General features: G+C 40.5%; 1 protein-coding gene across 2 annotated transcripts; it reads left to right on the forward strand.

Annotated features, from left to right (window-relative positions):
• The first annotated feature begins 13,323 nt into the window (after positions 1 to 13,323).
• On the forward strand, positions 13,324 to 45,112 carry CXADR (CXADR Ig-like cell adhesion molecule). Of its 2 annotated transcripts, XM_072347591.1 has the most exons (8): positions 13,404 to 14,168; positions 28,053 to 28,219; positions 28,837 to 29,041; positions 29,387 to 29,545; positions 31,538 to 31,660; positions 31,939 to 32,077; positions 32,424 to 32,610; positions 44,543 to 45,112. In XM_072347591.1, the coding sequence occupies exons 1-8, from the start codon at positions 13,529 to 13,531 to the stop codon at positions 44,582 to 44,584; spliced, it is 1,662 nt and encodes a 553-aa protein (XP_072203692.1). In that variant the 5' UTR covers positions 13,404 to 13,528; the 3' UTR covers positions 44,585 to 45,112. The 2 variants fall into 2 exon arrangements, with proteins under 2 accessions (XP_072203702.1, XP_072203692.1); XM_072347601.1 differs by lacking the exon at positions 44,543 to 45,112 and having other exon boundaries at positions 13,324 to 14,168; positions 32,424 to 33,913.
• Positions 45,113 to 72,089: the final 26,977 nt, after the last annotated feature.

Consider the following 72,089-nt stretch of genomic DNA (forward strand, 5'->3'; position numbering starts at 1 on the left):
TTGCTTTGAGTCACTTCAGGATCTTAAAAGCATTTTTATGTACAATTATTTATGTTTCTTTTACAGTGGCTACATGGAGGAAAAATTCAGTCTAAGGCCTAAATTTTTAGGTGTATCTACTATTTTAAATGTTCTTTCCTCCTTCCCTTGTATTGTCTGTAATTGTCTGGAAGGCTGTTTTTGTTTTTTTTTAATGTGGAAATTTGAGGAGGGGAGGAAAAGCATTTGCATCACTATGGCTTTTTATGTGAGTTCAGTTATCCTGGCATAAAACAGTCTAATTAAATGAGAATGGTGCTATAAAGAGATAAAAAAATGTTCACTTATTTGTAGGAAAAAGCAGATTTGAAAATAGGATTTGCTGTGAACTCCTAACATAAACTGGACAATGTGAATGGCCTTTTTGGTAAACAGTGAATTCCTAACGGAGAGAAACAGACACACTCTAAAAAAAAAGATATTTCTGTCCATGTTAATGATGACGGTAACAAGGACAACAAAAGAATCATTAGTGCATCCCTCCGTCTCAAAGATGACATTTACAAGTTGAGCGTCACCACAGTTTGATTCATCTATCAGAGAACTGCTTTGTGTTGCATGAAACATCTGTGTGAGCTACTTTGTTTGCTTGGGAAGTTGAGCTTATTTTAAATATTTAAAACTTTGTTTGTTTGTTTACTATATTTTTGAACTACATCTTTTTATCATTTCCTCTCCTTGTCTTATCTTTTCCTTAAATAACATCTCCCACTTCAGAGCCAGAATTAAGAAACTAGAGACCATCATGAAAATGAGCTCTCTAAATGAATTATTCTGTAGATTATCTGTTGTTTTGGTTTTTCTTTTTTCTTTTTAAGGTTTGCGTTTCTAAGCATCCCTCCTGGTCTTTAAAAACTGAAGCTGGCATCTGTGTTGGCTTGAATTTAAATGGTCCCTGCAGGCTCTTTAACTCAAAGAGTTATTTTATTCATTTGGCTGTTTCTTGTTTCTTCCCGTAGGGTAACTACAAACCTAGCTCTTATATTTGTTTACTTGCCTCACTATGTTAAAATACTATATTTTCACCAGTGCTTATGAATTTATTAGTGCTTGAAACGTGCTTATATTGTTGAACTCGGTCCAGTTTGTCTTTATCACCCTATTTTACCTGAAGCATTATTTGCTTTGATTGTTCCCCATGTATCCCTAACAACAAGCTATCTGCACATGGCAAAATACTGCGTAACGGAGCAGAGGATGTAGGGAAGTGTCAAACATAGTCTAGCTTTTATTTGCCCTATTGAAACATCCCTCATTTGTATTGCCCGCAGTCAACATTTTGAAATAAAAAGATTATAATTGGGTACCTTAGCTCAACATCTATTAAATAATGTCACAGACACTTCTTTCAGGGTGGTCAAATCTGTCTCTCAGACTGCATATTCTCCTAACCTTTCTACTTTCTCCTTGCTTGGACCAGCTCTAGCACTACTGGTGGCATTTCTTACCTGGCTCTCCAAACAGCTCCTCACCTTCCTGCCCCTTCCTTCTTCCTGATGGATTCCCCATAGTTGAGTGCTACAGCTCACTGACCTTGCCGTGGTGCAGAGATGAAAGAAAATGGAAACGTGGTGCAGATTAAGACCTGAGAGACTGAGGGTGTTTGTTCACCATTACTGAACTGCACCTTTGTCCATCAAACGTCAACAGCTAAACCTCCAGATCATGAAGTCTGTCTCCTCTAAAATATCACTTTGAATACTATGGCTGTGCACTCAATAACCACTTCTAAAATGTTTTGAAAAACAGTCACATATCTATAGAGAGTCAACATATTTTATTGAAACAAAGCATAAAACATCTGGAAACAATCTAAAAAAGCAGAGGAAACACAAAGGCTTATTTTGTTCCTGAGTGAACATGGAAAGTCTTTGTACCCCAGGCCACACTTGAGGTTCAGTTTATTCTGAGATTATATCTGCATTGTAAATGTTGTGCAACTTCTTGGAAGCTTTTCTTAAATTAAAAGTGGTCACTTCTTACATTATAGCAAAGTCATGCAAATAACACTGCTGCCATCGCTCCCTCACAAGGTTAGCAGACACAACCTTATTTTCTAGATTCTTATAGAAACACATCCTTCCTCCGGGTTCATCACTTTGACCAAACCATCTCTGCTTCTGGGTCTCTCCATTATTTCTTTCATGTCACAAATACTCCTGTGCTGATTGAGATCTACTCAAACCTATTTTTTTCCCACATCCCGTCAATCTTTTCATCTTCCTGGCCTCTGTTTTGTCAGATGACATTATCTTTTACTGCACTTTACACCTTTCTGCTTTCTCTTTTGATTCTCAGTAGCATCAAAAGACATTCTACCCCTAAAAATAAGTAAGGCCACTAAGTTAATTTATTCCACACCCTTCCTTAAAACCTCCCTCTCCATGTAAACATGTTAGTTTGCTAGTAAGTAGGCACTTGGGTGTTAATGAACAAGAACCATCTTCTTTGTCCACTTCATACTTACTATAGAAGCACTTAGTATTTCTCCTGACCACATTTCTTTTAACTTTTTGCATACGCTGACTAAATGACGAGTCTGCATTATGCCTTTCATGTCTTTGTTGTTATTGTGGGATTTTTTAATTTTAATTTTTTTATGGTCAGTTAATTAATAGTATTAAGCACATCTGTAGAGAGAAGCATACTGCCCATAGTTTTGGTCAGGAGTACTACTTGTTTTAGTTTCGATTTTTCTGCACTGCTGAAGGATAGCATGTATGAAATTCTTAGCTTCATCCTGACTAAAGCAAATGACAAACACTAGCTTATTAAAAAGGGAAGTGTCCCATCCATACCCTCCACTAAGGTACCCTCTGGCCTCTCCAACAGAAGTTATTACCAAGCAGAAAAACAGGAACAAGAAAAGAGGTTGTCTGCCTTCTTTCTCTCTTCCATTCACTTTAGTTCATTCAGAAGCTGATGAACTGAAAGCTCTCAGATGTAACTGATTTCCAAACAGTAAACTGAAGAAACTGCGATGTAAGTACAGCTGCTATTTTGACGTTCCTGCTATTAGAGTAGTAATCACTGAGAGAAGGATAAGAAAAATGAAGAGGGGGGGGCAAAAAGTGCTTTTCAGGGCTACAGCCTTGAGAAGAACGGCTTGTTATGAAATAGTCATGGTCACACTGAAAACCAATCATGTTTGCTCTGGTATGAGGTTACAATGCCAGGTCAATTATCATCCAAGTAATAGTCCTTTGTGCGAAAATTAAAGCACCTTATCTTCCCTGAGAATGTATCATGGAGTATCTGGCTTCATTACGACAGTTTAATTGCACACCTTTAAAAGCGCTAGAAGAAAAAAAACAAAACAAAGCACTAACTTCAGAGAAGAATGCAGACACATTGCTTAGGACACCGATCTACATTTTTTTACACATATTTAGAGTACTTAGTGAAATAGAGCTATGCTTTGTGACGGGAGCCCTTAGACACTTCACAAAGAGACAAGAGTAGCTACAGTTTTGACAGTTAATAGTAGATTTAGCTGAAATGACAACTGCACTAGCTGATAAAATAATCCCAGCCCCGTGGTCATCCTTGCCTTTTTGCAAGACCACTGGCCTGCAGTGCCGCTTTGTCCTGCAGTGGCATCTGTTTGAGTATGTACCTTGGCCCCCATGTATGTTCTGGTGACCATGGTGACCAGCAGTGATTTGAGATGGGATTCAGCAGCCACCTGTGTAGGTGCTGCGTTGGCAGCTGCTGCCACCATCCTGAGCTGCTGCATGGAAAGCACACCTGCTGCCAGAAAGATCTGGCTTTGCTGGACACAGTGCTGGAGGCTCATTCCTGTCATGCCAGAATTTCTCTTGCAGCCTTTACTTTAGGGAAGTATCAATGGCTTTCACTGACTCAATAGCATGACCTGGAAGCACAGAGGGCCAGCTGTACCCTGGGGTGCATCAGGCCCAGCACTGCCAGCTGGGCATGGGAATGGGTTGTCCTACTGTGCTCTGTGCTGTGCGGCCTCACCTTGAGCACTGTGTGCAGCTTTGGGTGCCACAGTATGAGAAGGACATAAAACTATTAGTGAGCGTCCAAAGGAGGGCTGTGAAGATGGGGAAGAGCCTGAAGGGCAAGATGCGTGAGGACAGGCTGAAGTTTGGCTGGGTTCAGTGCAGAGCAGATGTGCTGATGGAGGCCTGATGGCGGCTGCAGCTCCTTACAGGGAGCGGAGGGGCAGCACTGAGCTCTGCTCTCCATTACAGCGACAGGGCCCAAGGGAACCGCATGGAGCTGTGCCAGGGGAGGGGGGCTAGGGAAAAGTGCTTCACCAGAAGGAGGTTGGGCCCGATGTTTTTTTCCCCCCCTGAATTCTGGGATTAGCCTAATCCCTTTTCCCCAGTGGCCACAGGACAGTGAACACTAGCACAAAGACACGTAGCAAAGGAGCAGTGATGAGCTCAAGGGGAAGGGAAGGACCAGGACTGCCTGTCTGATGTCACTACAGGTTATTGTAAGACTCAGCCTCTGCCACCCTGTAAAGTAAACAGAACTTGTAGTTCAAGGTAATAAAATACATTAAAATGCTCCACACTGGAAGAGATTGCCCAAGGAGGTTGTGGATGTCCCATCCTAGGAGGCAACCAAGCTGGATGTGGCTCTGGGCAGCCTGGTCTGGTGTTTGGCAACCCTGCACACAGCAGGGGGGGGTTGAAACTAAGTGATCATTGTGGTCCTTTTCAACCCAGGCCATTCTGTGATTCTATGATTCTATTAAGTGGGCATTTTATTTTTGCACCTCTAACACCTCTTACTCTTAGAGTTTCTAGCATGAAGGAGAAGGATGTTTTGCCAAGTCTAAGCTATTGATTGATTTTTTTTTTTTCATGTTTTCCCTTTTAGTCAAGCAAACACTTCATGATACAGCCATACAGATCAGACAACGAAGGAACAGACAAATGAAGCAAATTGCCCAGAGATTTGAACAAATAGCAAAACTAAGAATCTGGCTATCCTGCCTCCCACTCTCCTCTCCATGTCACGCAATACACTTTTGAGCTCCCGAATGCATTTTACTCATCCTCCTGGAGCATTTCACTAATTGATGAAAGATTAAAATATAATTCAGGATGACATTCAGCACTGAAATCTGCCTTAACAAGAGGCAATAAGCTGAAACTATGGAGAAAAGGGAAAAATGCTTACAGAAAAGCAAATTACAGAATTTGAAAAGTAGTTTAATTCCTTTATAACATTCTCCATGAACAATGTTGCATTTCTTTGTTCATTCTATACTTGCATAATGTCCAAAAATACACCACAATTCTGTAATAAGCAATAAACGACAACATAATTTCCCATTAGATTAACAGTGCTTGACTTCCAGTTAGAGAATACTTCTACTAAGCAAATATTTTCCGCTGGCTCTCTGAGAGGCCATTTAAAACAGGTTTCGTTGTAAATAGTTACGCAAGCCATTACAAAGGTTGTTATCAGTGAAAATATGTATTCCTTAACACTGTCAGCAATTTTCTCCCAAGCAAATCTAATTACAAAGCACTACTGAAACTAACCCAACCCGTTTAAACAGTAGGAAGGTAAATTACATAACCATACTTAAAAGAAAAGAAAGAAAAGAAAAGAAAAGAAAGAAAGAAAGAAAGAAAGAAAGAAAGAAAGAAAGAAAGAAAGAAAGAAAGAAAGAAAGAAAGAAAGAAAGAAAGAAAGAAAGAAAGAAAGAAAAGACAAAGAACTTTTATTAAGTTGGTCTTTTACAATGATTTGATTGTGGTGTGATGTTAAAAGATCCAGCAAGACAGAAATGCACCCAAGTCAACCTGAAATACAAACTGGACCGCTGTCTTGTGACAGGAAGCTATTTAGGTGCAAGGCAATGGCAAAGACATACAGAAAGAATCACAACTAAAGACAGGTGCACATTTGAGTGGATTCCTGTTCGGATCAGTGAGCAATATTCAAGCAGTCATGTCATACACTCCCTTTCAGAAACTGGTGAAGCCTCGTATTAAAAGTTGCTAGACTTCTATGTTTGCCTTCATAGGGAAAGGATCTTCCAGAATTTCCAACCTGGAGAATTAAAAACTTTCTTTTAGGAGGAAAAAAAAAAAAAAAAAACACAGAGTAGATTCCTGGTCCAAAGTTCCTGTTATACCCAGCAGGTGTGGCTACAGTAAAAGGCAAAGGCAGGTTTATGGAACACTCCAGGACTAATGTTCAGCTTCAGCAACAAGGGGCTGGCTAAACACCAGGTCTATTTCTGTCTGGCCATGGTTGTGTACAGCGCGCCTGAGCTCACTTAAGGGCAAACCGTTGCCAGGAGCGCTGGAACACTTTCCCCAAACCCAACCCTGATAAAGTACCGGTTTCTGTTGACAGACCTGTTGATGAAGTGGTTTCATACGATTCAGGAGAACAAGAAGCAATAGATTTTATTTTCCTTTGTAGGATTACTGTGCCAATATGTCAGTGACTGGACTTAGTTGACAAATACACACCATTACACAAGATAGGAAAATGGAGGGCAACATACTAGATGTGGAACTATGACTAAGAGTAAGACTGTAAGGCTGCTATTTTAGTTGCAGTTAGGTATTTAGGCAGGCAGGCAGTTGGCTATTTAGTCCTTTCTGATTCCTAAGAACCTCCCTGATAGCCAGCATAAGGAGGTGCATTTTAAGTTAAGATCATTTTTATTTGCATTTTTATTTTGTGATTTCTGCAGGTCTCTTCCCAGTCTATCAGTTGCAAAGAGGATCTAATATTTGTTCATTTTTAATGAAAGTTCTGATTTGCACAAGTGTAAAATCTGGTCCTTCAAGCAAATTGAAGAAGATTGCCAATGATTTTACATACAGCAGCAATAGCACCATCACAGTCTTTGTAACTGTTGGCCGCAACATACAGATCCTCAAAGTTATTTAACAATTTAGCTGGCAAAGAATGACTATTAACACTGAGATACCTTTGAGGAAGTACTGTTGCAGTTGCCCCATGGCAAGCAAACAGCTTGCTAAGCTAAGCATTCAGGCTTCCTGGGAGAAGGGAGATACTAGACACCTACACAATAAATATTTCAAAAAGTAGGCAGCTGAGCACAGTGTCTCACACTTGTGAAGAATCAAAGGAAAAGTGTGGAGCAACAAGTTGAATAGGCATCTAAGCTACTGACAGTTTAACTAGCTGATGGACTTAACTGGCACCTACCCACCTACCTATCCTTAAGATCTTAATCTATGAAGTGGTGACAGGCTGGAACAGGTTGCCTAGAGAGATTGTGGATGACCCATCCCTGGAGGCATCCAAGGCCAGGCTGGATGTGGCTCTGGGCAGCCTGGTCTGGTGGTTGGCAACCCTGCCCATGGCAGAGGGGTTGAAACTTAATGGTCTTTGAGGTCCTTTTCAACCCAGGCTATTTTATGATTCTATGAACATCTTCTTTATGCCAGCAGCAAAGACTAGTTTGCCAATACTAGATGAAACTGTTTTTTTCATCCTGTTGTCACACTCCCCATCTCCTATTTTTTCCCTGTCATTTCATTCCTTCCACTGTCTTTTGTGTTGACACTCTGTTCTTCCACCCTTGTTGGCTTGTACTCAGACTTTGAGGACATGAGCTGGCAGAACACAAACATGAGCAGTGATCTGGGCATGCCTGTGGGATCTGGTCTCACTGACAGAATAAGCAAATGAATGTCAAATGAAGTGAATGTGACATGCAGTTGGCTCCTGGCACCTTCCTTCATCTTTCACTGGCTAACAGTTGTATCACAACACAGTTAAGACAGTCAGTGGAAATACTGTATGGCAGACTTGTGCACTCCAGGCCATAGGCTCTCCCTCATACCACTTAGGCCAAAGTAGTTTTCAGGCTTAGCATGAAAGGGTAATTTCCCCTGATTTATGGAGGATCTTGACTTGGATTCAGGGATATCATTTCAGGAAATGGCTTGGAGCAGATGCTAATGAATGGGAAAGGTCAGCAGTGACAGCAGGAGAAACTTGCTGCTTAGCAGGATAAAGCCAGCTGAGCAGCAGTTCAAAAAATGTACCATGTATCTGTAGATACGAACATTAACGTGTGATCATCTGTATGCTCAACGGAGCTCCCTGTTGGAAGGGGTTGGAAAAACCCCGCTTCCCTTAGTTCATGAATGCTCTCAGATTTCAGATCTTGTTTCTTTTCTCCTCTCAAGTACGGTCTTCTGTTCGATCCTTACAAGATGAGTGATTCCTTTTGTTCTGCAGACTGGAAAAATGAACTACAAACATCCTCCTTCTATCTATAGATTCCAGTTTCTGTAGTGCACCTTCCTGCGTCTTTATGGGAGTTTTCCATTTTCCCTTGGGTGTTTTGGCTCTCTAAGAACCACTTCCAGCCTGGCCATGCAAGAATCCATCCCAGTGCTGTGGAGATCCAGTTGGATTATAACCCAAACCAAGCATAACTCATAAAAACCCTGAATTCAAGAACCTAACTCCTCTGTCAGGCTGTAATATTTAATATCTATGTGAGGGGCACAACCAGCTGGATGTGCATGCTGAATTCCCTGCACAAGGAGTCGACTGTAGGAGCGGAAATTCAGCACTTCTTCAACACAACTACACCACGATGCTGCTAATTTCACTCTAAAGTGAAATTAAGCCAAAGCTGAGAGGCCAAATTTCATGAGGCATTTGAGACCATCTAGTTATTACTACAAAGAACAAACATGGGCTTGGGTACTCCCAATCCTTTGTCACAACTTCACCTTCACCTACCTCATGCTTACAGGGCTTGTAAGGCACTTGTAAGGGCTTGTAATGGTCACCTATCAATTCATCAGATAAACTAAACTGATAAAGAAAAGTGGAGAGGATAATTATTTGCTATTTGGGTGAGCTGAATTAGCTCACTAGGTTGTCAGACAGCTATAAAAGCTGGCACAGGGGAAAGTCTGCCGACTGCAAAAGTGGGGAGAGGTGGCTGGGATTGTGCTTTTTGTGAAATGCTGTTGCTGGGTCATACAGGCATCAGTTAAGTTCACAGCTGAAAGACAATGTGAAGAGAGAAAAGGGGAGAGAGGAATGCGAATGCAACCTTTGGAGACTGCTTATTTCTAGATCAGCTGCTACAGAAGTACTTCCTCACATAACATGTTTTCTTTTGCACTTTACCACCATGCACATGTACAACAAAAGTCTGAATACAAATTAATCTCAATATACAATTAATAGAAGGCATTAATGTTTTTACAAAGACAAATCACACAATGTACTCATCGTATGGACTTCACACAAACCAAATCTACTTTGTATTACACGGATTCTGCTTCCCTTTTATAGAGAAAATACGTAAATTTAAGTTTGGGCCAGACTCTTAACTGCTAAGAAACTGGTGTTCCTCCTTACCCCTTTCTGCTGTTTTAACACCCTATATGATGCATACATTTAAGTAACCTATGAAAAAAATAATTATTCGATGCAATTTTTGTTGCTAAACTTTAACATCATGGGGATGCAAAGGTGTAAATTGATGTCCTCTCAAAACATTTTTGCCAGAAACAGTCTCCCTAAAAGGAATGCAGCAAGGTGTGAATTGTATCCTGATAGCAACTGTCGCTTGATTGAGGTGTTAAATTTCAAAGCTGTTATTTTATCTCTGAACAAGACCGCCTGTGAAAAACATTAACCCAAACCAAAGGGATAATTAAACCTCAGCTATTGTTGGCTATTTTTCTCTTTATCTCTTTTTATTTTCCCAAGTAATGGATTGCATTTAGTGATTGTTATAAAAAGGTAGTGATCTCACGGAAATTTAATTGGAAACTGCCCAGGGCTGTTAAAGTAAAAGGTGGAACTCATTCTGGCCTCCCAATTGGTTATCCATCCATCCTGGGGTGGAAATTAAGGTGAGGAAGGGGTGGTGATACCTAGCTGGAGCAATCCCAGTTGGGAAGCTGAAATGCTAGGCATGTCCTGGCCTCAGGAATTTGACTTTGTTCCAGGCTCTGCCAGTTGAGACATAACACAAGAGAGAGTGTGTTCAAATCAATATTATGAAATATGTAGTGCTCTGAAAATTTGCCTTCTAAAATCCTTTGCTGTAATCTCTATGTTGATGAGACCTTAATGTAGTCTATATCTTTGCTCTGGCAGGTATTTTCAGCATATCAAACTGATTTCCGCTGGGCTGGTTTAACTGATATTGATAAGGACAGCTAGAGACAAAAAGCTTCACTGCAGAAGAGCCTGTTCCTCCCTCCCAGCAGGGCATGTACTCCAGTTTATGCAGTGCTGAAATTTCTTTGGAAAAAATGGCTGCACGTGGTAGACCTTTCCATTCTCACCGTTCAAGATGTAGTTCAACAGCAGCTTAAACTGATCTCAGCTGGGCCACTGAGTCCTGCCCTTCCCTGGCTGCCACCCAACCTCATTTTTAAGGCCAGCTGGAACTCAGGCAAATAAGCAGGAAAAGAGGTTGCAGAGCTGAGCGTGCTGAAAACAAAAGGTATTGCTGGCCGAGCTTCCTGAGCTAACATCAGCTAGTGTCACAAGCTCCAGACCTGGCAAAATAGCACATGTGGCAATTCTGGTGTTGACCTCCAATTTAAAATATACACCCAACAGCAGCAACCTGCAGTTTTGGAACACAAACTGTCCCATTCCCACCTACTGGTTAAGACTGCTCCCTCATTTGTGTGGTTTTTTGCCTGAATGCTAATGTAAACTGATGCAGTATGTTGATCAAGAAGAAACAAATCTGGAAACAAATGCAACAGCTCCCTTCTACAAGTAGAAATCCAAACAAAAGGTCCCATGGGTACTCTTTGTTCCTCCTTTACCTTTCTTTCTCATTTTTTTTTCTCTTGGCCTTCTTGAGACACACTGTTAACCACATTAGAAACTATATAGGCCTATAGGCAATTTTCCCTCAAGACTTGTGCTGGCTGACCCCAGCAGCTTCTCCATTTGCCAGCATGAAAACTGAAACAGAGAACAGCCCTTATAGGTCAGATAGTAAAGGAAGTGCACCACAAGAAGCGAACAGAAATTACTCATAAACTGAGATTTAAATTGTTAGGTTGTTTATTTCCAAGAAAAGTAGTGGCAAGTTGCAAGAACAAGCAAGTATATTCATTCAATCTTTCATTCCAGTTATGAAAAAATGAGTTTTGGAGATACGTGCCTGTCTCACCTCAGCATTTTGTAAATGCATTTTGAAATTACTTCTGAATTTGTGATTTATGTAAATATATATATATATTAAACCTTAGTAAGATTTTACTGGTATTATTTCAAGATACTTGTACATATAGGCTGACACTGATTTATGAGTTCTCCTACTTATGTTTTTCTTTGCTTTAAATACATGATGTGAATTGTTTATCTTTGACTCAAATCTTAAGATTCCTGGCCATGAGATGCTGTTTGTCACAAATGAAATGTTACATTTGCAAAATGTAAGTCGAGATTATAGGTGTCTACTCCAATGGATCTCTCTTCCATTGTTCCATAGTTGAGTGGATTTTGTGTTCAACGCTGATTCTTCTTTTGGGCTTGATCCAAAATGCTGTCATAAGTGGAAATCTGTTCAAAACATTTTGAACTTGACCTTCTTCTTTGTGAGTGGAACAGCTTTGGTCAATTTCAAAGCTATTTTTTTCCATCATGGTGTTTAGAGTTCCAGGAATTATAGACCACTCAAAACCTACAGCATGTCACATCCTCTAATAAATCTGGTAGCTTTATGCCTTATTAGCCTGGTCTACCTTTGCAGTGGAGAAGAGTAGATTTTTTAATTATTTTATTTATTTTTTTCTTTTTAAAACATAGTTGTTATTTAACCACTGGATGTTGATGGACTCTTCATTAGCTAATGCAGGACAGTTTTCAAGAGTGTGAACATAACAGCATCAGCATCCCTTTTGATTTAAAGGAGACCAGAATACTCTGTCCAGGGTAGACAAAGTGTGGGTTTCATAGTTCTTGAATGCAGTACAGTATTACTTCTTTATTAGTTAGGATTTGTTTTGCAGAAGGGTGAGCATCTCCATTTTAATGATGAATCATTTTCTTTTTCTGTGATGACTGCGATTGCCTCATTATGCTTTCCATAGTATATAATTCATATGTTGACACAAGTGAATATACAGTGAAAACCTCACTCATGCAGCCAGCTTAGGATTAAGACAGATTTACCCTTTAAAGCATGAGTTTGCAGCACATATAAGAAATAGATGAAAACGAAATCTGAATATCTCCACTTTGAGGTCCTGGTGTTCTTAGCATAATATCACTTTAGCATTGTTTTCTTTTGTTCATAAAAGGGAAAGAATTCTATTCAGTCACTAAGTAAAATGCTTGAAATCTCTTGATTTAAAATTCTGTGCTCTACGCGTAGTTTCTAGCATCTTATTGGGCAGATTTGTTACTGAAAGGAGATCTAACAGACATTATAGGAATTGTTACATCCTGGCAAGACGTAAGCAGTACTTCAGCTGGACTTTCAGGGAAAAAAGCAATGCATTTTCCTATTTATCAAGAAAAAATAAAGATTCTGAGCTGGTAGGTAAAAGCTGCAGCTTTATTTACAGCACTCAATCATTCTGAAAGATGTCAGTGTACACTTCTTACATTCATTACTCTGGCAGAGATGGAGACACCACTGATTTCATCACTGGGAATCCCTAATTGAATGAATGGAGTAACACCTCCTCTATAGCCAAGCGGTTGGGAAAATGTCCCCGTGATGAGTTGCCCATTTGATCTAACATTTACATCAAGGGAAGAAAGGACTCGTTTTTTCAACTCCCATTTCTTACATACTCACAGAATATAATTATATAAAAACACCTGAGCTGTATGCATCATGGGCATCAAAAAGAAATGACGAACAGCAATGCAGTTGCACTCAAAAGCTGTGTTTGGGCCATGCAGTCTGACTACTGTGTTTGTGTCAATAGATTTATTACAGGGATTTCATTAATATGGGCAGAGCAGCGTACATGAAAAAAGAAGTGCTCCCCATGCAGCTTACCCCTTTACAAGAATAAACTGTGGTAATGGGAGGCCATTAACTTAACACTGTGTCATGGCACTATATATAGATTGTTATGCAGCTGATTATACATAGCAGTGAGTACTTTGAACATATTATACCCCGGACAGCCTGATCTGGTGAGGGGCAACCCTGCTCATAGCAGTAGGGTTGGAGCATGATAGTCTATGAGGTCTCTTCCAAACCAAGCCATCCTATGATCTTGAGAACAAACTCTATAGGGTCTGCTTTATCTAATGATAAATGTAATGGACAGTTTTGCTGTACACAGAACACAACACAAAACCAAGTCCTTCTGGAATCAGCCGCGACTACCATTTTGGGTGTCCTGTAGCTGCACCACATGATGAAAGAAAGCCGCGCGACACCATTTTATCTTCCTTTTGTCCTTTTCTATTTTTTCCTCGATTCCGAATCATTCACAGTCACAATACGTACACTCCGCACAGGCAGAGCGCCACACAATACCGCGGCGTTGCCATGGGGACTGCCTCACATCAGCCTCTCCCGGTGTCTTCCCCACCAGCCAAAGCCAGCCAGCTATCGATAGGAAAAAAGCAGCGGTGCCTTTCTTTTATGAGCGACGTTCACACCGCGCTCTCAGCATCTCACATCTCACTTCTGCTCCCTCCAACACACTTCCATCGCCGGCCCGTCAGTCGGGACGCTCCGGTTAACATAACGTCGGTACACATCACGATCGCTAAACGCAATAACGCTCGGCTTGGCCTTCGTAGCACGCGGGCCCGCTCTGGTAACCCTGCCCACGAAAAGCACAGCCGGCCCAGAGCGAGGATAGTTAACTTTGCAGCCGCACCGGGCGATGCCATTCTGCTGTGGGCACGTGTGGCCGCGCGGGACGTTCTTAGCGGCCCCGACGGGCGCAAAGCAGGCCGAGACCCCTCGGGGGCGGCAGGCCGAGCGGGCACGAGGCTGCCCCGCGGGGCCGGGCCGGTGCCGGCCGGAAGTGACGGGCGCTTCACCTGCTGGGCGGTGCGCGCGGGGCGGGGCGGCGGCCGCCGGGAGTCGCGGAGAAGGAGGCGGTGGTGCCGTTCGAACAGCGCTATGGAACCGCCGCCGCTGGTGTTGCTGGTGGGGCTGGCGCTGCTCGGTGCCGCAGGTGGGCGGCGGGACGGGCCCGGGACAAGGGAGGAGGCGCCGGGGTGCAGGTGGAAGGGAAGGAGGGGAGGGAGGCGGTCGGGGCTGCGCTAGGCTGTGAGAAAGGGCGGCGGTAGTGGGGCTGGGGGCTTCTCCCACCCCTCTGCCAGCTACCGGGGTGCGGCCGAGCCCCTCCCCCCCCACTCCAGCCCGCGGTGTGGCCGTGTAGCGGGGTGCGGTGCGGTGCACTCGGCGCCCGGCGGGGCGGACCTGGGCTTTGTTCGCCGCCGCGTTTTGTCTCCTTTATCCTCCTCGCCGCGTGTATCTGCCTGCTCGCCCCTTTCCCACCGCTCGGGCTTTGCGTTTCCTTTCATTCCTCCTCTCTTTCTTTCATCGATTCAACTTCCAGCGTGGTGGCGGTGGGGATTGCGAGAAACGCTTCCACGCGGCTCCCGGAGAGCGGAGCGGAGCGTCGGTTCCCCGCAGCTGAGGGCAGTGATACGGCCGTGCCCGGGGTGCACGGCGCGGTGTTTCCGTGTCGCTCCCTGCCCTGCCCTGGTGCCGACCGGCACCGCCTGGGCGTGAGCGGCTCCGGTGGGCAGCGAGGTTGTAGGCTGCCTGGGAGCGGGCACAGAGAGAGCCCGCCAGGGAAAACCGAGTGTGGGGAGGAAATAGAGCCTGAGAATCTGCGTGCTTAATGCCTCTTTAGGGCTGGTCTTCTTCTGGGAGGGTGGAAGGGACCCTGGTGTCTTATGGGGAGTGGCTGAAGGAACCGAGATTGTTCGGTGGGGAGAATAAGAAGCTCAAGGGAGCCTCCGCAAGTCGCTGAAAGGGGGTTGTAGCCAGGTGGGGATCGGCCTCTTCTCCCAGGTAACAGCGTGTCCTGGCCTTAAGTTTTCTAGAGGAGGTTTAGGTTGGATATTAGGAAAAGATTTCTCAGAAAGAATGGTCATGCTCTGACATAGGCTACCCAGGGAGGCGGTGGACTTAACTATCCCTGGAGGTGTTCAAAAACCACGTGGATGTGGCACTGAGGGACGTGGATAGTGAGCATGGATCCCGATGGGTTGGTGGTTGGACGTGATGATCTTAGAGGTCTTTTCCAGCCCTAACGATTCTATGATTTGTTGACTTCTAGAGCACCTTTGCAGCCCGATTTATCTGGATTCAATGAGGATGACTTTGTGCTGAAGAAGTGGGAAAATGGGGGAGTGTGAGGAAGTAAAAGCAGCTGAATTAAATGCTGTATCAAAATAAAAAAATCAAAAGTTGGCAGACACTTGGTTCAGTTGATTTATTGATCTCAATTTAGCCATGTGCAATTACTTGCACTTCCTTACTTCAAACTTATTTCATCCATTTCAGCCAGAATTGGTTCAAACCTAAGTGAAACTACAGCGGATACCAGAACACCTACAAAGGTTAATGATTAGAGCAAAGCATGTCAGACAGAGAGAGTTTGTTTCCTGTTGGAATGCTGATGCCATTGTTGATGTCACCTCTGTTTTGGGAAATTACTCATGGGATCAAAATTCTGCCTGTTTCACAGAGTGATGAGCTCTAATCTCTTGCATGAAAGAGTATTGGTAGTTCAGCATTAACTCGCTCTCTAAGCACTTGTGTAAGGACTGAATTACAAGTATTTAGGAGCTAGGTTAGTGATAAAGTTTATTGTTAAAGTGTTTCTTGTAGCAGAAGCTGTGGAAAAAATGCTTGAGCAGAGTCATACGCACTGTAGATGAGCAGGAGCTCTGCTATAAAGTGTTATAATGCTGTAAAGCTGGAGATGATTAACGTGTGGCAATGTGCAAAGCCAGAACAAACCTTTACACCTTCACTTCTCTGAGGTATGCCTGTGTCTTGAGACGCCACTGTGAAACTGGATGACTTCATGTACTGGCTTTCTGCATGTATGCTTTGATTAGGAGTGGTTTTATTTGTTGGCGTGGTTAGTTGAATAACTAGCCTGAAAGATACACGGATCTCATAGTCCTTCAAAGGAAGTAACTTAAATCTGTGTATTGCTGAAGTTAGTACAACATCAGTGATTGCTGGTGTTTTTTCCTCCACCAGGCTGTGTTAATATTTCTGTTGGTGTTCCTGGCAGATGTTACTTCCTTTGCTGAGGAAATAGATACCACTTTATGGACTGGAATTAGAGGAAAGGAACTCACCTGCAGTTGTGTGGGAGCTGCTGGCGATAGAGAACTGTCTCATTGTTGAAGTCCTTGTGTTTGGAGTAGTGGAGTAGTTTTATCATGGTACTTCAGGGCTTAGTCTGTGCTGTGTACTCATCTTTTTCCCTCTCCTCCCTGTATGCCTAATGTTTTTTGTTTCCACATTACTAACAGTTGAAGGTCAGAAATAAACCTCCTAATCTATACAAAATTAGTTATCTTGACTGTACAAAACAGGCGCTCAGCAGGCGACTGAATTATGCCATTTTGTGTTGAAAGAGAAAAGTGTTTGGATTTAAGCTGTCCCTGAACCCTGCTCAGGGCTGTAACCTCTTTGCTAAGGTCAATTTCGCAGTCATAAATAACTAAACTGAGAGCTTTCCCTTCCAGGAAGGAAAGAATTCATCCTAGAATGTTTTGGGATACAAGGGGAGAACAGTCCTTTTCACCCCTATCACTCTAATTGGTCCTATGCCGATTTTGGCAATTGCCTCAGCATTACTTGGTTGTGCAACTGAACCTGTGGTAGTTTCTTGAGTTGGTGCTGCTGGAGAATGCCCATACACAGAATGGGTCGGTGTAGTGAGACTCAGCCTTCTGCTCTCATGAAGACTTAGGATATGAATTTCACGTTTGGATGGCTTTCTGCAACTGTATGAGCTTTTCTAAAGCTGTTTTAAACGCACGCCAAGCCTGTGACAAGTGACAACTTGATGTTATGTATTGTAGTTAAATACCAACCGGTCATGTCAAGTAGCTGGGGATTTCCAAAATGTGCAAGCTCTCTTTAAATTAATATTGTACAGCTGTCACCAACAAATCCTGGATTAGGATAATAGAAATGTTGAATATATATCTCTGCAAATGTTGAAGTATTTTATTGAGGAAAATTGGTATTAAATTGTTCTCCAAAGAATGATGCAGAGTTCTGGTGTAAGGAGCAGGGTGGAAACTCAATGGCAGGTCAGTTTGTGGGTCTTATGATGATGGAAATTGGTGTGTTGAGTTTTTTTTGTTATTAATTAATTCTAAGCTTTCTAGAGTTCTCGATCATCTCAAGAGCTAATAAGGGAATCATAGTCTGAGACTGTCAGTGGCACTGAGCATGTGTTTACTTACACAAACTGGAACTGTGTGTACATTTGTTACCCTTTCCTGGTTGTACAGTATTGGAGGAATCATCTCATTTGAAGCACAATAAAGTTTTTGCAGGGTTTCAGAAGGCATGAGAATAAATATAGCTGCCTAACTTGCAACCCTGATTTAACAAATGAGATATTAACTTTTTCTTTTTTAATGTGCCATGGCAGAACACAAGGCTTCCATAGCTATGAGATGATTGCAGAGATAGATTCTCATCAGTGTTAACGCTTCTTAATATCTGTACATCTGCAGTGATCCTTTTAGCCTTTAGGAAAGGTAGTAATGCACTGCACATAAACACTTCAGTGTTTATTTGCCTTGAAAACTGGATTCAGCATGGCAGGAATCTCTTTGGTCCGTAGTGGTAGTTATTGCTGCTCTTGTGTGACTTTAATTTTTAAATTGTTTTTTACAGTAGTAGGGGGTAACTTTATACTCTATTAAATTCAACAATGTTTGAGGCTTTTTTTTTTTTAATAGAAGATCACGCTACTAGTTATATAATGTTTGGATAGGGCAGTTATACTAGGTTTTCTCAAAAACTATCATTAAACGGTGTTCATAAAACTTAGGTAGGTATTTCTAATGATGCTCATGGAGAGCAGAGCATGGTAAGTCAGCATTTGGTGGCTAGCACACTTTGTCAGGTATGCATAAGTGGGAACTTAAACCTCTTCATGTTTTTAAGCAGCAATGGGATCTCAGTGAAGCTTAAACTAGGAGAAATTTGACTACCTCTGGGATTAAATGGTCATTGCTATCCTAGTCTTTAAATGCTGAGCTTGGTGCACTTGGTCTGCTGAGGAGTAACTTTTAACAGTTTTCAGAGTTCTCATACTTATTTTAATGTCAGTGGACAGTAATCTGATTTCAGGACTTTTTTCCTGTATTTCCCAAATATTTTTATATTAAGTAGTAAAAAAAAAAAAAGCAGTAACTGGAGGTGGTTTGATACACCTAGTTACTGCTGTGACATCAATCTTGAGATATGAACTACAGTCATCTTGCTTCATTTAACCTTTTGTTTATCTGAAAGTATTTTATGCATTCTGCTGCAGAGATTATTATAGCTTGTCACTTTGGTCTCCTGGCTGGCTCCCTTTGCCAGCTTCCTGTGTTGGATCAAGCCTCAGCTGCCTGTCTTCACTTTCAGTACTTGTCACAGCATTTTCCATAACCGTTTCCACTTTGTGTAGGAATGAAGCTACCACACCTAAATGTCTTTTTTTTTTTCAGCTTCCTTCATTAATTAAAAAAAAAAAAAAAGAAAACAAACCAAAACCAACAAAAACAAATGAATACTTGTGTGCTTTGTCTTTGGGTTCTGTTTGTGCACCAAGAAATTCCTTGTAACCATCTTCAAATCTATCTCACCCTCAGAGTGTTTTGACATTCATTTGCCTCAGTGACCCAAGAGGTACATACACACCAAGGAGCTTGTTTTTGGGGGGCAGTATTGTTTCATCATGCTTCTTAATTAATCATTTGTTGTTTCTTGCATGTATTCATGAGCTTTTAATGGTAGGGACTCTTTTTTATTTATTTATTTTGCTCACGTTGCAACTAATACTTCATTTCATGAAGCTTTTAGATGCTGTGTGAAACATTAAATGTTTCAACAGTTGTATGGCTCAGCAGCTTGCAAGAAGAGCTCCCCTGCCAATTACATCAATTTAGTCATTGCTGGCTAAGTATACAGTCAGTTTATGTTGCCTTTTCTTTTAATTCCTCTTTTTCTAGTTTTCATTGTACAGGGAGTAGATATAAAAAGAGCCACTTCACTCTGTTGTCATGGGAGTGAGCAGGTGGCAGTGAAACTGGAGTTCTGTGGAAATCTGTTTCAGAAGCAGCTTGAATGTAAATAGGTCCGGCATCCTTGCTGGTAATTTCCTTTACCACACAAATGTGTTAGTTGTGTAAGTGCATGATGAATATGTCTGAATGAAGACTACTTGAAGCTTTCATTAGATTTATTTTACTTTAACCAGTTAAGTTACATAATTTCAAACAAAAGAGAGTTATGCCGACAGCCTTTCCTGGTGCAGGGTGGGAACGATCGTCAGTAAGATGGCAGAAAAGCATGGAAAAAAAAGAAGAAGAGTTCTGTGCTATCAATATTCTCCCATGTGAGAAAAATGTGTAACTGTGGTCTGAGGGAGCTTAGTTAGGAAGTCTTACTAAATCAGACAGTTGAATGGCTGGATTCAATAATTATTCTTGCGTCCTATTTCAGGTGGTAGCTGGCATTCATGTGGCTCTATGTTGAGCCTCTTCAGGGAGTTTTCAAGTCAGCAGAACATTAAATTTGCGCATGGTCAGTTTATACCTATACCTTTTCTTGATGCAACTCGATGAGCTCACTAGCTGTAAGAAAAGGGTCAGCTGTAACTACAGATCCACTTGAATGGGATAGGTAGCTTGATTTTTTTGTTACTGGTTTGTTTGTTTTTTTTTTTAGGTCATTTGTTGGATTGTGTGTTTGAAAACTGTATTGTAACAGATGAGCAGGATGGTGATTTTTTTCTGGCTGTGGGTTGGAGCTAGTCATGAGCCATTCAGCAGCATTAAGGAGCACCTAAAGTGCTTTATGGTCAAAAGTTTTGCAGTTCTGCTTACTGCTGCATTTAACTTTCTGACTATTTAGGGTGGATGTTCTATTTCCTGGAGCATATTCCTTTCCTTCTGTTTACCTATATATGGAGAGAGAAGAGATAGCAAAACCGAGTTGACGTTGTGTTGCTTCACTTTAAAGCAGCACCATGTCAGAGGCAATTAACAATTGAAGAGCAAAAAAACCCAATACTACTGAATAAAATAACTTTCTGTCTTAATGTGAAACTTGCATGTGCTAGAGAAAAATGTTTCTTGTTCACCAGCTCGGAAGAGCTCAAACTTCTTTACTCAAGTGAAAGTAATATGGCTGCTCAGTTAAGTGCTTGATTGTACTTGAGCTCCCTAATGCATTGACTGACGGATGTGTCTCATGCTTTCATGCAAAAGTGCTGCTTCATTCATTTGCCTTTTTAATGCTATCAAATTGTCAGGAAAAAAAACAAAACAAAAAAACAGAATCATGTAGCTTGATTGCTTAGTGACTATAAGCCTTCAATATCAGTTGGAGTAATTGATAAATATGTGATTGGCAGGGCTAGCAGCAAAAAACAGCTGCAATTGGTGTAGACTGGGGAGGAGAGGCAGGCTTTTGTGTATATTAGTAGTGTCAGAATATGTGGATTTTTTTCCATTATTATTATTAGCTTTGATTATGAAAGTCTTTGTGGTGGCTGGGTGCCAATTCTTTTTACTCTTTGGAATCCTATGTATGGATGGGTTGTAAGTATGATGTGACAGTGTGTTTTCACATTACACCTAGTTGCATTAAAGGTGTGCTGTGTTTACATGTGGTGCAACTTCGTGCGTCCACCTAGGTTGTTGCCACATTCAGCAATGGCTTTGGGATTCCTTCTTCCTCTCCCTTCTGTCGCAGTTAGTGTAGTGCAGTGGCTGAATTAATTCATTGAACACATTCATTAATTTGAATCACTCTGTGGCTGTGCAGCGTGGGGATGAGCAGTGCTTTTTACTCTGGCGGCAGCTTTGTTAGCGTAGGTGTAATATGAATTTCTTTCTGTGGGTGGGGTTCCACAGCAGCATTATGAAGGCTGCGGTATCCCCACAGCTTTTACGTGTGTGGATTTGTGCTCCTGAAACGTGCTTGGAAGGGTCTCTAATTCAGAGAACTCCATCTGGAAGGAAAAAGTAAAGAATGCTGTGCATGCACAATTTTTATCAGAGTTGACTATTTGGTTTGCTATTTCTTTTCATGAAGTGTTTTAGTGGCATAAAAGGAGGTGACAGAATCAGAATTAAGGATGAGAAGGCAGCTTCTCAGTAAGTCCAAATACTGCAGGTTGCACTGCGCCATACTTGATTGTTTGGATGTGACCAAGCATTAAAACTCAGAATTCATAGTAGTCTTATGCAGATGTTTGCCTGAACAATATTTCTTTGCTTAAAATTAATCACAGTTTTTGTTATATCCCCCTATTTGTGTGGCACCCTCCCTACCCCCCTCAAGCCTGTCCTTCACTTCAGCAATGAGATACCAGCTCTCCCACTCTAAACGTGATAAGCATGTCCCTCTCAAGTAAGGTCATCATCTGCTGTAGTTGCTAGGATACTTGGCTAATGACTTTGGGTTTAGCTACAAAAAAAGCTTAAGAATGTACTGAGCAACTTAGGAACACAAGGACAGTTAGGAAAAGAAGGGAATGTTAAGTCGAATCTGAAGAATGTCAAAGGAAAAGTAAAATGTGAGGTGAAAAAAGATTGGTAAAGCTTAAGCCCACGATTTTTGGGTTATCTTTGTTGCATAACTATTCCAGCTATTTCAGTGAATTACAGTTGGGAATGAAATGTAAAATCAGGCTATTGCAGGTTTAGGTTTGTTTGTAGTTCTGTTAATAGTTGACGTTTTATTTATAGCTTTAATAGTTTTTATAGTTTTTAATATATTTAATAGTTTTAATAGTTTTTAAAATAAATGCTGTTCATGAGATCAGGAGAAGGAACAACTTCTAACTTCATTGTTCACTGTCTCTTAAACTGGAGTTTGAGGATGCAACTCTGCACATTTGGAACAATATTAATTTGATCCCCCTTGAGAACTTTTCTGTAACAAGTCGGTTATATCCAGACTGAAAGAAATACTTTTGTCTTCTGAAAGACAGTATGCTTTGCCTGTTTCTTGTTGGTTTTAGTGGTTTGTTTTTCTATTGTGTGAGTTGAGAGGATTTATGGGTTCAGATGAACTCAGATTCAGTAATCTCACATTTATTTTTGAATTTATGAATTTTGTCACATTTCTTAGGATACGTAATTTTAAGGTGGTGTTTGTGAAATTCTGAATTACAGATGGTCTTTTTGAGCTATTCTCCCAAAACTGCCAGCTCAGATTGGCAAAACTCTTCAATTTTTAGAATGGGTCCAATTTTGGGTTCTGCATTGCTTAAAACCATGTTTCTGTGAGTCTGGGGACTGGATAGTGAAAAGGAATATAAGACTGTTCCTCTGGAATCTTTGAGCCTGGAGATAAGATTGAGAGTGGGCATAAAGGAAAACTCCCCTTGGTTAGAGAGGATCTGGTCATAGATTAACTCTGCACACAAATGCACAAGCCTCAGTGGGAAGCATCCAAGAAGCACTGAGGGTTGTGGCCGGAAGTGGTTACCAGGCTGTTCTCTGTCATCTTTGAAAGGTCATAGAGAATGGGAGAGGTGCCTGAGGACTGGAAGAGAGCTGATATTATTCCAGTCTTCTGAAAGGGCATGGAGAAGTCAGGAAACTACAGGACAGTCTGCCTCACCTCTGTTCCTGGGAATGTGATGGAGCAGTTTATTCTGGGTGCCACCTCTAAGCAAGTGGTAGAGAAGATTATTGTGAGTAGTCAGCATGGATTTTCAAGGGAAAATCATGCTTTACCAATCCAGTAGGATTCTACAATGCCTACTATGGCTGGGTAGATATCGGGAGAGCAGTAAATGTGGTACCTTGACTTCAGTGTAAGGCATTTGACACTGTATCCCATAAAGTCCTTCATGGGTAAGCTTAGGAGATGTGGGGATGGGTGAGTATGTAGTCAAGTGGATTGAGAGCTGCCTGACCGGGGAAGCTTGAAGGGTTGTGATCATTAGTGCAAAGCCTAGCTGGAGGCTTGTAGCTAGTAGTATCTCCCAGGGGTTGATATGGAGTCCAGTTTTCTTCAACATGTTCATCAGTGACCTGGATGAAGTGATGGAGTTGCACCCCCAGCAAGTTTGTTTATGATAGGAAGCTGGGAGGTATGGCTGGCACAGCAGAAGGCTGTGCTGCCATTCAACGAGACTAGGACAGGCTGGAGTGCTGGGCAGGGAGGAACATTGTGAGGTTCAACGAGGGCAAGTGCAGAGTCCTACACCTAGGCAACAACAGCCACGTGCATCAGTACAGGTTAGGGGCTGATCTACTGGAAAGGAGTGCTGTGGATAAGGACTTATGCATCCCAGTGGACAAGAGGCTGACAGCAAGCCAGCTGTGTGCCCTTATGGCCAAGGCCAATGGTAACCTGGAGTGCCTTTAAAAAGAATGTGGCCAGCAGGTTGAAGGTGGTCTTCCCACCTTTGCTCTGCCCTAGTGGTGTCACATCTGGAGTCCTGTGTCCAGTTTTAGGCTCCCCTGGTCAGGAAAGATGGGGAGCTACTGGAGAGAGTCCAGTAGAGGACTGCAAAGATGATTAGTGGTCTTGAAGCATCTCCTGTATGAGGAAAGGCTGGGAGAAGTAGGACTGTTCAGCTTGGAGAAGAATAAGGGGAGACCTTATCAATACTTATAAATATCTAAGGAGTGGGAATCAAGTGAATGGGGACAGACTCATTGCTGTTGCCCAGTGACGGGACGTGGGACAGTGAACATGAAGTGGAATATAAGAAGTTCCATACAAACATGAGAAAAAATGTCTTTACTTTGTAAGTAACAGAGCGCTGGAACAGGTTGTCCAGAGAGGTGGTGGAGTTTTCTGCTCTAGTGTTATTCAGAGCCCACCTGAGCACTTTCCAGTTCAACCTGCTGCAGGGAACTGTTTTAGCAGAGGAGTTGGGTGATCTCTGAAAGTCCGTTCCAGCCTCTAAGATTCTGTGATTTTTCTTAACAGTCCTGCCCTCCTTGATGTGGAAGCAGATGAAAAGTTAGAAATAAAAAAACAGGAAGGGAGAGCTAAAAAATATATGATTTGAAGAAGCAATTCCACCCTAGTTACTTTGAGGCTAGGCACGGCTGGGAGACTACTCAGTGAATGCGCCTCTAATAAGTGATGCCCCCCTCCGTGACTGCTCAGACAAAGTGAAGTTTGGAAACAAACCCCACTGTTTGGAGAGCCAGCACCATAGTTGATTTTCCAGGTGATATAACTTCACCAGGATCATTCTGACGTGGATTTTTTCCCCCCGTTTTTGCTAGAAATGCTCTGTTCATTCATCAGCTTTCTTTTTGTAGCTTATGGCAAAACCTTCCTTCACGTTGATAAGCTGCACTTGTTTGTGCAAGAAGTGCTATGGAAGCTTAACTAGACCAGTTCTCTGACTATTTGATTGCTCAACTTCATCCTGCTGTTAGTAAGGCAGGTTAGATGAAATGGGAAAGAGAGGTTTTTTATCTTGTCTTTCCTGACACTGTCTGTAGAAAATTCAAGATTTCTCTGACTCCATAAACTTGGGATGTTTCCTGCACAGCAGAAGAGGTGTGGCTCTGGTTAACTTGCAGGAAGTACTATACTGGTAGATAGGAAATGCACGTATGAACATCTGTCTGAATGTTGACGGATTAACGCGTCCTATCTGGTGGACTTTAGCTAGTATAGGCAGGCAGGTTTTTATCTTCCCTGATCTATTTGTAGATTGGGCACTTTTGAGTTTTAAGTTGAGGGGTACGTGGTTTGTTCGTGTCAGTAGCATTGGAAGTGTTAGATTTAAAAGTGTTTCAGATTTTTGCTAAGGTGGTATGTTGGTGATTTTTATTTTGCTGCTTACTGTGAACTGTGCTTTGTTTATGAAATCTGCTGTAGCAGTGTATGATAAGCACAGTGTCAAACATTGGCTTGCATTAAACATTAACTGTTTGGAACTTATTAAGCTAACAGTACTTTCTCTGCTTTGCAGTTGGCTCTTACCAGTGCTGTGTTATCATCAAAATCTGAGTTATTTGCAGAACTCTAAAATTACTGCGTACTAAAACTTGCTCTTTAGGTACTTACCAACTACAGATACAGAAGCAATACTGCTGTGCCATTAAAAAGTAATAGACTCGCAGTTGTTGAGGGCTGTGTTTGGAAGTAAAATGAGTATGGTGGTGAGTTGTGTTTTTTTTTTTTAAGACTGAAGTCTGTCAAGCAAAGCTTGCTTTCCTTTAGATCACAGCTGTGCAGGCAAACATCTGTAACCTGTGCTTGAAAGAAGAGTCTCTTACGTGAATTTTATAGCTTGCACTTCTGAAGACACTAATACACATTTCCGATTGGCACCGGTATTTTCTTAAAACCTCGTTTTATGAGAAGACTTTAATGCACCTAAAACCATTTCCTGCTTACAAGCAAGCATTGGCAAACTATATATATATTTTGGAGAGCCCGTTAGTAAAGTTGAAGTACTTTGCAAATGCAGGTCACGTATGGATCAATTATGATTTTAAGAGCAGCAACAAAACGTGTGAACTCATTTCTTAATTCATGTGGAAGCTGTCTGTGCTTTTATGAAGTTATGCTCTGTGGTGCTCTCTTCTTCAGCCTTTGTTTTGAGCCTGGTGGCAGTGCTACTTTCAATGGTCTACCTCTGTACTGCTGTTCCCCTCTGTTTTTTTCAGCTGCTGTACTTTATTCTGTTCCAGCTGATGGTTTCTCTCTCATGTTACCTATTTAGGGAGGGATTGTGTTCTCTGGGTTACATAACACTACCATAGCAGTACTATCCAATTGCCAGAAACGTTTACATCAAGCCTAAATTTACAGTTTGTGTAAGCCAGAAATCCAGAATTTCAGTGTATCCTGAACTCTTCACATTCTTCGTTTAAAAAAATAAATAAATAAATATAAACTAAATACAGAAAAAGATTGAAAATTTACCTTCTGTTACTCCTGTTGCATTGTCGAATGCCTTCTCCATTTGTTGTGTTTTCTGTATTGAAGACTTCTGAACAAGCGATACTAATTTCCATCTGTTTGTAACAAGCATTCAGTTTTTCCTAGATTAAAAGTATAATAATGTAGTTTGCTAAGCTTTGTTTTACCTGAGGGGGTATTTGATGTGAAGTCTAAATATTCAGAAAGAACTAGTTTCCCTAAGGATGGTAAGTTATTTTGCACCCCTTTTGAAATGATAAAACTTTCTTCAGTCCTGATGGTATTTCCTTGTAGTGCTCTTTGGGGTCTGTTTCTCAGAGAAGTACTTAATTCCATGTTGTAGGTTTGAGATTCCTATGCTCAGAATCCAGAGTATGTGTGTACTGACTAGTTATGTTCTTCTAAACATTTATAAGGGATAATACTCATTGTTCTGTATCAAGGAATAGGAATAGCACCTTTGAGTAATTGGGATAACTATAAGGAATCTTTGTCTTTCTGGTATGTTAAAAGAACCTGAAAAAAGTCTGAAGTTTTATTAGTCCCCCTTAACCCAAAACAAACACAGATTTTTCTCTCGGCCTGATAGTGTCATATTAGCATTAAGATGCCGCAGGCAATCTACTCATGTTTTGGGGGGTGTACTAGGGGAGTGAGCAGAAGTTGTGTCTTTATGACTGGAATGGGAACTGAAGGAGAAGGGGGAAGTTTGGTGACAGTATCATTTGATCATTTGTGTGCATTAGCTTTGCATAGATCTTTAATGCATTTACTGAAGTGACCTCAGTCATCTACTTTCCTGCTGCCTGCAGAGTCCACAGTGAGTGCTTTAGTCTTACATCAGCTTACCACTGTCTTTGCCTTCTTTTCTGAGTCTTTACTGCTTATGTAGTTGCAGTAGCTTTTCAAGACTATCTAATCCTGCAGCCAGTTGTTTACTCACAGTGCCAGCACCCCTGGTTCCTTTTCCTTTGCCCTCAGTTTTGTAGTCACTCTTGTTTCAGGTTGTCTTTAAGTAGCATGGGTGCCAGTGAGAGTAGGTAGTAGTAATAATTTAAACAACAATAACAAAAAAAGTAATAACAAACAGTAGTAGCAATAATACTGTAGTAGTTCAAGGGCCAGATGAACCTTGGCAGTCTCTTAATACCGAATCTGTCTAAACCAGCTTTGTCAACATACCTGGCAGCAGGTGGGTGTCTCCTCTACAGGAGGGAATTTCCAGCTAGTTTGGCCTCCCACTACCTCCTAGTGCTAGTGCTTGATTCGAACCCAGCTGGCTCTGATATCTCCTTTGACTAAGATGCTTACCACTTCTGCCTGTAATTCTAATATTGACTAAGTGGGTAGACTAAAAAAAGTAGAAAATAGCTTTGTATGCCAGCATTCTGAAGAGTTTTAGAGGTGTTTTGAAGGGATTAATTTGTTCACTCCTTCCAGATCAAGCAGTCCCAAATTCACAATAGTTTTGTCAATCCTCATTGACTCTGTCACTTTCATGCCCTCATTTTACCAACAGTTTTTTTTATTCATTCAAAATGTCACTAGGCATTTCCTGTGTTTTCCTTTTTCCATAACTATAACATCAAGGTTTTCAGCAGCAGCCTTTTCATGTATTTAGCTTTGTATGGAACTTGAGGTATGCAAAAGCTGAAAGATGCAACTGCCAATTGGCTATGATTCCAAACTAACAGTAACAATCTTTGTATTGTGTTCAATAACTTCACAGGATTTCTTGAGTAGCAATGAAAGTTTAACATGATTTTTTTCAGTGTTATAATTTCCATACAGACATACAGAGTTTGGCTTTTTAAATTTTACTTATTTGACTATCTTATTTTATTTTTTTTAGAAAGATATACTAATGTGTAATAGAACACTTACTATGGGAACTGTGTGTGAAATGTTTGTAAAACAAAAATAATTCTTTTTTTAATAGGTCTTACAAGGAGCCTGACTATAACTTCAGCAGAATCAGCATTTGAAAAAGCACAAGGAGAGAGAGTTACATTGCCGTGTACTTTTGTACTCTCAGAAGAAGATGTAGGCACACTAGATATTGAGTGGGTCTTAATACCAGCAGATATTCAGAAGAAAGAAGAAACAGTAAGTAACTTAATTTTTGGCAGCTGTAATTGAGTTATTAGACACAGTTGATGTGTGTACTTCGGTAGGTGACACTTGACTTTCACCTTTTCAAAATGACATACGTGTGGTTTTAAATTACTTTGGAGCACCAATGTGGAAGTTTTGAAATAGCGAGAATGTTACAGTATTTTATACTTAATCCTATATTCACTGCAAACAACTCTAAAATTAAAAATGATTCATAGAACAGAAAACTCTGCTCTTGTACGCCTACGTTATTTTCCTGATTGCTGGTAGTTCATGAGTTCATTTGGTATTATGTATTTGTTAGTTATTAACTCTTCCATTTATTCTGAAGTCTGAGATTTTACAGAGTGAAGATTAGATAAATAGTTTTCTTAAAGACAGAAGACAGTGTTGACATCCTGTCACCTGAGCAGGTATTGCGTTGGAGTATTTGTTAGAGCATTTTGTGTGGTGTTATTTGGGGGAAGAAAAAGGCATGTCACTCCCTGGGATTGTTTTAAACAGTAAAGAGAGACTGCTAAAAATCTGAAGATTTTTTTTTTTTTTTTTTTTTTCTTCAAATGTTTATATGCCAAGTAGATTCCTGAACTGTATTTCTTCTTTTACAGATAATTCTATATTCTGGAGATCTGATTTTTAATCATTATTATCCTGCTCTGGCTGGGCGGCTGCAGTTTACTAGTTCTGATCCCAAATCTGGTGATGGCTCAGTGGATATCCTGAATTTAAAGTCAGCAGATACAGGCACATACCAGTGCAAAGTAAAGAAGGCTCCTGGAGTTGAAAGCCAAAAAATACAGTTGAAAGTACTTGGTAAGCAAGTGTATTTTTTTTTTTTTTCTTGAATTTTCAGTGGCACATCTGTGTTTACGCTATCCTTCATTTTACATATAAAATGAAAATGTATGTAGGGGAAAGTCATACTGAATCTACAGTAGTGCATCCCATTACTAAGTCTTCAGGACAGGGGCAGGCAAAGGAAATAATAGAGTAATGAACATTTTAAAAGATGCTGCATCTGATTCATATATCATAGATATTTTTTCATTCTTACAGAAGGCTTTGTTGTATAAAATTTCTATAGTAAAGTGTGCTGACAAGCTAAAACATTACTATTTTGATTGTGACTTACTAACTCAATAATACTTTGTTTATCAGTAAAGCCAGCAAGCACTAAGTGCTCCATTGAAGGATCACAGGAGATTGGAAAGGACATCGTATTGAAGTGTGCATCACAAGAAGGAACCCCACTTTTGTATTATGACTGGAGAAGAGTAGTAACTGGCACACAAGGACTTCCTGCCACTTCTGTGCTAAGTATTGTCAAACTAAGTATTTCAGAATAATAAATAATTAAGATTGTATTCGTATTTTTGACAAATTTTGACTTGTTAGCAGCTTACGTGTGCTTTTAATATAGAGCAATCTAGAGAAGTGCCACTTGTATCCTTTCAGTGGATAGTGAAACTGACATTTGAACAAGCTACTCCAAGTTGAGAGAGATTCTTATCATTAGGTTTGCAGAATCATGCTCATTTCTGCATACAGATGTTTTGACTGCTCTGGCTTGCTGATTCTTGGCTGCTTTTCTGTTCAGATGAATGGGCTGAAGAGTCAGAATAGAGTCTACGCCACTGGTTTGAACTGCGTTTTCAGAAATGGAAATAAAACTTGAATTTTAGTAGAGATTGAAGTGAGAGCTTCAATTCCTGATCAAGTGAAGTGATGGAACTGCTTAGTTAAGGAGGGGAGAGAATACGTGTGTATAGAAGAAAAACTGTTATGAGTAAAGAAAAAAGATAAGGTTATCCCTCTTCTTATGTGAGCTGACATCCAGGAAAGATTTTCTTAAAAATACTGGCTTATAAATTGAGAATTGTTATTGTGGTGGTGTTGGATTTTCTTTTCTTGTGAAAACTTAGTTGCTGAAGTTTATTAGGGAAGTTGATTTTACTCATTTTACTCAGTTTAGTTCATTGGTAGTTTCTGAGTTCTTTGAAAGTTATTCTGGAATATTTAATTATGCTTTGCAGTACCAATTCTTTTTTACTTTTGCTGTAGTTTTTAAAAAAACAAAACAACACAACCTCTTTAAGCCTGGAGATGGTAGGTTTAACTTGCAGATAGAGCCCTTTAAGTATTTGCTTAGAAGTTTTTATGACATAGAGGACAAAAAGTATCATCGTATGTCCAAGAGTAGTTATAGTCTTGGGAAGAGAGATTAGGAACATGTGTGGATCTTTCTCATAATGATCTGTCCTCCTGTTATTTATGCTTCAGGACCTTCAGTGTAGTTTAATTGACCTAAACCAAACGAAGATGACCATCTGAACTCTGCTTTGTACTTCTCCATTCTACTTCAAACTATAGTTCAGCAGTATCTGCGTCATAACTCCTAAAAATTGAGCTTGCCTTGTGCTGTGCTGTTTGATACATCCTATTTCTTGTTTTGACAACAAGCAGTTAGTTATTAATGTCTCTGTATATCACTCAAGACCTTTAGCTTCTGTTGTGGTTCTCTCTTCATCCACATTGCAAACTTGTCTCGTAAATAATTTGATAGTGCTAGACAAAAATGAGGAAGTGTATGAAAATGGTGTGTAACATCATAAAGCTGCTGTTGCTTTGGGCTTGTGTATGTGGTTTCAATATGCTGTCAAGAGCCTAGATGCTGCTGAAAGAGCTAGGTCTTTGTGTGATTATTTGTTATGGTGGTGTTGTCTCTTGGCAGCTTGGGGTTTAAGTGCTAATGGCAAATCTATGAGCAGTCTAAGTGTTCAAGCCATTTGAAGTTCATACAGTAAAATCTCAAAGGTAGCTACCAGTTGCTTTGGAAGCCTCTCTAGAGTTAAATGGTCACCCACTGGATCAGCCTTTTGTGTTGAACATGAGTTCTGCTGACATCTGAGCTGTTTGCATAGAATAACTTTATATACAGAAGAGAAGGAGATTCCTTTGGGATGCAGTTAATCCACTGTATTTTAAAACTCTAGGCTAGAGTGAGGGAACTTCCCATTTTAAGCATCCTTTTCTTTCCATTAGCAGAGCAACTTGAAGGCCTTAATACTAAGGTCAATTTCTAAATTGACTTTAGTATTAATTCTTAATTTAATTAATTTCTTTACTAAAGTAAAAGACTTTTACAAATAGTAGCATTGTGTAATGGAGTAAGAGTTTGATTTTGAGAATTGCTTTCAATATGGCATTTTTAGTTAAGATTTCATGTATGTGCTTGATTAATAATTGTTTCACTGAATTGGAAATTAAACTTTGGTAAATGGTGAACCTTCTGCTTTTTGTTCTTTGTAGATAAAAATACAGGGGAACTTATCCTGAAAAATGCCTCTAAAGATTATTCTGGTACATACAGTTGTGTTGCTTCAAACCGAGTTGGCACAGATGAATGTTCTGTTCAGCTGAATGTCACACCTCGTAAGTGTTCACTGTATAGTAGTCACATAGTGTTTTTGTGTATTTGAATAATTTTGTTTCTCTATATTCTTAAAAGCTTAAAAACAACAACCACTGTTTTGCAGCTGAGGGTTGCTGCTTTAAATTTGTACTTTGCCAAAGTTTTGTTTTGTTTTTTTCTTTTTTAATGCGGAAAGATATGATTCTGTGACTTAGAATGACAGGAGAATTGTAACACCTTTATTTCAGTGATACACTAAGTTTGATGCTTAAACACTACTCTAATTTATCTATTCTAGCTATAAATACAGCTGGTGTAATTGCTGGAGCTATTGTGGGAACTCTGTTGGGTCTTGCCTTATTGGGTTGTCTTGTCTTCTGTTGCTGTAAGAAGCATAGAGAGAAGAAATATGAGAAAGAAGTACATCATGAAATCAGGTAATGACATGTCTGGCTTGAGGGGTGCTGCTTGAAAATTAACTTCTAAATGTCTTTCTGCAAGGAAGATAGCTCATAGTTGGGATTTCTGTTTTAATCTGCCAAATTTATTAAAACTCTTAACAGTTTATCTAAGAACTTGTTTTGAATGTGGTGTAGTCATGCCTACCTACTTTCAGTAAAGATCTTAAAGACAGTGAAAATTTCCTTTTATTTTTTTAACAGAATTGAAAAAAAAAACAAACAACTTTTTGTCTGAGTCAGAATAGGAAGAAAGAAATGTTATTATGTAAGCTGTGTGGTAGCAGTGACTGAACTTCTGTTGTGCAACTGTTCTTTCTTTCAGAGAAGATGTTCTGCCTCCAAAAAGTCGCAGTTCAACAGCACGCAGCTACATAGGCAGCAATCGTTCTTCTCTGGGTTCAATGTCTCCCTCAAATATGGAAGGATACTCCAAAACCCCATATAGCCAGGTTCCAAGTGAAGACTTTGAACGCACTTCTGGTCAAAACCAAACCATTGCATCTTCAAAGGTAGCTGCACCTAATTTAAGTAGAATGGGAGCTGTCCCCGTGATGATTCCAGCACAAAGCAAAGATGGGTCCATAGTATGAAATACTAATTTAAGTCCTGGGTTTTTTTTTTAAATGTTTGTTGTAAGTATTAGAGAAAACTACAGTATTCCGACCCTCATTTAAACAATGGCATGCTATTTTCCTTGAAGAAAACGAACATGTTTTTTTGAAAAGCCACCAGTTCTCTTTTTTTTTTAATTTTATTTTAAACTTATTAGTGTGTAACAGTTGAACTACTGAAAGTGTGGAAGTTCCTAAATATCAGATACTGAATGTGTTTGGATCTCTGGTGGCTTACTGAAGAGACACTCTTAGCTGATGTGCGGTTTTCAGAATCTGAAAGAGCAACACAACTGAGAAGTAACAAAACCATTTCATATGTAGACCATGAAATTCCTCAGAGTTCTTGAAGCTTTATTCTCAATCTTGGATTAACAGGACTATTCTAATTTGGCCACTGTATTGATGAGCTTGCAGTGGGGCTGAAATACTGAGGATGAATCTGAATTCTGCTCAAACTCAGAGGATTTATGCAGTTCTTTAAATTCGTAATGTTTGTCTGGAGTGTTTCCTGAGTTAGTATCTCAGGGGCTGCCAGTCATTTGGTTGGTTCGGTCAATTTAATGAATCTTTTCTGAGTGTAAAATCACAGTGAGTAGAAATGTGACAGGAGATTTTGCAAGCTTCTTGAAATCAGAATTTACTGCAATGACTAGTTCTAGTAGTGTCAGGTAATTAATTAATCCTATGTAGCAAGTCTTAATAGGTTGTTACTAGTGGTATCTAAGTTCTAAAATCTATAGCTCAACTGTTACATCGTCAAAGTAAGAGCAAACATGCACCTCTGCAGGTCTTAAGTTAGCTGTATCTCACATTTTCCAAAGCCTGCTTAGATTCTGAGGCAGTGTTCTTTTTCTAACCTAAATACCTAGAAGCTTCATGGGCTTTATTAAAGCTGTTAAGTAACTGGTATTTGATAGTTGCTCTTGCTCTAACATCGCTTCAGAAAAATCTTTTCTAGATTCAGGTAGGCAACAGATAGTCTAAAGAGACTGATGCATTTTTTTATGTGAATTTGCAAGAAATTCACTTCCTCATTTCTTGTGTGTTCAACGCTCCTAAATGTTCTTAATAGATGTTTAGATTCTCATCAGCAAGAGCTTCACACAACCAGAATCTAAGAGGAAATAGTTATCTAGAATTGTTGATAGGAACGTGATGTTTGAAGAGTTCATTAAAAATAAAAAATAAAAAAAAAAAATCCCATTTTTGCAAGCTTAAAATATTACAGGAGAAATAGGATAATTCCTGATCTTAGTTGCACACCTACTTAAAGTTTTTTTGATAGCTTCTGATGACTGATACTATATATCTGTAGAAGCTGGATTTAAAGTTAAAGGCTCTTTGAATCTTTGGGGGTGTTGTTGTTTACTTTCCTTCCTATTTTCTGATCTCTTTCTCATCTTGTGCTTGGGAGTGTAGGGAGGAGTCCCTTCAGCTTATTCTAGGTGAAGATGTTAAGCTGCCCATTTTTTTTGGAAAACTCTAAATGAATACAGTATGTGGCACAGAGGTTGGTGGAAAAAAAATATTTGAAGAGCTTGTTGAAAGGTGTTAGGAGTGTTTGTATGTAGCAGCAGTGTGAGATAAGATTTCCTCAAACTTCTAGGCTTAGTGTTCTGCTTTCTCGTAGCTGGTTAGATCTGTGATAAATTATTTGACTTTCTACTAAATATTTGTCTTATGTGTAGCTAGATGCACAATTTTTGGTTGGCTGTTAATATAGAAAACATACCCTTCATACTGAATTTAGATACTTGAATGGCTACTAAGTGTTCTAGACTTAACAATTTTACACATTTGGAACTTTTTTAGATTGTAAACTTATACTGTTAGAGATCAGACTTTTTATCTTTCATGTGTGCCTTTTCAATAAACTTTGCCTGATTGTATCTTTGGTTTTTATGAACTTTCTGGTGCCTAAATTTACTGTTTGGACAGGTGCTTAGATGATGGTACAATTTTTAAAACATGACACTGTGATCTGATTTCTTGATTCTTATGTACTATTTATACCTCTTCTTGCCTGTTTCTGGATGTGATTTCAGTGGCTCTCTGTATTGTTCTGTATTTCAAAATGTGAGTTACTCCTTCAATTGATAATTACGATGTAAGTGTTTATACTCCTGAAAGCTGTTCAGTTGAACTAATTAGATGGATGATTGACTCTTACTTGTGTGGTGAATAATAGGTTTAGAAACTGTGCCAAACACATGCTTGTGAAGAACAATAGATGAGGAGACATCTTCTTGCATCCAATTACTATGATAGAAGAGACTTTAGGATATTTTAATCATAAACTGATTGTTTACCTTGAAGCTAAAGGCCTTTCCTGAATAAAAGGGTGTGGTTATTTGGATCATAAATAAAAGTTGAGTACAAAACTAGAACTGAATCACAGACTGAGAAATAGCTAGAGACCTAAGCAACCAGGCAGCAAACCTACGGAACTTAATTCTTAGCCATCTATGGACATATGTGAGACTAGGTGTGGCTTTTTTTTTTTGTTGTTTGTGTCTGTTACTGTTGTTTTGGTTTTTTTTGTTTGCCCTGTGACTCCGTGCTTTCCATAAGGTAAGCCCTGGGACGCTCAAGAGTAGTTATCTCACTCAAACATGCAGATTGGAGTTTACATATGCTTTAATGCTCTGTCAGATTGCACAAAACAATAAATCGACAGAATGGAAGGACAGCATGATATGCCCTAAGAGCCTAGCTGTTAGGCTTAGTAGCCTTGACAGTGTCTGTCTATTTATGTAATGGCATGGAAAATAAAAGGAATGGAATCTGACATAGTCCGTATCTGAAATAAAGAACCTCTGACTTGGGGTAAACTTTCCCTCAAGTTGCTCTCATCATGCCTTTTTTGAATGAATAAAACAATGCAGCAACATAATAGCACTATTATAAATGATTTCTTCAGTCAGTAGATTCATCATTATAATTCAACACTGCGTTATAATTCTCAAAAGCAGCTACTGTAGTTTAGCAGCAATTTTTAGCTGTGTAGGACACAAACTGAGAAATCATGAGGTGTCTGATGTTACAGATAAACCTGCTAACAGAACTTCTCTGGGAAGTAATGGCAGCTGATATGCCAGTTGGAAGGTGGCATTTTTAATGTCTCATTATATTTAAAAAGAGGGGAAAAAATAGAGGAGGGAAGATTGGTATTGTTATGTAAATAGTCTGAATGAGCTCAAGAAATTACTAGCTAATGTCATGACTGTAAACTTGCTTGTTAAGGATGACAGTGTAGAAGAAACCGTTGAGTTTTAGCATGGCGTGAATAGTATTAGACTTGTAGTACCGTAGAGGTTATGTAACATTTGTCCATACACTACGAGCCTTCTCATAAACTTCTAAAATGGATATTTAAAGATAATTGTGTGAACCTTCCTTACCTAAAAAAGAATACTTTTTCTTTTTTTATTAACTATGTAGTGCACAGAAATGCCTTGTTGGAGGGGTAAAAGATGATTTTTGGAGCAAATGTACAGTGCATACATCTTTATCAACTGTAATAGTCACGTTTGTATTAGATGTATGCTTCCTGCTTAATAGTACAAATAAGACTTGTCAATTGCAAGCTGTCTCTGTAATAATGAATATTGTATATTACTGTTTTCCAGGATAGCTTTTTGGTTTTGTTCTTAACTGTGTATATTCCAGGTCGTTTCAGATCGCTGTGGTAGTCTAAAGACACTATTTGTATCACTTGAACCTTGTTTTATACACTTGATAGGTGCTTTATAGGGCCCTTTGGGTGTTGGTCCTCTGGTGTGCGGCACAGCTCGAATGAAACTGGAGCAATAACATTTCTCGGAATATGACATGTCGCAGCATTGCTTTACACTTCTCGTGCACAAAGCATGAACTTGAATATTGATATGAATTTCAGTATAAGGTTTTATATTCACGTTTTTAGGGAATGGTATCATACAGTGCAAAGTACTGTGAGTGAATCTGTAAAAAAAAAAAACAAAAAAACAAATCCCAAATTTTTAAACGCTGTAGTTCCATGACAGACTTGTGTACTTTTTGAAATAAAACTGTTGGAGAAAACAGTAGTCTGTCTTTATTCTAATGCAGCAGTTATGTATGCCTTCAGCTTTCTGTCTGTAATTAGAAGTGAACTAATAAATATAGCTGTGTATACCGCACCGGCAGTAATCATTTATTGCTTCTTTTATACCCCCCCTCCCTCCCCGCATCCCCCCCCATTAACTTCTAAGTAAAGGAAAATAAAACTGTTTATAGATATTTTAAAACCTACAGTTAATGTGGAGTTCTAACTGTAGATACACTAATGCAGTGATCGGTTTAAACAGAAATTCTGAAACAATAAACCGGGAAGGATCTTAAATTTTGTCCTCTGTTATTTTAGCTTGAACTAAGTATTCCTGAATCTAATTCTTCAAGAATTCAAACAAGAATGCTTATACTTAAATCATTTGGATTGGATATTTGTTTTTATGCTGTCAAACAAATTCTGTTTTTCTTTTAATTCAAATGAAGTTGGCCTGGGATGTTCTCTGTCCCTTGGCCTTGCCAGCCAACTGATTATTTATCATTTTGTCTATGACAAATGCAATTTCTCCAGTGTCATCTTGGGCACTTGGATTTAGTCTCAGGAAAGAAAGCCCAGTAAGGGCTACGTTTATGTTATTATTGTGTTCTGCATGTGTACCACTTGAGGCCTAAATTACTTACTTTCAGTGTATGCATATCTTCATATGATAATGCCATACCTGTGACATATCAGGTGCTTGTCACTTCTTAGTGTGTATCTGAAATCTGTTCAATGTGTACGCAAACAGAAGAAGTTAAATAGTAGGAGTACCACTGCTTTCTACTAAGAGTAGAAGCCAGTTAGTTTTTTTTCTATTTCAAATTAAGGTATTTGCTTAAATACAAAAGGAAACCTGATAAAAATGTGCCCCCGGTGGCGCACGGTGTTAGAACCGCTGCTTGCAACACCAGAGGGCCCGGGTTCGAATCCCCCCTGTGGCGCAAGGGGTAAAACTGCCGCTCTGCTACACTAGAGGGCTTGAATCCCGGGAGTTGGACTCAATGATCTCTAAGGTCCCTTCCAACTCGCACAATACTATGATACTATAATAAAAATGAGGATTCATGATGTTTTTCTTTGTAGAACTTTCTTTACCTTTTTAGCCTGGTAACTTCAAAACTTCTTAACCAAGTCGGCAATTTTCTCTCAAATAAACTTCAGTGCTTCGGCTGTTCCAGTGCTTTTATATAGAGATGGATAATTGTGAATTGGAGGAGCGTCTGCGTGTAGGAATCGTAGCAAAGCAGTTAAGCCCTTTCCTGGTAGTCTTGTAAAGGGAGTGAGGACACTCATTAGGTAGTTTCACAAAATTTTTGTGGTCCTCGTACATGCAATCAGACAGTGCCTTTGGATGATGTTTCTTATGAGGTCTGTTTTGTTTCTTCAATAAGCTTGGACTTGCTGTGGGCTTACTATATCAAACTTCTTTGCACTTGTAGGGGCTCTGTAGTTACACTGGTAGGTAAGAAATTACTAGATCACTTTAGAAAACACTTAATGCAAGATACTTAGTCTTGCTTTCTTGTCTATGGAAATTCTTATCTGTAAAATCAAAAGCACAGAACTGCTTCTAAAGTAAATATCTGATCAAGGAGCAAAACTGAATTGAATGAATGGAAGAAGCTGTGAATATTGTTCATCTTTCCAGTTTTCAAGATATTTTAAAATTTGCTATTCAGTTGATGAATGACTACACCTGGGTACTTAGTTCTGGGGAGGGGGAAGTTTTGAAAGCAGGGATTCTGCAGGGAGTTTATATTGGTGTGAGTCAGTGCCACCCTCATGTGCTGCTGCTTAGAATACTTAAATCCTCAGTTGTCTGGCACTGGCCAGGGAACTTTGAGTAAGAAAGCTAATAATTAGGTGGCAGAAGCTGGTAGCTGTATTTTCGGTGGTGGTTCATTTTGTTTTATGGATAAGTGTAGTCTTTGAACTTTTTTGTTGCTTGTTTTCAGTTGTGTTGACCAAAGGAAGGACACTTCTGCCATATTATTTAGAAAATGCTATGGTTCTTTAGCTCATGCTAAAGACCTCGGTTTGGTGTTAGGGTGAGTGGGTGGATGAAGGGAAGAGGTAGCATTACAAAGGAGTTGAGTAAGTTGGTTACGCAATTTGATTATGTAACGATTTTAAAACAGCAATATTAGAATAGATGTTAACAACCGAAAGCACATCATTTTACCTTCAGTAATCTAATTTTTCCTTCAGGGAAAAACCTCTTGAGGCAGTATGTCCACTGGGAGGCTCAGAAAGCTGTGTGATGCAGTGACAGTTGTCCCATTTCTCAGGGCTGGAAGCTTTGTTTCTGTAAGTGGCAGGGTAAAAGTTGAGCTAAGTAGCTGAGGGGCAACGGACTTCTTTCCAGTAGTACTTCTTGATGATTTTCAGACTATCTGCTAAACCTTTCAGCATTTACAGGTTGTTCATATAATCAGTTTGTGTTCACTGCTAGAAAATGCAGAGTTCTTGCACTCTTCCTGCCGTGAAGAATTTCTGTATGGCATATCTCTGGTTGTATTGTTGGTAATGATGCTTTATAAAGAAGCAGTTAGAGATGGAAAGAGCTGCAGTAAATGAAAGTCTCCCACGCAGTGCCAACAGTGACAGCCCATGTTTCTTGGTGCTGTCCAAGCATCTGTAGGGGTGCAATGACTGTTCAGGTTATGTGGTAGAATTTGGTGTCAGAATTCAGAATGTAGTATCAAGAACACCATGTCAGATGGTGAAGAGCTATAAAAAAGCCTCATCTACTACACTTAGTATAATGGCATCCAACTGTGTCACTTTTGCTGCCTAATGTTTCTCATGTATAGAAACAGATCTGCCGCCTTTTTGTGCCCAGTTGCTGGTGTACAACTAAAGTAGTGCTTTTTGTTAGCATATTTAAGGATTTGTGAATGAAACTACTTCCCATAATGGAATCCAGATCTCTGTATTTCATATTGTTTGATAATATTCTAATTGCACAGCACTGTGCAATAGTGCATCCTTCCTCAGTGTTCAGGGTCCCTGCAGCTGTCAACAGCAACTTGCAGCATCTTGCTTGTCATGTGAATGGGCAGCGTTCCTAAGAAACAGTTTGCTGAAGTCAAAACATTTGATCTGTGCCATTCTTACCCATAGGAGAATAAAGATAAAATACTTATTTCGGATTTCCACTTAGGGAAGCTCAGGTGGAAGGGAAACTGATAAACCAGAAGTAAAGGCTGCTGGTGGTGATGCATAAAAGCCACTGAACTTCTGAAGGAGATGACAACTCTGGGGCACAGCTGGTGTTTTGTGGAACTTGTCAAAAAGCTTATGTTTTTGCTGCCAGCGCTGTGGGTTTTTTTTGGCCCAATAAATAGGATGTCCTTTTATGTCACTTCCAATCCTTCCAAGAGCAGAAGCAATTCATCTAAGCTCAGCAGAGCTATGAAATACAAAATTAAGCTTGTAGTTACTTAATATAGTCTAACCTATTTCTTGTGGCCTTTGAGTACGTGTGGGATTTTCCTTGCGTGCCAATAGCTTCAAATGGACTGTTTGGTGTTGCCCTAATTTCATCCCTGTGTTCTGTAATTAAGGATTGTAGTGCCTTTCTCTTGCTTCAGACTTGAGTTTTGGTTAAGGTCACTCCTTTATGGAACATATTTGAATTTAATTACCTTGGTATTCCTATGCAAGACAGAAAACTCACTGTGTTTAAAGTGCAAGACTTGAAAAATGCTCTGTTCTCCCTTGCTTTCTCCAGCTGACTTTAAAAAAAAAAATAAAATAAAAAATAAAAAAAAATTATGGCTAAACATGAGCACTTTGGACCAAAGTAATACATTTTCTGTTTGAGAATACTGATTGCCCTCTGGTGGCTGATTGTTGGCAGCCGTTAATGCTCCTTTTGCTGGTGCTAAAAGACACTGTACGGTTCTACTGATGGCTAAGGAATGTTATGCTTTGTCAAAAGAGAACACGGTAACTTTCTTAAATACTAGACGGTTATTTTCTAATTGTTTTGGAGAATAGAACAGCTGAGATAAGAGTACAGGATTCGTCATGTATTAAAAGTCTTGACGCAAAATGCCACTCCTGTTTGCTTTGCACAGCCTATTGCTGAGCTGTAAGTAACAAATTTGCTATATTCCTTATACTTAAAAATAAATAAATAAAATCACTGAAGCCAGATTGACTACGGTGAACCAGAGCTTAGTGATGATCCTTAAAATACCTGTTTCACTAAGTGTGAAGTTAGTGTCAACAGCGTTATCTCTTCATTTGCAGGCCTTTCGGGGCAAAGCAGTTTGTCAGACCTCTTTAATTATAGCAGTTGGCTTTTTTCAGGGGCAAGCCAATGGAAAGTGTGATTCTTGTAAAAAATAATGTACGGTTCTGATTGTGCTAGGTGTGCCCAATTGGAAGATACTGAAGTTAAGCATTAATTACATCTTAAAATTGAAATTGTTGCTGTTTGAAGCTTAGTGGTATTATTTAAATACGATATACCAATACATTGCATTTGTTTTTTTTTTAATACTGGATGGTTTGGGTGGGCAGGGCTGAACTTCAGACAACCTTCAAAAATAGTTTATTCCCAGATGAAAGACCTGAAAGCAGTGTTAGAGCCTTTGTGCTGAGCAGCCCTATTTTCCCTGAATTAGCATAATTTCCCTGCCCTTGGTTATACCTGGGCAAGCTAGGATTTTAATCAGCACTCTGAGAGGGGTATTAACTGACAGTGAAAATTAGGTCATTACATTACACATGTGAATTTTATTCTGACAACATTCTGTGTCTGTGACAACCATATTAACAAGCTAGCTTGCTGCTGGCTTTATGGTTTGTTCCTGAGGGGAAATGGCTGAAAACGCAAGGAGCTATAGGACATCTTTAATGTTTCATGTGGCCAACAGAAGTGCACTCACCTGCAGTAGTGACAATAACAAAATAGTTCCAAGGCAATGAAGTAGAGGATTAGAGTTGAAGTCCTGCCTTCATCAGTTTTCACATCTCAGAATCGCAGAATGGCTTGGGTTGGAAAGGACCTTGAAGATCATCCAGTTCCAATCTGCTTGCCAGAGGCAGGCTTGCCAGCCGTTAGTTCTGACTGCCCAGGGCCCCTAGAGAACGAAGATAATTCAGTTGGCTGTTAGAGGCTTTAGAACTAGATTTGCCCATCACACTACTTATTAAAAAAAATAAAAATAAAAACAACAACAACAAAACTAGCCATAATATACTTAAACTGCCAGACTGAGTTACACACAGAGAGAAGCAGATTCGCTTCTTGTTGTCATTGGCCCTGTCTGCAATGAATGACTCTCTGGGTTTTGCTTTCTGAACAACTTTACCTGCAGCCTCCCACTTCCACCAATGGCTGACTTTCCTCTGTTTTTCTGCTACACTCTGCCTTTATTTCTTATTGCTGGATTTATTTTACCACTGAAATGGGATGGGTTTTAGGCAGCTTTTCCCTTTTCTGAGTGTAGCGTGTTGCTATTGAACAAGCTTTTGTAGCAGATCACAGTTTGCACCGATCTTTTCCATCATAGTTTTTGCTCCTAAACAGTTTTGCTTGTTTGTCTCTGTTTTTGGTATTAGGCACTTTAAAACCACCATAATATTTTAGAAGCCTATTTATCCAGAACAAACATAATGTATGATTGCAGGTACCTGGTCAGGCAGCAGTTCCTCATCAATTTGTCTTTGTGAGATTTTTCTAAAGAGTTAGCATATCTTGTTTATAAGGCACAGCAGTTGTGGCTGGATTATCTTTCCTGTTGTTGCTTTATCACAGCTTCATGAGTAACTTCTAGCTACATGCAAGGTTTCACTTGCCAGTCTGCATTTTTCTTTTTTTCATTTTTAAGTAAAGATTTACTTAGATGAGAAGGAGGAGAAGAAAATGAAGACTGAAAGTATCAGGACAGTGCAGAAGGGAAAGCGGATTATGTTGTATTTGTTTGATGTTGCCCTTCCAGCTCTCCCAAGAATTTGATTTTTAACTTCTGCTTCTTCTAAACAAATGGGCAATCAAAAACCATCATCCTGTCTAAGCCGGTCTGTGCATGCCACACAACAGACTGCTGTTCTCACACGCAGGCGATGTTAATTGTCTTTAGACCCATTTGTAGAAGGGAGTAAGCAGGACAGACTTGATGGAGAACCCTGGTTATGTAAGCCCCGACTTGCATGCCTGTCTTATCCTTGAGAATAGCCATCAAGCTTTGTAAAATATGTGAGAGCTGTTTCTTCAGGGTTTTTACAGTAGAGAGGGATAGGATGAGTTGTGAGGGGAGCAACTTAATTTTTTTTAGCAAGCATATGTTTAGCACTTATTAACTACCTATAATTATTATTACTAATTAATTACTACTAATTATCAGTTACCTCTTTAAGAGCTACTGATGGCAAAGGTCGTAAATAGGACTGCCTTGTTAGCTGTAGATCAAAGACAGAAATAGAGACAGTAAAGAATGCTTGTTGACTCGGTGTACAACTCCAATTAATATGTCTCTTAAGAGTATCAATTAATTCTACCAAATAGAATTTGGGGCTGTTGGCAGTGTTCTTGTTCCTACAATAGAAGAGTTGAGGACAGTCAGATGCATTAAGTTGGAGTGGAATATAAGTTCCAGGAGAAAAAAGTAACATTGCCAGTATCTTCCCAAATGGAGAGCATGGTAGGTTAATGATGCTGAAAATTTGCTTTCTCACACTTTACCATGTAGTTACTCATTAAAATAAATGCATAAATAAATAAAGCAACAATAGCAAACTAACAAAAAACGTTTTGAAAACAATTTATAAGCAGTACCAGAATAAGATGGTAGAATGGATCAACAAATATGATGACTTAGTGCCTAGCAGTACTTGGCACTGCTTTGAATTATGCTTCCAAGCAAGGCTTCTTGAAGGCACTTAATTATTTTTATTATCACAGGCACCTGGAAGGTTTTACTCAAAGTGTAATTCAAATAGAAATGTGACAGTCTGTGAGGAACAGAGATAGCTGGAGTCAGCTTTATAATTACAGATCTGACTGAGGAACAGTGGTGGAGCTGAGGCATCTTGAAAGCATCTGCGAGGACTGGGATGACAATACAGAAAGCCTTAATAGGTTGGAATGGTGGAGTAAGAAAATGAGATCTTTCTAGTAAATGCAGCAGATGTATACACGTTTGTGGATTATTAATTAAGAAGAGCCAGCTTCTGTGTCATGTCTTGAAAATAAATATGGTTGACTAAGTATTTTTTATTGAGTACGGATGCATCACTGGATACTTTGAAAAAGAAAAGTATTTGAGTGTCGAGCAGTAAACAAAAGCGCGTGATTATTTGATGATTCAAGTTAGTGGGACGAGACTGAAGAAACAATCATCCAAGCGGACTTCTCCAGAAACTTTAAAGAATGACTGTAGTGGGTGTGTGCTGGGAAATTCATAAGGATTTTCAAATAACCTAGTTGAAAATACTAGAAAATTGACGATGAATTAAAATTGCATTATTAGCCAGATGAAGAGTGACCCTATTTGTTGTTGCCAGCACCATTGACTTGAGTGGACTTGAAGTGTGTTCTTGGCAAACTCAGTCGTTTCTTTTCAAGTTAGCTAGTAAACACAGCTTGCTACTCCACTGCACTTGTTTTACGTTAAACACTGGTATAAATTCTTACCTGAAAGGCCATCGTTTGGATCATTATCTGAATTGTGCATTTAATTGCTGTATGTCAAACTGCCTGGCCCATTTTTAATTTAGATTAATGATATTCTTTTTTTCTTATAGTCTGACATCGCACACAAGATTGGTGACATAACAGTGGTATAAACGTGAAGAAACACGCATCATTTTTTGCATGAATTTCAAGTATGGTGAAACTGAAGTTCATAATGAAGTGCTGTTTTTTTTTTTTTGTTTTTTGTTTTTGTTTTTTTAAATTTTATTTTTTATTTTATTTTTTATCTCACTTTAGATCCAAGACTGTAAAGTAGGCTGTATTCAGTTTTGTAAGTACCAAATATGTTAATGAATATTTTTAATGCCAAGTTTTTTAAGGCATGCGCAATCACTCCGCTCTGCCCCCCACCTCCACATTGATTAAAAAACGTGTCAAGTTCACAAAATCAATCCAGGTAGCAGAAATACAGCCTTAAGCAGTGGGACACTGAAAGAGGTATTAAACTTTGAGTATTTGTGTCTATCTCTTAGCCTTATGTCCTGCTGATACGATAGGAAGCGCAGCATCAATTCAGTGCTGTAGTGATACTAATGAAGACTCGGATTCTATGTTTGAAATGCACTGTATTTTAAGACTGTATATATTTTATAATACTTAATAAAGTCTACTCGAACGTCAAGACATGCTTCAGCATAATCTGTTAATGCCGATGTTGTAGTAATTCATGTCTGTACACTTCCTCATTCTTCCCAGCTTTTACCCTGCAGAAAAATGGAAGAAAGAAGAGTGTTCTCTTTAAAGGAAGCTAATTACGTTGTCTTTTTTATTGCCTTCTGTGATGTGAAACTTTGAGTATTGATTTCATAATAAAAATCTGCCTAACCATAGGAGATCACTGTAGATTGATAGAGTGGATGGGAGCTTAATAATTTTTTTAAGAAGTTGTGACTGAGATGAAAGAGGTGGGAGCTTCTACCCTACTGGTATTTGAGCAGATTTAATGACTGTCTTCTGATAATGACACAGTCAACGTAAATCAGAGCAAGCTGAAGGACACTCCAGCACTGAGGAATTAACATCGAGGGTAGACAAGTTTAAACCCGTCTTTGATCATCAACATCTTTCTCTGCTGTGTGGCTGGGGTTTTTGTTGTTGTTGTTGCTGTTTTTATTGTTCATCAGTTATATGCAGTTACTAATTTAAAGCTTAATCCGGTGACACCAGCTATGCTTTTCTCTGAAGGCAACTGTATGCTTTATTGGTGAAGCTGTTGGTTCACCAACAGTGTCACAGGCTTAAGTAAATGTCACAGGCTTAAGTAGCCAATATATTTTTTAAGTCATTCCAAATCTGATTTAATTTCTGTGTTAAAATTGCAGAAAAGATACTTTGCCTTTAAAAAGCCCTTGTTTTTATGCTAAAATGTTACATTCCTCATCCTCTCTTCTGTCTCCATGCTGCCTAAACTTGCCTGTGCAAATCTGGCAGGTAATTAATCAGGGTAAATTCTGTTGGGATCAGTGCGAAAGTAACCTGATCAAGAAGCAGCAATTGCTTTTTTTGGTAGATGATCTATAAGGCGGTGATTTGTAAATGAAACTTCAGTTTTGTACTACAGTGTCTAAGATGGGTAAGTATTCTCCTCCTCCTCCCCAGTGAATGCCAATGTTTAAATGCTTAATTGCTGATGTTTTATCAGAGGGGAGAAATGTAGGAATTAGTGTGCAAGGTGTTATGTCAGTCTAAAAACAAAATGAGTTTTATGCAAAGAACTTGGGGAAAATATGGGAACACGTCATGCACTGAAATATCTCTGCAGAGGGATAAGATAAAGGAACTATTTTTTGTACTCAAATTTCCTGTTTAAATTAACTTTAATATGCTTGTATTTTGAGTAAAGAAAAATGACTGTTATTGAAGTTAAATGTGCTGCACTTATGTTTTACACAAGAAAGCTAGTAACTGCAGAACTGCTTTATCGTGTCCAATCCACAGGACAGCTGTTCTTAATCAGCTTTCTGTATGTCCATGCGGAGTCTTCTGAAAGGTACTGAATGTTCGCTGTTCAGTCCAGAACTCTACCCAGTGTTAATTTGTTATTGTGTAAGTTGGGTACAAGCTCGAAAGCCTGTCTGATGTGGCAGAGAGGTTGAAGGTTGAGACTGACTCTCAATCTGCTGTCTGCTATCGCATTCACGTTTAGAAGGTACAATAATCAAGCTTTCAGATTATACCTAGATAGACTGTTGTGACCAACTGACTGTTTATGAATTATTGTAGATGTCAGTAGACATTTTTAATTGACTGTGGTGGAAGTTTTCAACCTTTCATCGTTTGTGTGTAACACACAGGAATGGCTTCCTTGGAGAAAACACCTAACTCCTGTGCCAATGGTGTAAAATGAGACCTTCTTGCCAGAGCTTGCTTTTCATGCAAGAGTTCAAGCAGTGCTTATTTGCCAGCTCTGCTCTTTTCCACACCCAGAAATCTCTTTTTCATGTGCAACCTAGCTGACCTGGCCAATGGACTAAGCCTAAATGTTGCCCACACTACTAGCTTGCATCTTTACTGCAAAATGGAGAAGCTAATTTACAGTGCTTTCCCACTATCACTGCTTACTTGGTAGGTCTTATCAAATACATATCTTTGGATCAAGCTGTTACAGTACTCTATTTAGTTCAGACCACTTCAGTATAATTCTTCCAGCAGTCTTTAATTACAGATGTCTGCAAAACAGCTCTGTGCTCATGTGTTCTCACAATTCCCGGCCTCCACTTCACTGTTAACAAGAGTTCCAGTCACACACATCTTTAGGTTTGAGGTTGGAAACCAGGTGTTGCAGTCTCAGACCAAAGTTGATTACATGGGTTCAGGCTGCCTCCATGTTGTCTGTTGCACTGCCCAAGGCTTAGGGTGAGCCAGGTCATTTACCAGCTGAACTTTCCTGCGGTTTGGGGGCTGATTTCCATTCTAACCTTGCCCAGCAGGCAGTGTGGCTGCATCAGTCTCAGAAATGAGCTATGCCAGCGCAAAGCAATTTCATATTGCTTCAAATCTTTCCAGGCCTGAGTTTATATCATTGCAATGATTTGCATAAAAATTAAAAAGCCTGACTGTAGCTCTAGCACGTGTGTTTTAAGTGGCAGAATTCAGCATGCTAGAAACTGAATTGGCCCTGCCCTTTTTGCTCTTGGCTCTTCATTCCTGTCCTTGGGCTACCTCTTATCTTTTTTCAGCATAAGCATTGCTGCAGCTGCTGTGAGCCACATCAGAGAAAAGATTTAGTTTAGAATTACTTGCACACTGTGTAGTTTAGTTTTAACTTGAATATGTTCATCCTTTCAGTTCACAAGGTGACTGCATCAGCACATGTGCTGACAAAAGGGGAAGGAGGCAGTGTGAAAGTGGAAACAAGGATTGAAGAATGAGGGAAAGGAGGGACAGCTTTCAGCAGCAATGTTAAAGGTGTTCTGAGCAGGGAGCTGGACTAGAGGAATTGCAGAGCTGCCTCCAGCTTCAACTGCGCTGAGATTCTGTGAAATAAGCACATGTTCCCAAACTCTCCCTGCATCAAAGCTGGTGATCCTCGGTTGCCATGTATGGTTTGAAGGTGCTTGAAGGCTACAGACACCTCAGTTTTTGACACTGATGGCTCCAGGCCCTAACTGAGAAACCAGTTAAGTCTGAACTGGATGCAAAGCTGTGCCATGTTGCATGTGCATCCTGTTGGCTGCCACACGAATGAGCCAGTATGAGCATCTCCACAAAAGCAGAGTGTGTTCTCAGGACATCCTGCCCCAGTTGGAGTTGGGAATAAGCATGTTGGCAGCAGCTGTCTCTTTTCTTTTCATAACTAAGGGAGATGGTTGTTGATAATGCTGATGTTGTCTTCAACTATGAGCTTGTGAAAATGCATACAGTTATTTTATGTGACTCTAAAGTAATTCCAAGTCTCTCCCTAAGGCATCTTGTGAAGTAGATTCACGGGGGCCAATCACGGTTATCTTCAAGGGCAGCTTGGATGGGTCACTGGTGGTGTGATTCTCTTTGCAAACTCTGGGTGTGTTGTTGTATACAGCACATAAAGTGGTGAAATGCAAGTGAAGAGAACAGCTTGCTTCAAACTTTACTCCAGTAAATTGTGGAAGGTGAAGAGGGAAGCCATTAGAAGGAAAATTCAGCAGCTTTCACCACAATGTGGTGCAGTGTCCAAGGACTGCATGCTTTATTCTGCATACACAAGGCCCAGCTCACTGGATTTTAACATAGATAGCTAAGATTTCAGAGTGGTTCATTGCAGGTCATTTGTATTCCTCATATAATTGTAATTGTCTACAGGAAAATGTAATATGTTAAGAATTGAAGATAATTTATTTTGAATTGTTTGCTTATATAACACAGGCTTCTTTAATGTTGAGGAAGCAACTAGACACAAACAGGAGCCTGAGCTGATACTGAATGTGTCAGAATGCTTACAATGCACTGTATGTACATTGTTCTGTATAAGTAATTTCCCAGTTACAAACTAAATTTCTGTTGTGATAACTGTAAACAATGCAACTCCGAAAGCTTTTCCTGACAGAGAACTAATTATGGAATTACTGCCTTCTGCATTAATATTGCCTTATGCTGCTTTTTACCACCACAGAGTATGTACTTTAATTGCCAGTGCCATGTGTCTTTCCTCGTGACCGAGGTGTCATTAATGCAACAAGTATGCATTGTCCTTGCAGAGGAATCTGTTCCCTTCACACCTGTCCTTCTCAGCTTTGGACCACGTTCTGTGTAGCTTTCTTTTATCAGAAAACAAACATTTCCAGAAGCCTGGAAGCCTTTCCTCCTACTCTTCAGGTTAACAGGAAAGGGCTGTAAATATAATACTTCTCTGATCAAATTGTGCTTTAACATGGGGATGAAGTGCATGCAACCCTTGCAGAACTCACCGAAGGAAGCTGTACTTGAGTTGCTGAAAATGCGGAATAGAAAACTAACAAACACACTGATGCCTCTCCTATAAAAGTTTCATACTTTCAAATATTAATGTTGATGTATGTATTACAGTTTAAATGGGGGGCTTGTAAAAAAGGTGGAGACTTACTGTACACACTGGAATAGTGATAGGCCAAGAGGGAATAGGTTTAAACTAACAGAGGGGAGATTTAGTTTAGCTGTTAGGAGGAAATCCTTTACACAGAGGGCGGTGAGGCACTGGCACAGCTGCCTATAGAAGCTGTGGTGCCCCATCCCTGGAGGCTCTCAAGGCCAGGCTGGATGGGGCCCTGGGCAGCCTGAGCTGGTGGGGACAGCCCTGTCCACAGCAGGGGGTGGTGCTGGGTGAGCTTTAAAGTCCTTCCAACCCAAACCATTCTATGGTTCTATGACTGCTTATAAGAAAGCTAGGCTAGTTTCAAATGTAGTGTACAGTCTTACTGGCTTTACTGTTGTTAACAAGATGCATTGCCAGCCATTATTACTACACATGCAATACAGTTCAGCCTTAACAATCATCATACCCTGAATGCATCTCTGTACAGCAAAGGAACAAGCAACAGGCCCAACATTATATCACAATATCAATGACTTGTGCAGAAATTTCTGTGAAGCAAATATTGACATTGTATGGTAGTAAGCAATGTAAATCTGTATTTGTAGTATGAAGAACCACACATGCCTTTGTACGTAGCTAATAACAAGAAGTTATAATAATCTATTCTTAACAGTTTTGAGACATAAGAAATAAGCTTTGTAATTCTTTCTTTAAGGCTCTGTTGGTTCATCTGATGATGGATATATTGTGTTGTCTTTTCCTTAGCCTTGTGCACATACTCTGGGAGCTGATGATCTCAGCCTCCTTCCATCTCATGGATCTGGAGCTTTCTGGAGGTGCCAGTCAAGGCTGGGAGGCAGTGGGTGGTGTGCAGGGCTCCTGCATGCTATGATGGGGCTGGAGGAGCCACACAGGGCTTGATGCCCTGCTGGGGGGATTACCTGGTCTCTGAATGCTCTGTACTGGCATCTGGCCTCTCTGTCATGGAAAAATCAGACGAAGAGTTTGCTTTTTTCCTCTTAGTAGCAGGGAGGTGGCTCATGTGGCATGGACTGCTAAGAGTGGAGGTTTCTAGAGCCTCTTTTCCTTGCTCTTAGGACTAGCTCTTCCGATCTCTTTAGTTACAGAGTAAGACCAACTGTTATTTGACCTAAAATAATGCTATTACTATTCATAAAATGCAGTGTACACGAGTAAATCGTTGTCCTATTGTATTACACTAAAGAGCCAGATCTGGGCATGTCAGTGGATTGCCTGAAGCAAGAAAATGTATGGAAAAACTTAAACGCTATTATTGTTTGCTGATATTGGCGGTGGCTTCTCTTCCTTTGTGTGTTCTGAACGTATTCGCTTGGCATTGCGCTGTCATGCAGAAGAAGAAGGATTAAATTTGTCCTGCTGTGCGATGACTCATGTATGGAGAATGCGTGTATTCAGAGAGAGAGATTGCAGGAGTCAACCACTCAGAAGGGGCTGATTGTAGGAATTAATAATAACCTGATAGCTGAGCAGGTAAAAGTGGATTTAGTAGAAGGAATTAAAGTGAAGAAAATCGATTCAAACCACCGCGGTTGCTTCTCTGTCCATTTCCATTAAAGTCACTTCATCGTTCTTTTTAAAAATGTATTTTGTTGATGTACAGTTTACTCTTTGATTTTAGGTCATACGTACATATTTATACATATTTACATTAGATGTTAGTATGTATATATAAAACAAATATGCATCACCCTGAGGTGATTTTCCATTTTTATTGCATGATTTTGCTTTAGTGCAATGTAAAACCTTACATAATATTAGAATAGGAATCGATATTTAAAGTTAGTACAACATCAACTAGATGTTACATCTAAAAATACTTAACATTTTTATTTTGCTTATATTTAGCCAAGTAGAAGCTTCTCAACTTGGACATTATTCATGCATTCCCAGAGATTTTAATATAACCCTGGAACTGGCATGAATTCCATCCAGCACTGAGCACTGTAGGAAATGCATTTTACGTTTGTTCCTTGTTACATCTTCTTAAAGCACGGTGGAAATTCATGGGGTATAACAAGCTTTGCATTTGGGTATGGCTGATTTTCTTTCTGTTTAACTAATTTATTCTGAAGCGAAAGGGAACATTGAGTCTAACATCAAGACTTTCTCAGTATAAAACCTTCTCCAAAACATTCTCATTTGGATAGATGTGCCTCATTTCCAAGTGGGTTGTTGTATTAATTTTAAACAGAAACAATCAGAAAATCTGCATTTGAACTCTCTCGTTGGGTAAAAATATATAAAAAAAAAACGGGGGGGGGGAGGAGGGAAATGGCAGTAAATAAGCAGAAGCTAGAAATGATCATTCTGATTTCAGCTCTCATCTTCATCACCCACTCACGACAACACAGTTCTGGTGTACAAGCCCTGAAATGTTAGATTTACAGAGCATAACCATAAATAAGACTGCCATTGTCTTTAGCTTGTCGGTTTGACTCCTGCCTAAAGATAACAGACCAGTGCTAATGCTGCTGAAAGACTGCTTGGAAACCTGCAGGAAGTTTTTCTGCCTCTTGTGCTCACTGGCCTCATAACCATGTCAGAGAGGCATCTGCCTTCTTCCAGCCACCTCAGGTGCTTTGGTATGACCACTGTTTGCTGTTCTGGGACAAGAATCTGAATGAGAAGGCCATGAGATGGGAGATACGGTTGTGTGAAATTAATTTTTAAGTAACATGTCAAGACTGAAGTTATGTGACCTTAGGAGTAAATGTACTCTAAGAAAACAGTATGTTTACTCCAACAGTATGTTTACTCTAAGAAATTGGCAGTCTTTCATCTTAACCGGCATTATCAGAGCCTCTGTGGTCTTCTTCTCCCTTACTGCACTCCTGTAGTTTTCCTGGCCTTATTCCTGGAAAGCAGCTACCCCTGTGTGACAGTCACCTGTCCCACCCTCTTTCTGCATTACCTCTTGTATTTTGGCCTTTAGCTTTCATTAGTGAAGAATAAATACAGTGCATAATAAAGTAAACAGGCACTTAAATTCTTGATACTACGTACCCAATAATGCATGCCCATGGAAGCTTCACAACACGTGTGTGACACTGCACCTAATTAATATACTTCTGTCAGTGCTAAGAGCATTTTAAATGGAAGCAGTCAGTGGGAAATTTGATCAGGTCCCCCCCCCAAAAAAAACACCCATGTAATACCAAAAGGAATGTATAGCTAAAATCCAAGTCATTCCCATCACCTTCATTACTGCCAGCTACTGTGCTGCAGTCAACTAAGCCTCCTGGACTGTTCCTGTTCCTCTTGCTGGCTAGACCCCCTTTCTCCTCTTTATCTTCCTGTCTCTGTCCCTTTGGTTAATTTCCTTTGTGAATTAACTGTCGTTATTGGAGTCACACCATTGAGTATGCCATGAGTTATGGCTGCTAACAAAACTCTGTGCCCATAAGCCCAAGAAAGCATCCCTTATGTAGCAAGTACCAATTTCATTTCTTTTTTTATGTCTCTTGAGTAAAAAAGCAAGCCAAATCCAAACACTGTTTCTCAGGAAACAAGACATAGTTGATACTGTGGAAATGTATGTTGATCAGATTCTGAGATCTAACCTCAGTGCGGGATGAGAACATCAGTTTCTTTCTATTTCACTGCAGCAAAGTTTGCAGCAGGGAGTTAGTCTGCTTTTTTATGGTGCTCTATAGAAGTTTCTGCAGTGACTTTCCATTGACTCTACAATGTATTTGTGGCAGACACCGAAGACATTTATGTGGTTAATTAATAGCATCTTGCCAATATTCAGTTCCACTGATGGGTTAATCACTCACCCTTTTAAGAAATGTAGAATCAAAGAACTGCTTGAGTTGGAAGTGTTAGGGTCAGGGTCTGAGCTGGAAGGGGCCCTTATAGTCTGCTCCAACATCCCCTGCAATGAACGTGGACACCTACAGCTACATCAGATTGCTCAGAGCTCCATCCAGCCTGATTTTGGTTGTTTCCAGGGATGGAGCACTCACCACCTCTCTGGGCAACCTGCACCAGTGCCTCATCACTGTTATGGTAAAAAACTTCTTCCTTATATCCAATCTAAATCTCCTCTCTTTTAGTTTGAATACATTTCCTCTCCTGTACTGAGAAATCCACATCTGGACACAGTACTTCAGGTGAATAGTTTGTCAAGCTTCATAAAATTAGCCTCAAGCTAATTAATAACATCAATGTTCTTTAAGTGACTGTTGTTTTTACAGTACATTGCCGAGAAATTCAAGTGGAGACCAGCAATCTGCATATTTCAGTGTCATAGCAATGGAGTAAGAACAGTCTGAGATCTGGAATTACTCTTGTTCTTTTATCTGTCCTTCTGTCCCCTGCTCTCAGCTTGCAATCCTGATTTAGTTTATGGACTTAATTATTGTTAACTTAGTATCTGTAAGTGAAGTGGAAAGACAAACAAACAAATGCATGCTTCAAGTTTCCTCCTTACTGATTATTATTTTTTAATGCAGTTTCCTAGTTATTAAATGGCACATGCACATGTGAAAAATATGCTGGATTCCACAGTCTTAAATTTAGTATTTTGTATTTGATAGCAGGCTCAAACAGTTAAAATTATTTAATGAACGAGCAACTTATGAGGGAATATTTAACCAAAATATGAAACCAGTATAAGAAGTCAATAAATAAATAAAATCACATTTTATATAAAAAAAAAAACACACATACATTCATATTTAATGTATGATGTAGTTAAAGAATAGGAATTTAGTCAAAGAGAAGCATAGAAATGCTCTTCTTTTAATATTAATTTGATGAACTTGTCAAACATGCTTTCTCTTACCACTAGCAAGTAATTGTGTAGTTGCTATGCTTAGGGTAGAGACAAGTGCAAATATTTTGACCCAGACTGGCTAAACACTACAGGCAATCAGTAAGAAACCAGTCCCGCCGCATAGATCTTGTAGTCTAAATAGTAACAACAGCCAAATGCTGGCAGATCAAGGGGCAGGCAGATCATTATCTTTGTTTGGGGAACTGAGCTGGAGATCTGTTAAGTGAGATACTACAGATCAAAAAGGAGCACTGTAAGAGAAAGATAACCCAACCCAGGTTACTGGCATCAAAGTCCAGTGCATTCAATGGATCAGCATTCTTCCAACAGCTACAGTTGTGTGAGTGAAAAAACAGCAAGCACACTCAAGCATCAGTTGAGATGACTGAGAAAACTGTAAATTAGTAAGTAAAAAGAGGAAGGTGGAAGCTGGAGAAAAGGATTATGGAAAAGCTAAAAGGGAAGCTTTTAACCTGTGAACTTTCCCTTTGTGTCTATTTGAGGTATAACTGCCAAAATAGGATGTTTACTATACGATTGTTTCAAGCAGGAGGCCAGAAATGTGTGTGGATCTTCTATTTTTAATTTAAGCTATATTTCATCAGCTGTTGAAAATAGCGTGCTGCCCATCCGATTCTGGAGGCTGGAGTGCATGTAGTGAAAAACAATCTGTCCCTTTGGAATAATTTGCAGCAGCAGACATTCCCAGTGCAAATCAGGTTACAAATCAGATGGTGAATCAGTGATCTCGAAAGAGGATTACTTTGGATTAGCTGTCCGGTGAAGCAGGCACTTTGTGTAATCCACCAGACAGCTCCAACATCAGCCAATTCATGCCTTTTTTTTTTTTTTTTTTTTCCTTAATATATTTTACTAAATGGATTTTCATACACTGATTAACATTATTTTGACAGTGCGTCTACAAGACAGATTATGTGGCATACTCTGCTAAGCAACAGAAAATTTATTGCCAGAATTTCAGGAGAAGAATCATGATAGGAAACAGCCTAAGCTGCATTTTGGTTGGCAGCAGTCACACAGAGGTTTAGACATCCCTTTGAAAGTTCTGCCTTTGATTGTCTATTGCAGTTTGATGTGTGAGATTGGTCTCTGACCAGAGTTCAGTCCCTGGGCCTCTGCTCGCTTAAGTCATTCATATTTCAGTGTTGCTCGAAGAAAAGCCTCCTTATCATTTTACAGACAGCAAGTGCCATTAAATTAATGTGTCTTTCAACTTGACACGGATGCTGTGATATAAGTAACGTGGTTCTTTGAAACACCATTTACTCATGTACAAACCGTAATTTCCTGTTTCTGCAGATGGATGTTTTACTCCACTATGCCTGCAGCTGTGAGGCCATGAGTTCTACAAAGATGGGGAAGGAAATGGCTGAGGTCCCTTGGCTGGTTTAGCTCAGAGCAGAGGAGCTGATGGAGGCCTGATGGCGGCTGCAGCTCCTCACAGGGAGCGGAGGGGCAGCTCTGAGCTCTGCTCTGTGTGACAGCAACAGGGCCTGAGGGAACGGCATGGAGCTGTGCCAGGGGAGGGGCAGCTGGGTGCTAGAAAAAGGTTCACCTGAAGATGCCTCCCACATCACTTGCCTCTGACAGCAATAAATTGACATGTCTCCTCCCTGTCTGATCTATGTTCTGGCTGTTGACAGACAGATATAAACCATTATTCACTGCATTCCCTATCTCATAAAGTTGGCATGCAAGGAAGGCCAATATCTGAAGGAAAGCTTGAATTCTGTGGGCAGTATAAAATCCCCAGGGAACAAAAGCAGAATTTAGCAGTTATTGTGATGAGGGAATTAAACAAGTGCTCAAGGTCTGCATCCGGGCAGCTTTACATTAAGGCAAGTCCAGATTCAGCAGCAGTATTGTCTCCTCGGTTTAGACTGTAACACCTCCAGCCTACAGTCTTGACTGTACCTCTACTCCACACACGCTCAAGAGAGCTGCAAGAAAACTAAAACTTTGGGATGCACCAAAGAAAATCCAATTTATATCATTTTTTCCTTTGCTCAAACACTCTTGAATCTTGCTCCTTGTTCAAGATAAGATAAATTATAAGTTGTTTCTCATTCAGTATCAAACTCAGCATACTGTCAGAGGTCTCCTACAGTGAATCATCAGCTTACTCTCTTCTTTGGACTCTGCAGCAGGCTAGGAGTAAGCAAGAAGTCAAGAAGCTTCTTCTGAAATAGGCAAAAAGGATTTTTCCTGATGCATACTGTCCTAGGTGAGACACCAGTTTCAGCAATGAACAAAGAACTATGAAGAGTGACAGGGAGACTTACACCTCTAAATTGCTGAGATGGAATGAGGTCAAGTTTGGCAAAATGCATTAAATCAGCTGGAGAAATCTTTCTTTAAAGTAAGACATCACTGGCAACATTGTATGTTCATCTTACCCTTCCTGTTCAAAGCCTTTGCTGGAAGCCTCTATCCACTGAGGATGTGACAAGGGTGTTCATGTATATTTTCAGTGTAGACAATATAAATACGTATTGTTTTTTTTTTTGTGTACATTTATAATACAACTCTGTATGTTGTCATTTACCTATAGTGTGCTTCTGTCAGCACATATCAGTGATCTTTTATCATGAAGCAAATGTCAGCATGTCTTTTTTAATGTAAGAAACACTCCTTCAAAGACAAAAATATGAGCTCACAAGAACTGATATAGGGACTATGACACAGGACTGGAGGTCCTTGTTTATTGTAAATCTAAGTGTATTTGGAATGAATTGTTAGTAAATATTAATGACAGGCTTTAAAAGAAAAATAAATACCACTTAACAAGTTTACTCTTAAGGCCGACTGCTAACCTGTGGGTGTCTCTGTGACAGAGAAAGAGATGACATCAGACTCATATAAAATATATCTTCTTGTCTTAGAATTCTTCCAACATGTGGCAAGGTGCTGAAGGCACTTGAAAGTGGCACGTGTACTCATTTGTTAATATACTAACAGTAAAATGATTTATTGATAAAATCCCCCCATCTCTGCAAATGCCAGCAAGAACTCTGGGTACCTAGTTAAGCAAATATTTCATTTGTACTTAGGAAGAGTTTTACTGAAGTCTTCTGCCTCAAGTTCCACACGACATTTTCCCAAGCAGGTTCCCTATACAGAAAAATAAAATAAAATTATATCTATATGTGTGTGTGTGTTTCTGTACTTAATTCACAGATGTATGGCAATCTGCTAGCAGTTAGATGTGGCTTTGAGCATTACTCAAATATATTTGAGTCCTGCTTCCATAGATGCGCATGCCAAAGGTATAATGAGCCAGTGAAATGAGAAAGTAATTCTGTAAAATCCACTGTTCACATAATATAATCTTTTTTTCCTCCAGATCAAAGCTTTTCTTTACAGATAGAGAACTTGATCCTATGTGTAGGATAGGATTTGAGAGGGGTGTGATTTAAACAGCTTAGAAAAGGTCATTAATTTTGTTAGATTGCTTTCTAAATTTCTGATTTATCAAATAAAAGCATTGGAACCAAATAAAAGAAAAGAGAGGTCGGTCATCTCCTTTTTATGTCATCAGCAAAGTACACTTACTGTTTGTTTGTTTTTTTCTAGTTGGACCCATAGAGAAGCCTTTGGGAGAATACTGAGAACCCAAGGGACACCAAGGAGTCCAGAAGGGAGCGATTCAGGGGACACACAGTGAAGGGAAGCAAGGTCTGGATGAGGAATGATTCCCTTCAGGTACAGTTCGATTTGCTCCTTGACTCAAGAGACAACACCTGTGGATCTGTGCAGGATCAGCAACAAAGGAGGGCTACCCAGGAGAAAAAACAATCTTTGATAGGATGTTGTCATGAATGAGGCATGTGAGATAATGGCCTCAAGTTGTACCCGGGGAGGTTCAGGTTGGATATTGAGAAAACTTCCTTCTTGGAAAGATTGGTGAGGCAGTGGCACAGTTGCCCAGGCAGGTGGTGCACTGACTGTCCCTGGAGGTGTTCAAGAACCGTGTGGATGTGTTACTGAGGGGCATGGTTAGCGGGCATGGTGTGATGGGTTGGTGGTTGGTCTAGATGATCCCAGTGGTCTTTTCCAACCTTAATGATTCTGTGATTCTATGATCAGAACTGCATCGCAAAGTTCTAGTCAGCGTAAGCTGTAGGTTTAATGTAAGCAGTTAAAAGCCTTAGTTCCTGTACTTTGCTGTCTTCCACTCCCAAACTGACTGCAACTAACTCTTCTCCTTTGCATGTTTCAGTTACCCTCCTACTTCATACTTCAGGAGAGAATACCCACTGGATCTGTAACACCACCTGACATATGGCCCTGGGCAGCACCACACTGCTCAACATGCACCTGTATTTCCTATGGGGCAGCTCCGCAACACTCATTGTGCACCTGCAGCTCATGCAGGGCAGGTAGAGGTGATGGGCCAGCACCATAGCATAGAACCCATTGCAGATAGCAGGGAAAGCAGCACCCAGTTACAGTTTCCCAAGACTACCATTATTAAACGTAAATCTTCTGGTGATGTAAACTGAACTCAGAAATCACAGCAAATTATACAAGATTGATATCTTTGTCTCTCTACTTTCTGTGTTTTTTCACTTACTTATAGGTATGTTTCCACGTTGGAAGTGGCAAATTAATTTAGAGTGATAGCTTCTTGGCAGATGGGGATATGAGTAAAAGTTGGATTGGAAAGTAAGCACATTTTCTGCCCCAAGCCTCCTCCTGTTGCTGAAAACGTGTCTAGCTGATATTATACTGTAGTAAGAAACTGTTCCCATAAAAACAAGTAAATCAGTTTACTGAGAGCCCGAATGTCTTTGGGCTTAATGATAAATATGAAGCAGTTATATGTGTCAATACATAAGGAGTTTTCTGACTTTACTGCTTTAAATCTGCTTCCCAATTCACTATGTGTATGTGATCATATCCAAAGCACACGTAGTGCTTTTTAAACGGGCCAGTGCCGTGGTTTCTTTCCTCTAGTGCTGTCTGTCACTGGAGCACTTTGGGGTTAGTAACAGGGTTGCTAGTCTGCTTGAGATGCAGAGGGAAATGGGATAAAAAGAAAAATGTAATTACAAAAGCCTGCCACAAGAGGGAGCTTTTGTCTTTCTAGCACTAATAGGAAGACTGCAGAAAGGAGCACTTCATCCCTCCTGCTATAATGGGAACTTTTATAAGCATTAAATTCTTCATCTTAAAGTATCAGGAGGAGAATAATGAATCAAAATTGACAGCGCCAATAGGAAGCATAAATGCTCCGTGTGTGTGTGTGTACATGAATACAAATCATTTTAATTGCACACTTCATCCTTTGACAACTGTCAGGGCAGCACAGAAAATAAAACTAATGTAAACTGGGCACAAGCTGGTACTAACTGAATTACCCATGTCTGTAGAGGTCTTAATCTGATACTGGTTCCTTTGATTTTAACTCAGTCTACTACTGTGGCCAAGAGAGAGAAGGTTGCTTTATGAACAGTAGACCTGTACCCAGAATTTAACTGAGTGGAGAGCTAAGCTGCACAGCTCTCCTTTGTGACAAAATCACGGCTATAATCTTGCTTTGGAGATTCTGTTTTTGGTTTTCACCGCTGACGTGACATAACAGCCTATATGCATGATCACATCTTTTAGTTTTTAAATGCTCTTTTTCATCACTCTGAATTTCTACACAAAAAACCAATCTCCTTAAAACAAACATAACTTTATATATATATATATAAGTATAACTTATATATATATATATCTTTATTTTTATATTTATATGCTTGGCGTATATGTAGGTTTCTCTCAAAGTAATGAATCCTATTTATTTCCATGGAAACCGCAACAGCTACAAAGAACACAATAACACTATTTGGTAGAGAAAACTGTCAGCACAAAACACTATTTTATTAACATATTCACCATCATTATTAGTTATGCATTTTGCCAGCAGTGAACAAGAGCCTGCGCGTTATGCTTCTAGGGTTCTGCACCAGTGGAGATGATCCACTATTGCTGTCCTCACTGCTGAAAACCATGCGCCACCTCACTGTGCTCACAACCACTGTTTGGTCTCTGTAGGTGTTCAGGAAGTGTCAATGTATGTCAGTGGGTGTAATTCTTTTCCACATGGAGGAATTCATTTCCACACCATTGCTTCCTATACACTTCCATGTCAGACTCCATTTTGTCAGTCTGCCCCTCTGCTGCCATCTGTCACATAGCAACAAAACGTAATGGGATATTGGCAGGAAGGCTGAGCCTCTACTGCCATACCACCAACATCTGCACCTGAAATGTCAGCCAAAAAAAGGAGGAATTACTTTTGGAGCAGCCCTCATACTGTTCCTTGTGCCTCATATTACTCATGGCACAGACATAGACATTGGCTCAGAAAGAGCAGCAGGTGGGGCAGAGCTTTAAAGCTATTTCTGGGATGTGTCACAGCAGGTTTTCAGGATTCCCAGCATCTTTCCTGGGTGTACCGCATTGCAAATAGGATACTGGTCAAAATGAACCTTTGTTGTTGCCCAGCAGCTTCACCAATTTTGTGTTATCCAACAAAATATCCCATTTTCCACCATTCCTACCTCAACTATCAATTCTTCACTCTTACATAAAAGAGTATTTGCACTTTTGAAGGTCAACTATACCATTTCTAAGTGATTCTCCTGAGATCTATTCAGAAATCAATGGAAACCTTCAACAAAGCAATGTTCTTATTTTAACAGGAACATTTTTCATGTTCAGTTCTTTTGCTTAATGCCCTCGTTTGCCCTTCCCACATTAAGACTTCTGGGACTGCACGGGAATATACACTGTCAGTCCTGTAAGAAACACTTCTCACTGCAGGAACTACAGTTGTTCCTGTTCTCTTCCAGTAACTGTTTTGTTCTAGGAATGCCTGATCTCAACATTCTTCACTATCCTTTCAATGTTCTTCATAGTAAATATCAAATGTACTCCACATCCTGTTTTGTTTTGGTTTTTGTTTTTGTAGATTCATATCACACAGCATATCAAATAGCCACCAAAGGAATCTATATCCTCTTAGGGGGCCAAATAGATGGTAAAAGTTCACATGATCTGACATACATGTACCCAAGAAACCCCTGAAGAAAAGAGTGTATTCCAGGCAGTGAATATTTCCAGTTGTATTGAGACAGCTTAATTATAGGTTGCCTTTAATGCCGTGTTCTGGGATTTCTGTGTGTGTGTGACTAACTAACTGAATTAGCAATGACACTAACAGCCAACATTTTTTGTGAAGTCCTGGAAAACTCAGCGATTACTTTTAGCTTGGGATTCATATAAACAAACCACAGAGCTTCCTCTGTGTAATAAGTGACTTTGCTAAAGTATCCTACTGATGAATCAGGTTCCAGTCTGTTTTGCTTGCCTGAAAAAAAACATAATGGCTGTAGATAGATACTAACATATTTTCAAAAACATATTTTAACAGAAATGTAGCTCTGGGTTTCCTGAGGCCACAGTGAGCTCTTTATTTGTGAGGGTTGTGTTGGCTGCCTGCTGTGACACAAGCGGTGCTCAAGCCCCTGACATTGGTTGAGTCAGACATGCTGCTGCACCACTGGATTGACCAGACATGTCAGTGATGCTGATCATATCAAAATCCCATCAGTGTCAAATGTGGTTTTGGAGTTGTTATAATTCAAGACCGTGCTTTAGAGGAAAGGTGAAAAGTTGTCTTAAGTAATAGAGGAACAAGATGTTGAACACCTTTGATAACATGTGAAATTCTCCCCTTAGCCATTTTAATCGTTCAGAATTAAGGACAATTAGAGAAAACGTTACTGCTGTCATCAGTCTGTCTCCACATAGTCCTACAGTCTTTCTGATAATTTCACAAAGGGCTCAGTGTATGAACAAAATTCTTTCTTCTTTTAGAGCACAAAATATATGGCTGAGGAAGAACCTGGCCTGATCCTCAGGCAGCCCATGTAGCTGTCAACAAGCAGCTGTGCTCCAGGACCTGGGTGCAACATGGGCATGAAAGTGCTGAAGCTTCTGGAGGCCACCAGGTTCTTTAGCTGTGATGTCAGGGTTCAACACAAAGCATCTCAAAAGTTCAGCAGACTGTCTGGCTGTTCCTGTGAATGAAGATGAGAGCTTTTGCAGCTGCTCTACAACCTCTTCCTGTACTCAGAGAGGAAGGTATGACATTGCTGAAGAGCATTAACCATGGCAAGTCCGCTCCCTCTGCCCAGCGCTGCACAGTCCCAGCCCATCCACGCCATGCTGCCCTTTGAAGCAGTGTCGACTCAATTCTTTGTCAGACAGCACTGTGAATCAGCTCTGGGAACTGTGTGGATTGGTAAACAACCCAGCAAAACGCACTGCTGCAGACAGCCATGCCTACACATCTGTGAGAAGACAGGGTATTCCTATGCTGCGGGCAGCAAGGATGCATTTGCTTGGCCCGGGAAATAAAGCAGTGTTGGTGTGAGTTTCCTCAATTGCAGGCTCTCAGTTTGCCAGGAGAGTGAGATCTCAGTGGGTCGGCATCCTCGCTTTCTGAGGGCTTCAGGACCTGGCTGAGAATGCATCCTCTGTTCAGTAGAAGAGAAGAGCCCTAGAAACCACAGACTCCAGTACTCAGGATGTCTTTTCAATTACACTGTCGCTCCCGGTGTGTCTGATCTGTCTTGATAGATTTTCAACACTTCTCCCTGCCAATGGCTTCACCATCATCAGCCGCTGTACCTTCACGGGGTTTATAAAGGGAAGGTGTCACACAAGGCTGCTGTTCTGCCCTGCTTTCATAAATGACAGTGCCAGCTTGAAAGCTTAATACCAGATTTTTGAAGTAGATGGATGAAAAGAGCCTAACACTTTTCTTTCTCTTCTACCAGGGTTTTATCCCAGGGTTTCCAATTTAGTGTGTTTGTTAGCTTAAAACATGCCATGAGGTGAAACTGGGATCCAGCAGCAGTTCAGAATAGAGGTGGCATATAGCTACGTGATATCAAATAGCAGACTCATATCAGCGGGTGAAATAATGGGAATATTTAGGCCTCGTTTCATGCAGCAATTATGGTGCAGGGAGAAGAAGGTTATCAGTTTCAAACTACAGGGCAACATAAGCAGATTTAGCTCTCTAAGGCAGAGAAAAAGCCATCCTGTTATGTGTGACCAGGCACTGCACTCGCTAGCTGACATTTTGTCCAGCGAAACCTGCTCAAAGATGGTAGCTGCCACAGGAGCTCAGGCAGTTCTGAATTTATCAGAGCAAGGACTGTATTGCACAAAACACCTCCTGCTTGTCTTTGGGCCCCATGAAAATAAGCCAGCGTGACCCTGCAGGCTATTTCAGATAACTTTTGAAGGATTCATCCTCCACAATTTTGAGAAGTTGTGAGTAAGAGCACAAATGCATAGAAAACAGCTGTACTGGGTCTCAGACATAGGTTAAGCTTTGCAAATAAATTCAGTACTGCCACGTTTTGGAGGTGAAGAAACAAGTGCAAATAAGTTAGTAACAACAGATTTGCATTAGGTCATCCTCTAGTATTCAGTAACACAGCTAGAAAGAGCCCATCACTGAAGACAGTGGCCCTTCTCTGGCCAGCTTTGGCTCCAATGAACCAATTAAAATTAATACAACCATGGCAGCAGGTGACAGTGAAAATCCCAAGTGTGTCCCCAGCCACAACTGGACCGAAGAAAGGTAGTAGTCACAAGGCAAATGGTCTTACTATCTTTTAGTAGCATTAAGTGAGAGTCTACAGCTGGTCTCCCCAGTACAATAGAGATTCTGGAATAAATGCAGCTGAAAGGTCAGCAAGGTGGAGGAAGTTTTTAGGAGGAATTTTTTCACTCAGAGGGTGATGACGCACTGGAACAGGTTGCCCAAGGAGGTTGTGGATGCCCCATCCCTGGAGGCATTCAAGGCCAGGTTGGATGTGGCTCTGGGCAGCCTGGTCTGGTGGCTGGTGATCCTGAACATAGCAGGGGGGTTGAAACTAGATGATCTTTGAGGTCCTCTTCAACCCAAGCCATTCTATGATTCTAAGATAAGCGCTGGATCAGCCTGATGCCTGGAGTACCAGGATTCTGCCTTCCCTGCAAGTGTAAACAAAGAAGTCAGTGTGATAAATGTTTCGGGAAAGATCTGATCAGCAAAAATAGAGTAAGACATCAGAAAGGGACATGGTTGTGGGTTGGTTTTGTTTTTCATGCTTTAGTACAAAGTTTCGAAGTATCTTAAAAACAGCAATATGGCACTATAGAAAACACAGCACATGCAGCTGTTTGCAGAATTGGGATTGGGTAATCTGGATTGGCAGAGTCGAAGCTGACAGAGCAGTGCCATTTGACTCTTTGAGGCTGGCCAGTATGAGACGGTCGTTGCTGAGATCATAGGATCATTAAGGTTGGAAAAGACCACTAAGATTATCCAGTCCAACTGTCAATCCATCACCACTGTCCCTTCTGTTTACTTTTAAGCTACCTTCCTCCTCCCCCTCATTTCCATGACAGCTGGGCCTCACGAACAGAGCCACTGTTTTATAACCTTATTCATGCTTGATCCAGACCACATGCCAGTAGGGCACAGAGAAACAACACATACTGTACTGGGGTCATCCTATTCTTAGCAGCTTTAGCCTGTGAGTCCAGCTAGAGAGATACTGGAACACCAGAGAAGTGCCATTAAGCACTTATGATTAAAGGACTGGAGCATCTCTCATCAGAGAAGAGAAGCTGGGAGAAATGCTGTTGCTCAGCCTGGAGTAGAGAAAATTCAGTGACATCTGATTAATATATATAAATAAGGTTCTGTTACCCACTTCCTTTTGGTGACTGCCCAACTGCAGTGCATCTCAGCCCCAGCTCAGCTGCTCACGTTCAGCACTGACACAGTGCAGCTGGAGAACCTCAGATCAGTTTTCTGAGAAAACTGCTAAATTGTAAGTATGAGCTGTGTCAGCTCAGTCTGCATGCCTGCCAGCCGCTGCCTGGGGAGCAGTGCTTGGGCTCTCCCCCTTCCATGCCTATGTGCATGTCTATCCTTGCACACTCAAATTTCCCAGCCAGGCCTGGGGCCTTCTGTGGTACCTGGAGATGTCCAGACTGTGCCAGTTGGTGTTTTTCCAGCACTTAGAAGACAGAAGAGCAATGAGCTGATAGCAATTTGGGGGTGTTTTACTGAGTATCTGCTTGTGCCAATTTGTCTCCAATGCATCAGTGCCATCAGGCCATTGCAGCTTTTGCAGCTTTGCTGGGGTAAACACCCTTGGCAGACAGCTCCTGGTGTGTTTACTTTCAGGATGAGCCACTTCAGTTCTGTCTTTGTTTAATACCAGGAGTTGTTTTTATTGCAGGATGGCTGTGCATGGCCTGCCTGACTTTGCACTTTAGCACTGCCTAGCCTAAACCACAGAGCAAACCTCAATTAGGTTCCAGTAGGACTCAGTCCTGCATAGCCAGCCCTGGCATGAACATGTGAGCTTTCTCAGAGGCCTCTAAGCTGGCCAGTGTTGGGTGCAGTCTCACCAGGGTAAATGAAAGTGTGCTTCCAGCAAAAGCAAGGTCACAGGCCTGTTTTCATGGCCTCACGCTAATGTAAAAATGTTCTGCATCTCCTCAGAGCTGAGATCACCAGGATTAGAGGGTAAGAAAGGACACTGTGATGCAGAGACCAGCATTGCAGAGTTTATTCCAACACGGTAATGTTCAGCAGCTATGCTAGCAAATGAGGCCACGCATTATGATCAAATGAGTCTGAACACTGTAATGCTAGGAAATGCCATTTCCTCGTTTATGTTATATATGTAAAATGGAGGGGTTTGTTTGTTAATTTTTTGTTTTATCCAAGAGATAATGCAAAGATGCAAAGTTTTTAAAAGGAATGACATGTAAGTGCAGCCTCTAGGATTTGCTTCTAGGATAACAAGATGAAGAACATCAAAGTCAAATTGACAAAACCTCGAGCTGACCTCCAATGTGAAGGAAAACACAGTGCCCGCAGTGTCACCTTGATCAGGCAAAACATGAAGTATGTTTGTGGATTAGATTAGAGATTCTCATAGATTTGCTGTGTGTACACAAAGAATGCCAGCTGTTATTGAGTACAAAAAAGAGAACTCTTGCTGATCTGCTTTTAGAGGAATACTTATGAATAATCTCTTTCTTGTGTGCAAAACCTTATCTGCTAAATGATGTGCAGTGTAAGAAAGTGAATACAGCACTGAAGCTAATGGAGAGATGCCATCAACCATGATGCAGCACCAAACGAAGTGCTGGATTTAAACATTAGGCACTTAATTTTGACAAATGCCATTAATTAACAGATCTGTTGTGATCAAATACAACGGGGTAGAAATAAGGACAAAAGCATCTGGCTTCTAGTGTTATTTTCCTGGCACTGACAGACGCTCTCGTATTACTGGCAGAAGAATCTGGTCTGCCTTTCCTGTTGGATCAATGGCTCACTCTTGGATGCCAGAAATCAAATTCTTCTTTAAGTGTTGTGTTATATTAACAAGTACAGAAACAAAGCATGAGCACAAGCAAGCCTTGGCTGCTTGCCACAGTAAAAGAAAACAAGAAGGATTGTTCATGAACAACAGGACAAATTTGTGTAATGTCTCTGTGGAAGAGCTTCAGCTGCTCCTCCGTGGTGTATTTGAGAGCGTCGTGTTGCAACTTGGAGCTGATAAACAAACTCACCCTGGGTACAGCCTGTTCTTTTCTGTGTCCGGCCTTCCCCCCAAGCAAGCCCACAGCCCTGTGCAGATGCTGTCAGACACCATGCAGTGCCTATAGCACCGTGAACCCCTTTCTCTGGGGTGCAGAGGGCTGGCTGAGCCAGTCAGTGTGCCTGCTGCTTTAAAATGGAGCCTCTGGTATACACAGAGCTGCCTCAACTGCCACCGTTACAGCTTAATATGGGAGAAGTTAGGGCTGGATAGGACTGGACTTCCTCCCACTCCCACCCACCTCATTCCTCTCAGGGGACAGACTTAGTAGAGCAATCCAAAGGTTTCCTCCCATTACCTATGAGTACACAAAGCTGAATTTTTCAAGCATGGTTTTGAAGGAACAGGGAATTCACTCAATTTTTATTTATTTTTTCTTTTTTTTGGGGGGAGGGGGTGGAGTGCAGCTTATTCTGAGATGCGTCAGCGGCTGAGAGAAGAAAAATATTGTGCGTTCTCCAGTTAGATGTGCAATTGCACCTTTAATTCCTCACGTGTCTCCACAGTGAAAGGAACATCCACCCTTCAAATCCATCACCTGTATAAAGGCCTCGTTCCAGACTTACCGCACAAAGAGCTTCAAGCAGTGGCGCTTCAAACCAAGCTGCAGCTTGACAGAAGTATTGCTGTTTTTCAGAAGTGCTGCCCGCATAAACATCTACTCGCTTGTTAAAAATCGCTTTTTAAAACCATCTTGGCACAGAAAACCCCTGCCGTCTATTTCAACGCACAGCTCTGAACAGCGTAATCCGCGCTCCATGATCTTTTCATTGGAACCTCTGGCTGCACTGGATTTCTGAATTCTAATTAAAATATCCACTGGAAGCCACAGGCTGCCCCAATAAATAAATAAATAAATAAATTTAAAGAAAAAAGATGAGAGGGAGAAAGAAATCCTTAAAAATGCTGCAGTGAAAACTGACTTCCCACAGTATTTTTTAGCTTCAGTAGATTAGCGGAAATCAGTGAACAGCTGAAAACCAGGAAACTCTTCTTCGATAATTTCATCTTTTTTTAGGAAGATTAAGGAAGCCTTATCACTTAAAGCTGGCATTTAGCTTTGCAGAGTATTTATTTTTCTCCTATATCAGGGAGCAAAAAAAAGTCACAGAAGAGGAATTATTAGAGCCATTCTGCTCAGGAATCCGTACCAAACTGGTGTTAGTAACTAAAAGAAGTTAGGCTGCCACTGGCTACATTACAACACAGTCTTTAGCCATGTCTCTTCACTAACAGGATACAACAATTAAGGCTTTGCAATGCACACTGTTATATGAACTTTCTACATACGTGCTCTGCACAGCGGTATTGTGTGTCCTTCCCAGAAGTCATTGAATTCTCCTCTATACCAGACTGACCACAGAGCCAACAGGCTTGTTGAGTCATACGCATTCCAAATACACAGAAAAGCACAGCAGGTGTTGCAAATGAGAGAGGGAAAATTTCTTAGATAAGTTCTAATTTTAGATACACATGGTTATACCTAACTGATTTTACGAATATAGCCAGGTAGCTGCTGGCACTTGCTTTCTTGGCCTCTTCCCCCAGGTAACAGCAACAGGACAAGTGGGAATGGACTCAAGTTGCACCAGTGGAGGTTCAGATTGGATATGGAGAAAAAATTATTCTCTGAACAAGTGATGAGGCAGTGGCACAGGCTGCCCAGGGAGGTGTTCAAGAAGCACGTGGATGTGGCAGTGAGAGATATAGTGTGGATGGTGGGGACGGGCTAACAGTTGGACTAGAAGATCCTAGTAGTCTTTTCCAACCTTAATGATTCTTTCCATACTAATATCAATGAACTAAACCAAATATGCTTCCCAGGCGAGAAATAAAAAGACACAACTAATTTTTTCAGACTGTACCGTGCATTTGGGATTGCAAAGGTGACCTCTAGCCAATAACCTGCTTTTCTTAGTCCCTCAGCACTGCAATCTACTTCTGAAATAAGGGTGAAGATAGACAGATGATCTTGAAAATACTGAAGTTGTTTTAAGGGAGGTTTACATGCAAGTTTCTCTTCTTGTCAGACCTTCTATTGCTGCTGAGGCTTCTTCATTGAATGTCAATGCAACACCCCAGGAATATGCAAGGCTTGAAGTGAGCTAGCATGGATTATGTTGCTGTGAGTAAAACTAAATGCTAAAAAAAGAGTGCATTTAGCTATCCTAGAAAAGACATGCCTAGATCCTGTCAAATTTTAGAGCCCGCTGAGAAACAATGATCATACAAAGCAGGCCAAAGACTCCAAAGGTGGTTTTGCATCAGATTTATTAACTGCTCTTTTCAATAACCTCATTTCTTGGGTGTGGCACTTTGAAAAGAAGAGCTTGCAGCTGTGTGTACTTCTTGGTAAGCTGGTGCTCTCTGACATTACTTGCAGGCAGCTGAGGACAGCTGCACAAGGTCAAAAGTAGCAATGCTGCTGCTGCTCTAGGAGCAGCTTATGTGAAACATTACTTAGTGCCCCTCTCTGATGGCATCATCTCTGTTCTGATGCATCCTGAAAAGATAACATCACAGGGTTGTCTCAGTAACACAGCAGGATCTGCTCTGCAGATGCTTCAACCCACAGCAGGAAATCAATCAGAAACACAACCCGTTGATCTTGGCTTGATGGGAAGCTGCGGGATTGTGTTTGGGCACACCAGCACTGGAGCATCTCAAGGCATCTGCTGCAGTTGCAGCAGACAAGGAGTGAAGCCTTTTTGCCCACAGACTTTTGAATTCCCCTTATTCTCAGGCACTGAGGAAAGCTTTCATTGTGGTTGCAGCATTACCCCCTACACAATCATCACGCTTGCCAGGTGCAGACACTTGTGTGTGACCTTATCCTACAGACATTTTTTCCCTTGTAAGTGAAATCCTTGTAGAGGGCTTCAGAAAATTTTCCTTAGCTACATAACCTTGTACAGGTTGTGAGATTTTTAGCTGCATATTACATTTTTAACTATTGAATTCATATCAAACTGCAATAAAATTAGTAAATGTTCATGCAACCATAGAATGCCTTTGGTTGGAAGGGAGCTCAAAGTCCACCCAGTCCCACCCCCTGCTGTGGGCAGGGCTGTCCTCCCACCAGCTCAGGCTGCCCAAAGCCCCATCCAACCTGGCCTTGACAGCCTCCAGCAATAGGGCACAGCTTTTCTGGGCAGCTGTGCCAGAGCTCCTGAGAGACCAGAACAGATGCATGTAGCACTGCATAAGCCTCTTCGTTTGTCAGGTGATTTTTAAGAACTGCACACACTTTCATCAGTGCCAAATAATATCATCCTGAAAATAATCCATTTTGAAACATCATTGTTAGCTTTTAGGTAAGCTCTTTTTCATCTTATGACCAATGCCTGATTCAGTCTTAGAAGTGTAGAATGGTTCAGGTTGGAAGGGACCTTTAATCTAGTTCCAACCCCCCTGCTGTAGGCAGGGGCATCTCCCTCTAGGCCAAGTTGCTCAAAGCCCCATCCAACCTGGCCTTGAATGCTTCCAGGGAGGGGGCATCCACAACCTCACTGGGCAACTTGTTCCAGTGTCTCACCTCCCTCACATTAAAGAATTTCTTCCTGATACCTAGTCTAGACCTATTCTCTTCCAGTTTAAAGCCACTTCCACTCATGGTGTTGGTACCCGCCCTTACAAAAAAATCACTCTCCAGCTTTCCTGTAGGTCCCTTTCAGGTACTGGAAGGCTGCTATAAGGTCTCCTAGGAACCTTCTCTTCTCCAGGTTGAAGAGCCCTGGCATCTTCCCTCAGTTACTTCCATTAGACCAAGACTATGAAGGAGTATCATCTGTTTTGTCTACTTTTAAAATAAAAAGCTGTATGGGAAATTGGTAATCACAGCCTGAACCTCTGATTAATCAGCTGAGGCAAGTGTCAGGTCAGCTGTGGGAACACAGTTGAGGGTAATTCAGCTGTGCTCCCAGAAGGGGTGGAGCTTGACTCCACCCCCTCTAAACCTCATTTAAGGGCTGGCCACCACTGAAGCAGCATCTCTTGGAGATTGTTCTTTGGTGGAGATTGCTTCAACATTTTCCAGCAGACTGAAGGCCTCTATTGGGTGAGTCTTTCCTTTAAGTAATCTTTAGGATACTTAACACCATCTCTCTTGTACTGTCTTTGCATTATTGTCACTATACATCACTATACAAAAGCAGAAACTAACTCACAAAGTATCAAAAGACAAAGAGTGCAAAAAAAGACATGCATTAATTCTGTTTGCTATCATGGATATACAGAAGTAGGCTGTTGGAAATCAAACACTTTTTAAATGCAACAGTTGAACGCTTTTATTGTATATTTAGTGACAACTTTAAATTTCATTATTAGTGTTTTCATTTCTGTGCACAAACAGATCTTTCTGTGCTTTGTAAAACATAGTCTTCATTGGAAAGCTGCCTGCTTTCAGCACAGCTGTAAGGTTTTGCTTGTTTGTTTTTCCTGACATATCTGGCCTGTTCTACTGATAGGCTTACATGGCATCAAGGACATCTACTGCATGCTTATCTCAGGTTCAGCCAGTATTTCAATAAGCACCCTCAAGATGTTTCTGTAAGGACACCTGCAAATTTACCTGAAGACTGTATTTGTTATACAAAAGCAGACGTCTTTTGTGTCTGAGTATTGAGTGCTTAGCCAGCTGTAGCACTGCAGAGGCTATGAAAGCTAGATAAAAACAGCTTCAAAGCATAAAGTGGTTGTATATGGTTTCTCATACACAAAGTTCACTAGGGCTTACAGAGCTACTTGGCTGAGGAGCAGCCTGCTGACACTCAGGTAAGATGCCTGAGAAGTCTGCTGAGAAGGCATTGCTCAGGGAGGGGGTGGTGGGAGCAGCAAGTTTGGGGCCAGGACAGACTTGCAGACTGTGGGCACTGCTCACCACATTGTCTACAACACCAGTCTAATCTACTGGCTGTGGTCTCGGCACTTTTCCCTTCATGATTTTATGATTTTCACATCATTCACTCTTAAATCCATGAGTAACTCATCACTGAATCATAGAATTGTTTGAGTTAAAAGGGACCTTTAAAGGTCATCTAGTCCAACTTCCCTGCAATGAACAGAGACACCTGGACACAGGTAGATCA

Source organism: Excalfactoria chinensis, chromosome 1, assembly GCF_039878825.1.
Source record: "Excalfactoria chinensis isolate bCotChi1 chromosome 1, bCotChi1.hap2, whole genome shotgun sequence".
In the NCBI taxonomy this organism is placed as follows: Eukaryota; Metazoa; Chordata; class Aves; order Galliformes; family Phasianidae; genus Excalfactoria; species Excalfactoria chinensis.

Bases quoted from the DNA above. Each gene is read 5' to 3' on its own strand.
- CXADR (XM_072347601.1), top strand. From the start codon at position 13,529: ATGGGGACTGCCTCACATCAGCCTCTCCCGGTGTCTTCCCCACCAGCC. The intron at 28,220-28,836 runs GTAAGTAACTTA...CTTCTTTTACAG, and splicing joins TTCAGAAGAAAGAAGAAACA to ATAATTCTATATTCTGGAGA. The intron at 31,661-31,938 runs GTAAGTGTTCAC...TATCTATTCTAG, and splicing joins TCAGCTGAATGTCACACCTC to CTATAAATACAGCTGGTGTA.